Genomic DNA, 72,089 nt, shown 5'->3' with positions numbered 1-72,089 from the left:
AAGAACAGCATATATGATTACAAATTATAACAATAACATGTACTATTTATGGAGTGTCTGCCAGTCTTAGGCACTATGTTAGGTGATTTACATAAATCGTCATTTGCAGCTTGCAATAGCCCTATAAACTATGTATTTTTTCAAATCATTTTAGAGATGAGGAAACCGAGGCTCAATGAGAGGAACTAACTTGTCCATAGTGCTATGCACAAACCTATATTGTTTGGATTCCGTCTTTTGTACTTGGGAAACACCACTGAATTTCATATCCTTAGATATTTCAAAGCCTTATAATGAAATCATTATACAGCTGTGTAGTTTTAAATTTCAAAGCAGGATTTACTATGATAGGATAAAGTATAATGAAATATAAATGTTCTCAAAAAATCATTTCGAGTAAACAGTGATGATCTGGTGAAACTGTGTTCTCCCCCAACAAACTACATTTGACCAACTTTATCTTCACAATGATCCAATTACTAGCGCATCCGTAACTATGTTCTGTTTTTCATATTTTTCCTAGATTCTAGCTATAGTTTAGAAAAGGAGAGACTCCACCTACTGTTTGCTACTCCACTCAAAAGTACATTACTGAACAAAGCCATCAATCCCTAGGAGAAGGAGACATAAACAATTACAGGATTAAAAAATTGGTTCTTCCTCATTAATAAGAGCTGCAATCCATAAATGAGTGTGCCCCTTAGTATCTAGAAACAAAGGGAACAGTTTTTCATAAGGCAGCACTTAAGCACAAACACACATACTAACACTTGTTATTATTATTATTTTTTGACTGTGTCAGCAACCGCTAGGTGATGTGACATGCTGTGTTAAGGGGCTGATGTTTTTCTTGTGGGTGGAGAACCAGCAGCTTTGACTGGAGTGGTGGGTGGAAAGCATCATGCTTGGCTTTCTCTGAATGTTGATCACTTAACACTGACAAATGATCACAATATCATTAATCGGGGTGTTTGATATGAGGACCTGCATATTCATCATGCAGACACTAGCTTTAAACTTGAAGTATTCCTAAATAATCATATATGTCAGATATAGAGGAGGGGTAGAAATGACATGGATATATGGACAGTAAACTTAAATTACCCTTCTAACTTGAAAATCATTTCATTGATTTGGAAAGAGGACCACAAACTTCATCCAGTTATTCATGAGCTGACGTTTAATGATGAGATGGGAATCAAGGTGTTCCCCTGTCCCTGCCCCCTGCCCTGTGCCTGTCTAGGTGGTATTTATCATTAATATTCATACATTTTTAAAAAAGAAAATAATCTTCATTCCAGTGAATTTTACTATCATTCCAATATATAAGAGATATCAGCTAGCACTTACCTATGAGGATATGGGCCATGGGGAATCACTAAATCAAACAAAGAAATGAAAACTTTTTTGGTGTTGCCCAAATGTAGTTGATGTCCTTCGTGTGCCCCCATGGCGCAGACGCATGGTTCAGGGTGGTGTTCAAGAGCACGAGTGAGACAGCCTGTGTTTGTGTCCTGGAGTTCTTACTTACTGATCCTGAGATCTTGGGCATTTTTCCTCATCTGTAAATAATAATAACTACCTCATAGGGTTTCGTGAGGTTTCAACAACTTAGTACATGTAAACACTGTACTGAGTGTGAAGTCAGGACTTAATAGATATTACTTGGTTTTATTTTACATAACTCTTTCATAATGGCAATCCCATGCTTCATTGCAAAGTCCTTTGGAAAAACTAAAATGATGTCTTGTTCATGTTTGTATGCCTAGTATCTAATGCCCAACCAATTAAGGTCTGCAATTATCCAAATAGCTATAATATAATTATCCTGGTTCCTTCTACTTGCTCAGACACCAAATTTAGAGTCCTGAAAACTGTATCTTTAAGGTGTGATTTTTTTTTTTTTTTTTTTGCCAAAGGCACTTTTTTTTGGGAGCACAAATATGTCCACAAACTTTTTGTTATTTATGAGGGGCTACCCTATTTCTCATTTGGAGCTTGGTGGATGGCTGCACTATTTGGATGGAAAGAGGTGTTATGCATGTATTCAGTCAGCAAATATTTGTTACTCTGTCCTAGGCACAGTTCTAGGGCATTGGAGATATGCAGGTGAATAAGACACATGAAGTCTCTGGTCTCATGTTGGCTGGGGGTGGGGAAAAGGCAGATAATAAATTTTGAAAATTAACAAGTAAGAAAAATACCATGCAATGATAATTCTCTGCTATCAAGAATGAAAGAAGGTTCTGAGATACATGGGGGATTGAGTAGCCATTTATATCAGGAGGTCAGGAAGGGCCTTTCTGAGGAAGGCCCAAATGTTGAGCTCTGAATGATGGGAAATAGGCTTCTGAAGACAGAGGGAAAGGAAAGGGACCAGCTGTGCAAACGCATGAAGAGGAGAGGGCTTTTTGAAGAGTTTAAAGAGGGTTAGGGCAAAGGAGAGAGCAGAAAGGGGTAGGGCAAAAGATGATGACTGAGTGTTATAAACCACCTTTAGGAGTTTGGATTTTTTCCCTAAATGCAGTGGGAAACCAATGCAGAATTCTAATAAAGCAGAGAGATTTAAAAATTTCACCCAGGTGGCATGTGGAAAATAGATTGTGGAGGATAAGAGTGTCAAAATCTTTTGGTTAAACCTTGAGCTGGCTTGGGCATAAGGGAGTATACTGGTTAATGGAAATCCAGGAAAGTTGGAATAACCAACCCTTGGGAAGGCCAGAGATATAGATGGTTTGGGGAACAACTGAAAATCAGTCTTGAATGTCATCAGGACTCTCTCCATCTTTTTATACTACTTGTATAAACTTTATTTTCCCTCATCCAGACAGAACTACTTCTTCCTCTTGAGGCAACATGGCTATAGACAACTCCTGTTTTAAACTTCATGGCTTCTACCACCAGAATGGATTAAATCTCTTTCTCAGTAATATGCTGAAATATCCTGGAAGAGAACTCCAATTTGCTATTCCTGAACTAAACATTTGTGGTCAGGGAATGGGCTCATGGCGAGGGGTCAAGGGGATGGGGCACTAGTGTAGCTCCAAGGAGAAGTAGAAGAGAGGGAACTGGGCACCAAAGAAAAATTCTTAGGAAAGGGAGAAAGCAAAAGGTGAATACCAACAATCTGTTTCACTGGATTTTATTGGAGTACCTACTCTTCTAGATATTGTGAATGCATCAGCAAGCAAAACAAATTAAAATCCTTGTCCTCATGGAGGTTCCATTCTAGACCAGATGTTTAAAGAGTGCATATCATGACACCATTAAACAGTGCCTGGTGCTGTTCAGGCTGCTGAGAGCACATCAAGGAAACAAAAACAGGCAAAGTCTCTCTGCCTACATGGAGCTTGGAGTCCACTGAGAAGTATACAAGGAGAGGGTGAAGAGAGGGAACAGGTCCAAAGCATGTTTGCCATGTGCAGTACTCAAGGGATGAAAATGAAAAGGAAGGAGGTTCTAGAAGTTGATTCCTCTCTCAGTCATTCCCAGGCCCCCACCACCTTTTTAAGTGGTGTGGCATGAGGCACTTTCCCTGGCCCAAACGGCCTTGCTTAGCACCCTCACTGTGCATGTGCCAGGCTGCAGCGTGAGCAGGGCCCCTCAGCCCTCACTGTCAGCCCCTGCTCTGCAGGGTTTCCATTGCAGGTTGCACCATGACAGCAGTCAGGGCATCATCATTTTTGACTGATCCCACTCAGTCTGTTGGAACCTGTTCTCTTAGTTTAAGCAATGCATTTGTGAAACCACTTGTTTTATTTGTAAGGCATGGGGGTTTTTTCACCGCCACATCAGCCAATCAGTTTCAATCACTTGCCAATCAGGTAACAGAGCCAGAAACGAAGAATATGCCCAGGGCAGGAAGACACCTAATGGGTTTATGTGACAAATGCATTCTAATCCTCTATTTTTAGTGAAATGTTTTAAGTCAACTAATAATCACAGAACAAATGACTCAGCTTTTTAGCTTTTTGAAAAAAATTGAAACTGTTAGAGATAGAAACACACTCTGATGGAATAAAGGACAGAATATTAGATCGACAGAGCTTCATAGTCTAGGTGTATTTATTAGATTAATGTAAGGATTAGACATTTGGGCTTAAGGCTGTATTTGTTCTAGACATGAAAAATTATGCTAGAGCCTCAGTAGTATGCTGACTATACCTGGATGATAGCGAAAATGAACTAACTAATGTTTTCTAACTACTATTTTTTTTCTCAGCAAAAAGTAAATAGAGAAATGAACATAAATGAGGTCAAATTTGTGGATTTTAGTTCTATATGGATTCCATTCCATTCCAGTGCTATTGACCCTTGCTACTTGTGTTGGTTATCAATTCATTGCCTCTTGACTCAAATTCACCCATCATTGATTGAGGTGCAAAAATGGAGATGGGACTTTTGAAGATTTTTCTTTTTCTAGCTTGCACCATGTCAAGGTATGTTCATAGAGGCTTCTCTCAGCAAGGATGGTTTCTCTAGCATCTGGCTTCTGTGGCAAAGTGGCTTTGACAGCACCCAACTTCCACATCCAGGGCGGTCTACATGGGACACAACCTTTGCAGTCACGCAGGGCATGTGCTCGATTAATCCTCAGCTGGTTGCCATCTTGAAATTCTCAATACTTTTTGAACAAGGGTCCCCAGTGCCAGGTGCCTGTGTCATGGGCAGCTTCTCTAGCATCTCATTCCTGCAGGGCACAGTGTCAGCAGCACTCAGTGTCCAACAACTTCCCCCAGTACCACCATGGACAAGTTCATAGGGACCCCTCCCCCTGAATAGCTTTTCCTGCACAACTAACTTTGAAGCATTTTCTGGTCCTATTCTGCTATGACCTTAGTTTCTCCTGGGGCTATTCAACCCCCTCTTGGCTTTGGGCTTGACAAACTAGGTGGCAGCACTCTTCACGGCAGTTACTCCCAGACAAGGGTGCCGAGGACTGCAGTGGACATCAAGCAGTTCTGGCAGTGTGGGGCAAAGCAGTAAATGGAAGAACGAAGGAGGGAGGCAGAGAGAATGGTAGGGGTATCAGGAGCAGCCAGGAGCTAATAGTAGGAAAAGACTTGGGGGAGTCATTCAGGGCTGAAGTGAGAGCATGTTGGATGCCAATTTTGGTGAGGTCAGCTGCTGATGTGGCTTTTATGTCTTACTTTAAAGGATGGGCCCATTGTTGCTCGCTGTCAGCCATGTGTTAACACACTGACACCGGAATAGCCTACTCTGGCTTGTTCTGTCCTCTCTGTCCCTCTCTACCTCCTCCATACCTTGGGACAGGGGGTGATGCCGTGCTGCTTGTTCTGCCTTCATGAATAAGCAGCAACATCAGGCAAAACTCCCAGCCTTCAAATAAACTGAAACAAAATGCTCATCACTGAGAAGCAATCACTTAGTATGATTTTTGATTCCCTTGGTTCAAGTGTGTTGACTTGTTATTTATTCTTATACTAGCTGAATTTTCTGACTTAAGTTTTTCAGAATAGGTACAAATCTCAATCCATTTTAGTGAGTTTACCTTCCATAAAAATGTGGTGAGAAATAGTTTCACATGCACTGGAAACTTCTTAGGAGTTTCAGCAAAGAATGTACCTTTATTATTTAGCAGTGCAGTATGACTGGTCTTCTAATCCTATCTCCTTCACAGTTTGTGGCTGTGAAAATTTGCCTTTCCTTATGTTTTAGTGTCTTAAATGACAGCATCTATTACAGTCTCTGGGATTTAAAGTTAGCAACACAAACAGAGTTTTATGCTAAATATCACTTAAAATTGGGATAAATATCTAAAGTGGGTCTCTACTTTCAAATTGATTTTCACATTCTCTTCTAAGGTGGCAGTAGTAGAGATGATTTAACAAAGAAATTACATGCTGAGCAAAAATTAAAAATAGGAAAAAATAAAATTTAACACACTTAAAAAATATTCAGTAATGGCCTAGAAGGGTTACATAAGTAATTTTGCATTTATTGTCCATAATTCTTTCTATTGTTGGAACTTTGAAAGTTCAAAATAGTGTCAAATTTGATATTGTATTTTAGATGGTTCATTTGTCCAAATATCCTTGACATTTTTAGTTGTATTGAACCTGTTTCCCTTCAATCCTGGCATATTCTCAAGCATTATGTTTTTAAAGTTTGCCTCTTGGCCATTTCACTAATGTCTTCTCCTGAGACTTCCTATTAAATGTATGTTGGAGTCTCACAAGTTAGTCTCCTTGTGTCTTAACTACTATTTCCTATTGTTTAATATTGTTTCAATGCTTCATTCTGGGTAAATTTTTCAGTACTTCCCATTTATCAATTCTTTCCTCAACTATGCAGTTTAGGGTTTAATTTGCTGTGATTTAAAAATTCAATTATTTTATATAGTTTTTCATTTTCTGGATTTCTTGTTGGTTCTTTTTCACATCTACTTAACCTTACTTAATTTTGTTTTCTCTTATGATTTCTTTTATTTTTAAGTTGAATTTTTCTTTGGATGCTAAACATATTTGTTATTTTTTAAAGTCACTTCCAGATTGTGCTATTATTTTCATTTTATATTGAGTGAATTAATCTCCCAACTATAGATTTTGTTGGTTGTGCTCGCCCTCCCTTCCTTCCTTCCTTTGTCACTCTTTCACTCTCTTCTTCCCTTTCTTCCTTCTTCCCCTGTGCTCTCCTCCTCTGATTTACTTGTCTTATAGTTTATCCCCTAGGGCTTCCAGTTCAAATCCAGGTCTAACACTGGCAGTTTAGGGTTGCTGTCCAACAGCTACCCTAGATAGTGTTTAGTTTTAGTCACCAAACCAGTTGGTGGTTTGGACCAAATTATGGCTGCAAAACTCTGTTTAATTTCTCTAACTCCCTCTAAGATGTAGCCCTTGGTTGCAGTCAATAACAGCATTATTCAGACTCTTCTTGAGTGGGGCTTTGGTAATATGGGGAATTAAAGGGAGCATGGAGTAATACTAAGCACTTGATCTTAATCAGGGAAACTTGGTCTCCTGCCTCCTGGTGTATGTGAGTGTACAGTTTAAATTACTGTTTCTCTGCAGCAGTTCAACTTTTTGGAGTACCTCAAACATAAATTTTCAAGATGGTCTTGACTAGCAATTTCAAAAGTTTTGTATAATAGCCTTCCAGCATGTGTGTATGTGTGTATGTGTGTGTGCATGCATATTTTTCATCCAAGATTCAGACTAAATGGTTTTTATGTTCATGGTTCTGAAATAGAATTTGGTTTTATCCACAAGCAGAGTAATCTATCCAAGGAACATTTAGTGAGTGCATATTACGAAGTGATAGAACGCTAAGTTCTGTGGATACAGAGAAGAATAAAGTTGACCCCCCTCATCAAACTCTTTTATGCCAGTAGAGGAGACAAAAGAGTAAACCTCTTTAGTTCTGGAACTTTGCAGCAAGTTTGACTTAATACTATTCAGGCTTCATTTTGAGATTTTAAGGATTACCATGGTTCAGGTAGTTTAACACGAAACCTCACTCTTTTAGGCAAATATATGCATTGTACTGGACATTCATGAAATGTTCTCCCTAGGTCCGATGTCACTTACTTTTCTCTTCAGGCCTTGTGGAGACGAGAGGGTAAGGCCATGTTTGCATGCCAAACAATTGCACGGATTTGGTCAGCACAGCTGAAAGGGTCCCGTGTTTTCTCATCTGCTTCAAATGTATCAGCACAGCTTTTAATACACTTAAGAAAATCAGAAAAAAAATTAAACTTTAGTTTTTATTTAAAGAAATAAAACCTAACCAGAATGAGTAAGAAGGGCCCAGATTAGCTTTATTGGTAATAAATAGTGAATCAGAAGGAAGAAGCACCATCAGGAGCACCAGCAGCTGGGCCCAAGATGTGCTGTTTTTGCCCATTATTTCTATATTGCTTTAATAAAGTAAAGAGGCAAGAAAGAAGGAAAATACAGATGAAATAGAGCAAGAGACAAAAGGAGGAGAATGGTTGCAGAGGGAGGACTCCTTCCACAAAACAAAGAGCAGAGTGTTTTATTTAGATTAAGAAAAATGAAATAGGAGGTCACGAAGAAACTAAAATCAGAAAGGGGGACAAATGGATTGTCCTTTCCTTCACATGACTGAAGTAATCTATATCCAACATCCTCCCCAAACTTGTTAGTCACCATAATATATATATTAAAGAGAAAATGTACTATTAAAACACCTACCTAGTTTTCCATACAAGCAGGATAATTGCCAAATAAACTCATCTTTCATTCTGCCTGTTCCCGCAAGTCTTTAACAGATGAATTCTCCTAAGAATAGAAATTATGGAATCTTAGAATAAGACAATAATCCGGAAAAAGGGAAAGGAGAGAAAGGGCAAAATTTTCTTTTGTTTGCAAATCGAGTGTATTAATTGCATTCCTGGGAGACTCTCTGGACAGAGCCTCTGGTAAACAAATTAGATATAAACCGAAGGCGAGGGCACCAAGGTCATCATGGTGAGGGAACATCAAGTGACAGGCACTGGGACCCCCGATGCATGGCTTGCAGAGCAGATGTTTGCAAGGATGCAGTGATTATTGAACTGGTAATAAAAAAGCAGCAGCTTACAGGCAGCCACGATGGATGCTGGTAATTATAAAGCATCCCCTGGGAGGAAAATGACACAAGTCAGCCACAACTCCACAATCACTGGGGCATAATTAAAGCTCCAGTAACAGTTGTTAATAGGGTGCAAATAAAACAAGGGGAAAATCTGAACACAACCTTTTTTTTCCCCCTTTTTTTTATAAGAGACGGCAAAGGGCAATGTAATTACAGGGACAGCAGATTTTACAATTTTGCTCCATATCATAAAACAAAGGCTTGGGGCTATTAGGTGGACATAGATATTATATTCAAAGTATGGAAATCCAGATACACCTACATTCACATATATATACCAAAGGAAAAAAAGTGTGTTTGCTCTTTGAATATGTAGTAAGTGGGGGAGAACAGATTTTTAAACAGAATGTTTATATTCTAATTTTCAAAATGGTAGAAATACAAATATGTAAAGAAAACGGAATACATGTAAATATTTGGCCATTTCATCCTCTCTGGAAGATCTGTAGTGGTATAATGTGCCAAGCTATATGATACTGTTGGTTTAAATGGTTTAGATATTGTTAAATAAAGTCAGCAAATCACTTACAGTGTTGAAAGTGTCACTTTTTCACAGAAAGCTGCCAGCCACTCCCTAACCTAAAACATTAAGCAAAACAGGGCTCGTTTTCCATGGGCTAAATCAGTGAAGCTATTTTTCAGTAGAGCTCCTAAGAAAAATGCATCTACACCATTGCGATCCAGTTGCTTGGGCAATTGGGCAACTAACTATGCATTTGCATGTGTATTATCAATTAAGCCTACGTAAAGATCCATTTTAAGAGGCATGTGGGTAGTGGGATGAGAAAGAAAGGAACCCTGTTAAGTTTCTATCTAGCCAGTTTTCTTTACATGGATTTTTGAGGGATTGGCTTTAAAGGGCTGGCAAATGCATAAAACACACTCTACACCCTTCACTAAACTTCATGCAAGAATTACATGAATACTTGTGTACATCAGGTTTCATGTAAAATATAGGAATTAATGGAAAAGGTAATAGAAGTTTTCGATAGTACATCCTCTTCTAGATTTTAACATGATCACAATTAGTACCTGGAAAGCTTTCTCTTCATATCTTTTGGTATTTGGGGAGCTGGCCAATTAAAACATAACTAAATACTGATATATTTGGTATGCATTCAAAATGAAATGTATTTGTGATATAATGCTTGAAAATATGCTTAAAATGTGAATATAGATTCCTTGAGCTGGGAAAGACACAAGAGATCATGGCCCTCATTGACCTTTTGCATGCCTTTCGTGTGCAAGGCACTGGTGAACATTACGAAGCATACGAAAAGACAGTATCTGTCACTGTAGAAGACTAAATGTAGACACAGGCAAACTTAACTAATGATAGAAGGTGAAGTCCCTGGTTTCTCCTAGGCCCTCCCACTACGGAAAAATAATGAAAAACTTCATGAGAAACCTCTGTTATTCCAAGAATTCAGAGGCCCAAGATATAGTAGCCCAGGACTAAGATATTGAGGAATGTAATTATTTAGGCCTTGGAGAGGAGAGGGCTTTCTTGACCTGGTAGGGAATTAGGTCCTAAAGGACTATAAAATGCACAGCTTTATGTCCCATCTGGAAAGGAGTAGAACAAAGAGAAACGGGGGAGAGAAAAAGAGAATATCCTATCCACATCTAAGGGGGTAAGACAGGAAATAGTGTTCTGCAGGTGGCTTCAGGATTTTGTTAAAAAAAGAAAGGTTATAATCAAATAAGTGGGGAATGCTGTTTATTGCTTCTCCCTCTTGAAGAGTCACAATCACATTAGCCTATTAAACGCTCTGATAAAATCCTGCAGGGAGACTATACATCAAACTGCTCAGCTTTGGAGTTAAATTATTCTCAGTTTGAACCTCAGCGCTCCTCAAAACTAGGTAACCTAACCTATCAAAATAACAATTAAGACAGTCCCACTCTCAATTTCCTCAACATAAAACAGGGTTGTTGTGAAGATCAAATAAGACATTTCATATAAAGCATTTAGCACAGTTCCAGCTGCATTGCAACATATGCATAGAAAATTAGCCAACCTGCTCAATTTTGGTTACTTCAGTATTTTCTACTCTTTGACTAAGGAAAAATCTTTTAAAGGACACCTACAAAAACCTGAAGATATGCTAGTGTTTTTGCATAAACATGTTTGTGAAGCATTGGTCCTGTGAGGACCCCACAATCTGTGGGAGATGCTTACGACTTACTTCCCCCTGACCCTGAAGTAATTCAAGTTTGATGGTGAGCAATGGGGTTGGGGGTGAATTGGGTCATCGCTTTTGGGCATCAGAAGTATAACTGGAAGAAGGCAAGTGAAAGGAGGGCTCTGAGGAAGCACTCAACTTTTGAACATATTTCTGTTTTTTGTAATTTTTGGCAACAATTTTTCGGATGGATTGAAGTTATATTTGTCAAGTTTACACTGTCTATGTCTGTCTCTTAAATATGTCATCACATTCTATTGCATTGTTCAAAGACATTCCATTTCTTTTCTTTGTATTCTTAATAACTTTTCCAAGACTTCAAGAACACTTACAAACCCATGCCCTTGAAGGGGGAAGCATGAGAATGTTTTCCTATTATCCTTCAATCTTCTTTTGTACTGTAGATGCATTCCACTTCTACTCTTTATTTTCCCATTTTATTATTTATTTTGCTCCTCTCTTTTGCCCAAAGTCTGGAAATGTTGAAGGATGAGGAATGTGAATTGGATAAATTGATTGGGGTGAAGCGGCAAGAGGAGGTGGGGTTTGCCAAGCAGGTGAAATACAAGCATGGTCCTTCACTTTCCCTGATCCCGAACCAAATTAAAATTAAAATGTTCTAATATTTCTTATTCCAAAAACCATCTAAGAGGATTATAGAATATAGGTACAATTCTGAATGAATGTGCTAATGTGAAAAAAGAATTTCCTTATAAAATTACTGTATTAATGTAAACCAGTTTAAGCATATCAGATATAAACTCAGGAATTTTTGTCCCTTTTTATAAAGTTAAATGCTCCGTTGACATTATAAGGTATTTGTTAACAACAGATTTCAACTATTATATAGATCAGTACCTAAAAATGTGTTTTAGATTTAAAATAGTCATAGGATAAAATATATTCCTTTTAGGGAAGGCTTTGGTGGATTATAACATTTATAATTTCTACTAAATATTATTTTCAATTTTTAAAAGTGTTTCAGGAAGTGGTCTTAAAGACTTTTGCTCTCCCTGTTTGCAATTTCAGCCCCTCAATGTGTTTAGGATTCTTGTCAAGAAATTTAGCCAAATTTGTTTTAGATTTTTGATAGGACATCTTTATAGCAGAATTTTTATTAAATTCTTCCTCTAGGGGCTTTATGCTCTGTTTTTTTTTTTCAAATTATATGCAACTCTCCAGAATGTTACTAATCTCCAGGTTCATAATGTGAGAAACTCTTCGCTGGTTCTTGAACAAAGCTAAAACAAAACAGTTAACTGGTTCTACCTTACACTAGTGAATATTTAAATGATTTCTTTTTAACTAATGGGGTAATAAATGTTAATATCATTTATTTTGGTCAACAAAGTTACATTATGTCCTACATTTCACTGACCATTCAGGGTCTTGAAGATATAATGACAATTAAAAGCCCTCACCTTAAGAAGTTTCCTGTCTACTGGCACATTAAGAAACCCAATACTGTGCTATTGCAGGGGTATGCTCAGGGTGCAGATTGCAGAGTAGAGGCACAGACAGTAAGCAAGGCTTGATAGAAAAGCTACTGTTTAACTTAAGTCTTGAAGGATAAATGGAAAATAGAAGAATAGGAGTATACACCTCCTAGGTCATCTTCTATAGTCCGTGGCTTTCAATTCCATGTGACTACTACATTTATATCTTTAGCACTTATCTCTCCCCTGAATTCTAGATGCATATCTAACTGCTCATCAAATATCACACATGAATATTTAATATCAAAATCTACATGTTTAATATAGAATTGTTTTTTAACCCCCACTCCCCCATCCCCCACAATTTGTTCCTCCTTTGGTGTTCCCTGTCTCATGAAATGGCACCACTCTTCACTCAGATTCTTGACCTTTCTCTCTTGTGTACTATATCCAATCTACCAGCAATTTCCCTTTGTTTTATCTTCACATTATATCCTGAATCTGACCACTTGCTGCTACTGCCATGCCCAGGTCACCATTATATCTCCTCTGGAACTCTGCAATAGACTCCAAAATGAACTCCTTGCTTCTCATTTGCCCCCTCTTCTGCAGCAAGCAGAGTGCATCTCTTGAAACATAAACCATACCATATCACACCCTTGCTCAAAACTTCCACTGGTTTCCTGTCACAGAATAAAATCCAAACACCTGAGTGTGGTTTTTAACCCTCTATGTCATCTCCCTGGAAATCTCCCCAACTTCTCTCTTTCCACTCTCCTCTTCACTTATCTGGTCCAGCTACACTGGTTGGCTGTTTCTTGAACATGCATGCCATACCTGAGGACCTTTGCACTTGCTGTTCCCTGCTTGAAATGCCATTCCCCCCTATCGCCCACATGGCTGGTTTCCTCATTCAAACTTAGCACAGAAGTCACCTCCTTGGAGAGTTCTTCCCTGATTAACATGGTTAGTACCTCCCCCCACTCCAGTAGTCTCTCTTCTCTTGCCCTAATTGATTTCCTTCTTCATTTCATTTATCACTATGTGAGTTATATCATACATCTGCATAAGCTCCATGACCACAATGCCTTAGTCTGTTTTAGTCACTGCTGTAGCCCTGTAATCCAGAAGAACACGCAGCACATAGCGGGCATACAATAAATATTTATTGATTGAATCTTCAGTTTCTCATGGAAGAATCATGTAGAAATATTCAGTAGTATATATGGCTATGGAATTTGAGAGATATCTGGGTAGTAATAAGAAATCTCAATAAAGAGTAAGTTGTTGACCTCAGGGAGAGGATGAATACAGGGAGCAAAAGTAAATTACTAAAATGTGAGAAGGGCGGATGATCATGGAAGCCAACCTTCCTCATTTCATGGGTGGCTTGCCTAAAAGCAGCAGTTGCACTAGCACAGTTTTAAAATTCCTTTTTTGCCTCTCTGAGTAGTGAGACTCCCCCTTTCCTCCCTCTCATCCTTCCTTAAGTATATTTTGGGATCTGCCTCATTTCACTGTCTCATTCTTCTGGTATAGCATGGTTCCTCTTAAGCGCTCATGTCCAAGTAAGTAGGATTGTATGTGTTTGAAAATCAGTGTTGCAAAACCGCAAGCTGTAAAGCCAGGACAAGTATAAATCTTGGTTTTTCTGTTCTTCACTAAATTTCAAGGGCCATTCACTTTCTATGCTGAGGGAATTAGACCAGCTGAAGTTTATTAGTAACATTGCCAATCACATCAAGACCCAAGGCCATAACCAAGACAGCGACTTCTGGTATGATTTGTGAAGTCCAAAATATCTCCCTTTTAAGAAGTAATCTTCCCTCATTGCCCTTCTTGAAATTCAGTCTTTTGAGTTATCAATGTTTTCTTTGACATTGACTCCTTAGGGCACTGGTTTTCCAACTTCTGTGCAATAACAATCACTTGGGGAACTTGTTTAACATGCGGCATTTCTGAGTCAGTAAGTGGAACCAGAAATGTGAATATTTAGCATGGTGCTTGGATCAGAGACCACCCTTTGAGAAACACTGCTTTAGAGGGCAAACAATTTGTAAGGCTAGTAATCCATACCTTAGTGTGAATTTATTCAATTAAACAGCTTTCTTTCTAATAGCAGTTTAAGATCCATTAGCATTAAAAAAAAAATAAGAATAAAGGGTACAGGATGGGGCTTTGTCCTAGGTCTGTTGCACTGATGGAGTATAAGACCAAATGAGGGCACTGGGCACCTGCAAATAGAAGTACATATGAAGATATTTTTGTTAGTAAGTGGGAGGGGGATGCACAAAGGTGAAAGAAAGCACTGAAGATGTTTTGTTTACTTCAGCTAGATATTTTGCTAATTTCTTCCAATATTTCTGTTTGGACTATTTCAGATGATTTCTGTCTTTCTCCACTGGGCATTCCTTACATATAGTTTAAACCATTTGGGAAAGTGCTGAAGAAACATTTGTTTGAAAATTGAATGACAGTATTTTGGTATGAGAAAACTATAATGTGGAAATATTTCTGTTCAGTCTACCAAGAGCCAAATGGATTTGGAAAAGAAAACTATGCTTCTGCACAATACTTTTTTTATGGTCAATTCCCTGCAATTTATTGGAATTAAAAAAAAAACATAGTCACATCCTAAAAATTTCGGATAATATTACCATTGCTCTCTTTTGGGCGCTTAACAGTTGCGTGAATTCATGCATGTCTCTGAAGGCTCTGTTGCCACTCTTTGGCAGCCCTGCTTGTCGAAAGACTTATTCACTAGTTCCCATCAGTTTAAGCATTGAGAATAATGTCTTTGGCTTGACCAGCAAGCTATTTTGTTGTTTAACTAAATGTTTAATCTTGGCAGAAGCTCTTCATAATTCCTACTTCATAGCAGCACTAGTGACACTTCTTGTTTTAACAGTGTCAAATTATGCCCAATTTATTTTGTTTGATTTCCTTGTTGTGAGCTGTTATGTGTTCTCCCAACCTTCTTTCTGGAAGTTAACCCACAGCAGGGAGACACTTGTCACAAGGTGACTTTACTAGTCGTACTTTCTCCTCAGTGATAGAATTGGCTCACCTGCCAGCTTCAAATGGCTTCCCCCAAACACATAATGGCTGCCTCCCACTGAGATCTGAAGCAATCCCCTACATCTTGGAACCTGGCCAAAATGACACTGCTGCTATGTATAACCAGGAACTTTGCTATATTTTCTGATGTGGAAATGGGATAATGGAACAGTGAGCACATCTCCCTAATTTGAGACTCTTCTTCTTGGTGGATACATGTTATAGTCCTACATTTTAAATAAGAGAAAACAAATTCTACATTTAATTTGAGGTTAAATACGAGGTTTAAATATAATCTTGTAATTTATAGGGATCTGAATAAAAGTGTTTGAAATATGTGACAAATAGTGTGGCCACCTAATAGCTTACAGCTATTCATGTAGCACTAGGATTTTTGCTTAGTTGCACTAAAAATAAGTTTAGTTATTTCTGCATTATACTTGAATAAAAGTAGTTTATTATCACCAGGAAGACGTTATGCCTTACAAATATAATATCTGAAAGTATTGTGTTTTGACTTACTGTAGCTTATTGCTAAGATCACAACAGATTAACTCTCCATGACTGGAATTTGTCAAAAATTTTAGAGTCTTAGTTTTAGGCAGTCGATTCTCTCTCTTTGATTACTTTACTTCTTATCTTGACAGTGCGGATTTTCAGTTTGTTTGAGGCCAAATTATAGTGATATGTATGCATAGTTCCCGTTAGAGTCATTGGAGTTACACACAGTGATGGTAGAATAGACCCCATATGTTTATGAGAAATGAATGATTTGAAGCATCTATGAAGCAGTCTTAAACCATCTCTATCACTGCATGCAATCCAAGCAAGGATTAAAAACAGAACACAAGAATTTCCCTCATTATGTAGACTTTGAGGAGCTTATCCCTATAACTAAACTGTGCTTTAAGGAAAAAAAAAAAGCTTTTGCTTTAAAAAACACACTATGTAGAACATGTTTTTAAGTATAAGAGTAACTTTAAATATGAGCATTCCGTTCCAAAGGATAATGCTTATTTTTTTTTAGCTTCCTTTGTGTATGTGTGTGAGTTTATATAGTATTAACATTTTTATTATATAAAATCCTACTCAGAGATTATAGAGGCATGCTTGCCAGATATTTCTTTAAAACTCTTTTATTTTGGAATAATTTTAGGTTGACAGAAAAGTTGCAGAGATAGTAAAGAGCTCTCATATACCCTTCAACCAGTTTCTGCTGTGGTTCATATCTCACCTAATCATGGTGCATTCACCAGATTAAGACATTAACCTTGGTAAACATGATTCATAAACTTTATTCAGAATTCACAAAGTCCTTTTTCTGTTCCAAGTTCAAATCCAGGGTCCCATGCTGCATTTGATCCTCAGGTCTCATTGATTCCACATGGCAGTTTCTCAGTCTTGCCTGGTTTTTCGTGATGTTGAAAGTTTTGAAAAGTGTCCCTCAAATTGGATTTGTCTGGTGTTTTCTCCTGATTGAACTGGGGTTACGGAGCCTTTGGAAGAATACCACAGAGGTGAAGTGCTCTTCTTATCTCATCACATAAAAGTGCCCATGATATCAACATGACTCATCGGTGGTAAGGTTAGCCTTGTTTACTTGTTTAAGGTGGTGCCTGCTAGGTTTCTCCACCATAAAGGAAGTACTTTTCCCTTTTTATACTTTGATCATTAATAGTGAGACTCTAAGTACAATGCACAATCAAAAGAAGGGAAATTAAGCTCCATCTCTTGGAGGGAGGAGTAGCTACATATATTATTTGGAGTTTTTCTGTAAAGATTTCTCCCCATTTATCTATTTATTTGCTTTATTCAATCATTTATTTATATCAGTATCAACTCATGGATATTTATTTTATTCTTTTGGTTATAAACCAATGCTATCATTATTAATTTTCTTGCTGAAACAACAACAGCCATTAGGAACTCTTTTAGATTGGCTGTTGTGTCCTTTTGACATGACTCTATCCTTTTTATATATTTTAATTTTTGAGCATTTCTTACTATTTGGTGCTATGATATGCTCCAGGCTCATTTTGCATTTTGTCTGTCTTAGTCTTAGAATCTGTTGTTTCTCCAAGGAGCCCTGGTTCCCCGTACTGGAGAGTGATATTTAGAAAACAAGGTCTGGATGCCAAGTATGCTGGTTGTTCATGGGGTGTCATTGTACCTTGGACCTCTCAGTGGACAGAGCTAGGAAATATTTTATGTATATGAACCCAAATATATTAAAATAAATATGAGTTCATACTGATATCTATGACTGTAATCCAGCATAAGAGGGGTCATTCTAATTTCCTCCCATCCCCTTGTATATTTATAATTTCTTCCTCTGACAGTATGAACCCAGTCTCCCATTACCTACAATTTATTTACTTATTTATTCAAATCTGTTATATGTATAAACTAGTTTCAGACTTGCTAACACATTCCTCAGGGAGGAAAAAATGTACCAACTAGAGTATAGTGTTTGTGTGCAGCTGTTTGGTCTGTAGCTTAAGTATCAAGTAAAAACACCATTTTCTAAAGTTACTTAGATCAGCTCTTTTCCTGCCACTCCCTTTAGTAAGATTTTGCCATATACTTGAAATACGGTTTGCTTTTGCCATATACTTGAAATGCAGTCTGAATTCCATCCTGAATCCCACACATTCAGGTTGATTTTTTTAAAACAAAATTTGAAGAAAAGGGTGTACAATTCCATGGGTTTTGACAAAAGCATAGAATCATGTATCTCCCACCCACACCCCCCAAAAGAATAGTTACTTTAAATGCCCCTATTTAAGCTTTGGTATGTTTCTATTCCTGTGGTTTTGCTTTTACCATAACATCATATAAATGTGATCAGATAATATGTAGCCTTTGGGTCTGCTTTCACTTAGCAAAATTAAGATTAATCCTTGTTGTTGCATGAATCAACAGCCTGTTCCCTTAAATTGCTGAGTAATATTCCGTTTATGGATGTACCACAGTTTGTCCATTTGCCTGTTGAAAAATCTTGGTTGTTTCCAGTTTTGGTGGTTATGAATAAAGTTACCATACGTATTTGTGAATACATTTTTTTGTGATCATAGTTTTCAGTCCTCTTGGGTAAATACCTAGGAGTGGGAATGCTGGGTTGAATGGTAAATGTATGATTTTCAAAGTGATTATGAAGTTGTACATTACCACCAACAGTGCATGAAAGCTCCAAATCTTCCCCATCTTCATCAACACTTTGTATGATCAGTCTTTTTACATTTAGCCATTCTAATAAGCATGTAGCACTATGTCATTCAAGTTTTGTTTGTTTGTTTGTTTTTGTTTTTTTGTTGTGGTACAGTCCTATGTTTTATTTTTAATTTTTTATTCTAACAGCATATATACAAACTAAAATTTCCCCTTTTAACCACATTCACATATATAATTCAATTCTGTTAATTACTTTCACATGTTCTGCTACCATCACCACCATCCAAAGTAACCCAAATAGAAATTCTGTACAAATAAAGCATCAACTTCACATTCTCTACCCATCCCCTGGGAACACTTATTCTAGATTCTGACTCTGTGAGTTTGCTTACTTTAATTCTTTCAAATCAGTGAGATCATACAGTATTTGTCTTTTTGTGTCTGGCTTATTTCACTCAGCATGAGGTTTTCAAGGTTCATCCTTGTTGCATGAACAAGAACTTTATTCCTTTTTAATGCTGAATAATGTATCATTGTTTGTTTATACCACATTTCATTTATCCATTCACTAGTTGATGGACGTTTGGGCTGCTTCCATCTTTTGGCAATTGTGAGTAATGCCGCTATGAACGTCAGTGTGAAAATAACTTTTAAGTCCCTGTTTTCAATTCTTTTGGGTGTATACTTAGTAGAGGAATCGCTGGGTCATAGGGTAATTCTATACTTAACTTTCTTAGGAACTGCTAAACTGTCTTCCACAGCAGCTGCACCATTTTACATTCCCATCAGCAATGAATGAGTGTTCCTGTTTCTCCACATCCTCTCCAACACTTGTAGTTTTCTTGTTTTTTAATAGTACTATTCTAGTGGGTATGAAATGGTATTTCATTGTGGTTTTGATTTGCATTTCCCTAATACCCAGTGATGTTGAGAATCTTTTTGTGTGCTTTTAAGCAGTTTGTGTATCTCTTTTGGAGAAAGGTCTATTCAAGGCTTTTGCCTATTTTTAAATTGGGTTGTTTGTCTTTTTATTGTTGAGATGTAGGATTTCTTTATATATTCTGCGTACTAAATCCTTATCAGATATGTGGTTTCCAAATATTTTCTCCTTTTGAGCTTGTTGTCTTTTCACTTTCATGATAAAGTCCTTTGATGGACAAAAGTTTTTGATTTTGAAGAGGTCCCCATTTACCTATTTTTTTCCTTTTGTTGCTTGTGTTATAGGTGTAAAGTCTAAGAAACCATTGCCTGACACAAGATCCTGAAGATGTTCCCTACATTTTCTTCTAGGAGTTTTATGGTCCTGATTCTTATATTTGATCCATTTTGAGTTAATTTTTGTATATGGTGTGAGATAGGGGTCATTCTTCATTCTTTGGCATATGAATATCCAGTTTTCCTGGAACCATTTGTTGAAGAGAATTTTCTTTCCCAATTGAGTGGGCTTTGCAGCTTTGTCAAAAATCAATTGACCATAGATGTGGGGGGCTTTTCTTTTTAGAACAAATGTACGTCACTATTACAAGGTGCTAAAAATAGGGTGGTATATGGGGAAACATACACCTAATGCAAACTATGGACTATAGTTAACAGTAATATTTTAATATTCTCTTACCAGTTGTAACAAAGGTACCACACCAAGGCTAACTGTCAATAATGCAGGGGGGATGGTGGTAGATTATAAAGGGTATGGGGTGTTTCTTTCTGGAGCAATGAAAATTTTCTAAAATTGATCATGGCGTTGAATGCACAACTGTATGATTATACTGCGAGCCATTGATTGTGCACTTTGGATGGATTGCATGGTGTGAGAATAAAACGTCTTAAAAAAAGAAATAGGTCATTTAGGTTTTAATTTGAATTTTCCTACTGACATGATTTTGACCATCTTTTCATAGTATTTTTTGACATCCATTTATTTCCTTTGATAAAATTTCTGTTGCGGTATATTGACCTCTTTTAAAACTTGGGTTGTTTGTTTACTTATAATTGCATTTCAAATGTTTCTTATATATTCTGGACATAAATGCTTTATCACATATGTGATTTGCAAATATTTTCTTCGAATCTGTGGCTTGTCCTTTTATTTACCTACCAGGGTCTTTTGTGAACAAAGAATTTAAATTCTGATAAAGCCTGATACATTGATTTATTTATTTTATATATCATGCTTTTGATGTTGGAGCTATAAATTTATCTTCACAGATCTTCTCTCCTACTTGTTTTTATCCATAAATTTTATAGTTTATCTCGTGTGCTTAAGTCTGTGACCCATTTTGAGTTAAATTTTGGATAAGGTGTGCGATATGTGTAGAGGTTCTTTTTTTTTTTTTCCAAATGGAAATCCAGTTGTTTCAGCCCTATGAGTTGACAAGACTACACTTTCTCCATTGGATTGCTTTTGCACTTTTGTCAAAAATTGGCTACATTTTTGTGGGTCTCTTTCTGTACTTTCTATTCTGTTCTATTGAACTATATGTCTGTCCTTTCACCAATATCACACTGTCTTGATTACTGTAGTTTTATAGGAAGTCTTAAAATAGGGTAATGAGTCATCTTTGCCTTTCCATAAAAATTTTATAATCAGCTAGGCAATATCTATATAATACCTTGCTGGTATTTGGACTGGGATTGTCTTGACTCTATAGAAGAAATGGGGGAAATTGACATCTTTACAATGTTAACCCTTTCAATCATGAACATGATGTATCTTTTGATTTATATGGATTTTTTTGCTTTTATCAGACCAAAATTTTGGCATTTAATGCAAACAAATACTGCACATATTTTGCTAGATTTGTATCTAAGTACATTTATTTATTTATTTATTTATTTATACATATACATATACCATTATTTACAATAGCACTACAAATAAATATTTTAATTTTAAATTTAAATTATTCATTATTGGTCTATATTAGTAAGGTTGATTTTTGAACATTGACCTTAAATCTGGCTACACTGCCAAACTCACTTATTAGGTATGGTAGCTTTTTTTGATAGATTCTTTTGGGATTGTCTGCGTAGATAATCATGCCATTTGCAAATAGATACTGTGTTATTTCTTCTTCTCTGTTATGTAGGTCTTTTATTTCTTTTTCTTCACTTATTGCAGTAGCTAAGATGTCAGTTACAATGCTGAATTAAGGTTATGAGAAAGGATACCTTTCCTTGTTCCTGATCATAGGGGGAAATAATTCAGCCTCTTGCCATTGCCATTAAGTATTATTAATCAAAGATTTTTGCTGATGTCCTTTATTAGGTTAAGGAAGTTCCCCTCTATTTCTACTTTTCTTGGAGTTTTATCAACTGGATGTAGAATTTTGTTGAATATTTTTTTCTGCATCTATTAAGGTGATCATATGGTTTTTCTTATTTAGTTTGATATTATAGTGAATTAAATTGATTTTTGAATGTTGAACCAGCCTTGAACTCCTGGGATAAACCCATTTCATTGTAATGTATTTTATATACTTATTCCTGGATTTGATTTACTAATGCTTGTTAAGGATCTTTGCACCTATACGTATGAGGGATCTTCGTCTGTAGTTTTCTTTTCTTGAAATGTCTTTGATCTTGGTATTAGTATGAGTCTAGCTTTGTAGAATGAAGTGGCAAGGACTCTCCATTCTTGTATTTTCTTGTGAGATTGTGTAGAATTGGCATTATTTCTTCCTTAAATGTTTTTAGAATTTCCAGAGAATCCACCTGTGTCTAGAGTTTTCTCTTATGGAAGGCTTAAATAGCAAATTCCATTTTTCAATGGAAGAATGACTAGTCAGGTCATCTATTTCTTCTTGAATGAGTTTTGCATCTTGTGGTTTTTCAAGGATTGGTCCATTTCATCTAAGTAATACAACTTACAAGCATAGAGTTGTTCATAATATTACTTTATTATTCTATTAATATCTGTGCAAATAACATTGATGTCTCTTCTTTCATTCCTGATATTGGCAATTTGTACCTTCTCTTTTTCACAGTCAGCATGGCTATAAGTTTATCAGTTTTATTGATCTTATAACACAGCTTTTGGTTTCATTTATTTTCTTTATTGTTTTCTTGTTTTCAATTTCATTTATTTCTGCTCTAATAATTTATGCTCCTTTCTGCTTTCTTTAGGCTCCATTTGCCTGTGTTTCTTTGGTTCCTTAAGTTGGAAGATCAGTTATTTATTTTAGATCTTTATACTATTCTAATATGAGCATTTAATAATATAAATTTCTGTCTAAGCACTGGGCCAGCTGCATTCCACAAACTTTGATGTGTTGTAATTTCATTTTTTGTTAGTTAAAAATATTGTTAATTTTCCTGTGCTTTCCTCTTTGTCGCATAGATTTTTTAGAAATGAGTTGTTTAATTTCCAAATGTTTGTGTATTTTCCAGGTATTTTTCAATTACTATCTCTAGTTTAATTCTTTTATAGTTTGAGACCATACTTTGTATGATTTCTGTTCTTTTAAAAGTATTGTTTTACAGCCCAGAAAATGTCTGTCTTGGTATGTACATGTTCTGTGTGCATTTAAGAATGTGTGTTGGGCTCATGCTGGGTGGAGTCTTCTTTACATACACACACACACACACACACCGATTAGGTCAGGATGGTTGTTAGTGTGGGTTAAGTCATCAATTCTCACTTATTTTCTGTCTACTTACTTTATCAGCACTGAGAGAAATGTTGAGATCTCTAACTCTAATTGTGGATTTGTTTATTTCTTCTTTTACATATATCAGTTTTTGCCTCATGTATTTTGAAGTCCTGCTGTTAATACACATTTAGAATTTTTATGTCTTCTTGGAGAATTGATCCCATTTTATCATCATATAATATACAACTTTTATCCCTAATAATATTCCTTATTCTGATAGCTATTTCATCTGAAATTAATAGAGTTATTCTGACTTTCTTTTGGTTAGTGATTATATGCTGCATCTTTCTCAGCCCTTTAACTTTAATCAATCCCATTAAAGTGGGTTTCTTTCAGACAGTATACTGTTGAGACTTGCCTTTTTATCCAACCTGGCAATATATGTAATTTGATGGGAGTGTTTAGATCATCCAGATTTAAAGTGATTTTTGATACAGTTGGATTAAAATCTATCAACTTGCTAGCCTTTCACTATCTCATTTTATTGATTCTTTGTTTCTTTTTCCCCCTATTTTTCTATATTTTATGGGTTTAATTGAGCATTTTTTATGATTTCATTTTATCTCTTCTACTGGGTTATTATTTATATCTCTTTTAAAAAAAACATTTTTAGTGGTTTCCTAGGGTTTACAATAGAAAATCTAACTTACGTAAGTCCATCTGAAATATTATACTGTTTCATGTTTATTGTTAGAACTTTATAATAGTACATTACCAATTTCTCCTTTCCTTCCTTTGTGCTATTGTTGTCATATTATTTAATGTCACATATGTGTAAACACAAAAAACATTACTATAATTATTAAGTTTAATCTTTATAAAATTTACCTTTTACAGCAAATAAAAATTTGAAAAATTATATTTTACCTTTATGTATTCCATTTCTGATATTCTTCATTTTTTTGTTAGAGATCCAAGACTCTGAACTATATCATATTCCCTCAGTCTGAACAACTTCCTTTGACACTTCTGGAGAAAGTCTGATGGTAATGGATTTCCTCACTGTTTTTCTGATAAAATCTTTAATTCTCCTTGATTTATGAAGGATATTTTCACTGTTCGTAGAATTCTGGGCTGACAGTTGTTTTTCTTCAAACACTTTAAATGTAACAGTTAATTGCCTGCCTTCATGTACATTTTCTGTAATTTTTATCCTGATTACTTTATACAGTGCGTCCCACTCTGATATCAAGATTTTCTCTTTGTTTTTGGTTTCCAGCTATTTGAATATGAGTTGTCTAGGTATGTTTTTTTTTTTTCTTTTTAATTTTATCCTTTTTGGTATTCTCTGAGCTTCTTATATTTATGATTTAATGTCTATCACTAATTTTGGAACGTTGTCAGTCATTATATCTCCATATGTATCTTTTGCCTCCTTCTCTCTCTTTCTTCTCCTTCTGGGATTCCAATTATGCATAGGCTAGACAATTTGAAATTATCTCACAGACCTTGGATTCTTAGCTTTGCTTTCTTTTTCACTCCTTTTTCTCTTTGCATTTCCATTTGGGTAATTTTCTATTGACATATGTTCGAGTTTTCTGATTCTTTCCTTATGTGAGTTGTACCTTGTAAGCCCATTGAAGGAATTATTTATCTCTGTAACTATGTTTTAGATTTCTAGAATTTCTGCTTTATTCTTTTTTATAGTTTTCATCTCTCTGTTGAAATTATTTACCCAATCTTACATGTTGTCTACCTTTTCCATTAGAGCCTTTGACCTATTAATCATAGATATTTTATATTCCCTGTCCAACATCTGATCATATCTGAGTCTGGTTCTGGTGATTGCTTTGTCTTTGTTTGTTTTTCCTTGCCTATTTTTAATCCCTCATAATTTTTGGTTGAAAGCTGAACATGTTGAAAAGGCAGTAGATACTGAGGTAAGCATTTTTTATGCTTAGGGATGAGCATACCTTCCCTTGTGCTAGATTTTTAGTGTGAGCATTTGTGTTAATCTAGTCAGGATCTGGTCTAGGCATGGAGTTTTTTTATTGCTATCATTATCCTCAGTGCACTGAATTCCTCTCTGTGATCCTTGTATTTTGAGTCTTCTGTTTGTGTCCCTCCTCAGAAACAGTCTGTTTCTTATAGCTCTCCCAGCTGTATTCCACTATTATTTTCCTCAATTCTTGTTAATATGGTGGTGGTGGGTATAGTAGGGGGACATTCTCTAATGTTTTGATTAAACTAAGGGAGGGATTAATATTAGGGAAGATTAATCTGTTCAATCTTAGGGAGACCCAGATGTAATGGTGAAACTAGCACATATTTAAACATCTTCCTCAGGGAACAAGCTTCTCTTTCCACCCTTCTTCTATCTCAGTTGCAGTGGGTTTCCACAAGTGCCTTCAGGTTACAGTTTTGATGCCCTTTCCATCACAGATTAACACTTGTGTTCCTTGGGTGGGGGGTGGCTTTGGGAATTGTTTTTCACAGTGGCTTTTATTCTGTGCCCATCCCCACCACAAGTCAGCACTAAAGGAAAAAATTTTCCCAGGGTTCTTCTTGACTTTGTTTGTGAACTCCTTGTGGGCTTCCAGGAGTACAGCCTATAAGAAGGGGAAAACCCCCATGTCTATGCTCCCCTGGGATTTTGCACTCTCATACTAGCCCACATTAGGCCTTTAGCAATTTATTAAAATATTTCTAATTTAATCTTTCTACCAACTTATAAGGTGTTTGGGATTGTCTTCTCTAGGCAAGCAAATGTTCTTATCCTGGTTCTCCCTGCAGGCATCTGTTTCTCTCTAGGTTTGGGGTTAGTTGCCTGTAAACTGTTGTAAGGGTGGAAACAACTCTCATTACAGTTATTTACATCCCTGATTTGAAACTGGAAACTTTCTTTGCTTTTGAAGCTCTATCCACATGCATGAAGTGCTTTTGCATGATCAAATCAATCCCAAAAAGTCAAGCTGTTTGCTTGATGGATGGACTGTTTCCTTGATTGATTTGATAGTTCATGTCTAATTAGTCAAACAATATTGCATGTAGTTAACTGGAGTATGGGAGAAAGATAAAATATATGGATTGAGCCTTTGCCCCTAGAGTCAATGAGTTAGGGGCTGTGTGAGCTCTTTTATAGCCTGCTTCTTTTACCTTTATTTCCATGCTTTAAAGAGAGCAAAATCCACTTCTTTCTCTCTTCCTCTCTCTCTCTTAGTTTCATTTTATTATCTACAATGATGAGACTAAAATATATAGAGAAGGTATGCCATGAGCGTTTGGGCAGTCAGGCTGGTCCACGGTGGATTATAAGGGAAAATGGTATAATGCCAGCTGGTGAAGAGGACAAGGACCATACAGTCCTCTGATCTGATTTATCTGGTAGAGACAGAGATCCACCCAGCATTACAGAAGACTAGTCAGATTGTTAGAAAGAGATTGTAGATATTAGAGCTGGTGAAAGGGCCAGGCAATATCTAGTCTACATATGAGTGTAAACCCAGGTATTTTGTCCATTATTCTTTGGAACCTCCCAAATATTTTTAGGCTCTCTTCAGCTAGAAGTGTCTGCAGAGCCTCACGTTTCGACTCAAGTTCTGGGCCTTCCTGGGAGGCCTCTACCATATGCTGGCTCATATGAACTGCTATAGGGTGGATGTCCATGCTGATCTAGCTCTGAAGCTCCTTGGTATGTTCCTTCTTTATCAGGAAGACACTATGCTAATAAAACCAACCTGCTGGCCGCAATGATGCCAGGTAAGCACAGTTCCTAGGTCCTTTCTTCCGGGAACTTGGGCCAGATACTTGGGTCCAAACTCTCTAAACATCAGAAGTTTCACCAGAAACTTTATGGAAGGGTGAAAATTTCTCAGATCTTTAAGAAAGGAATGTTTCAATGGTCCTTGATCTCCTTTTCATAAGCTTTTGCTAAAGAAATATGATATCTCAAGTTGCTGTATCATGTTATGTGAACACAACGCTAAGTGTATTAAACATCTGTCCTCATCTTTTTTCTTAGCCCTTGTCTTAACCAATCTTGTAGACAACAGTAACTAGGATCCTGTGCTATGTTGTAGAACTTGGACCTTAATGCACAACAGAAGCAATTCTTATTAGTACTTAAGTAGCTTCTGGGGCTGTCTGATGCTGATGGCTCCTTTGGATATGTCAGGGGTGACTATCCTCACTTGTGCTGTTGAATCTGGGTGGTCTACTTAATGCTTCGTGTTGAATCACTCTTACTGGTTTCATTGAAAGTATACTTGCCACTTCTCTTTGTATCCCAAGTTGATCATCCTCCTGGCACTATTTTGTGCTCTTTCCATTAGGTTTTGCGGATTATCATGTAGAGGCTTGATGTCTTGCTTGATCGAAGACTAATTGCCTTCTGTGGCAGAGACTGCTCATTGCTTACCAAAATCTTAAGTTTTTCTCTTTTTCCTTGTCACCCAACTAGAATATATTTCCCATCCTTCCTTACATTTAGGTGAATCCATTTGATTACTTTCTGAAGAATGGAAAGTAAGTAGAAGTGATCCATGCCATTTCTGGGACAAAACTTTTAAGAAGCAGGTAACTTTTTATATGTTCTTTACCCCTTTTCTGTTGGCTGGTTCATATGTTTTTTGCTTAGTATGTATTTACTTATCTGTTTATTCATTTATTCACTTATTCATTTATTTAGACATGGAGGACTTGATTTATTGTGTGTCTAAAGTTATTTTCTACCTTGATGTGTGACACATTTCCTTTCATCAATATATAGATGCCATTCCAACATTTTGTAGCTTCAAATGTTGCAAATGATTAATGTCTGAATCTAATGACTAAATCTAATCTAAATCTTGCATCTAATGTCTAATCTAAATGATTAATGATTATTTTTTCAGATTTCAAGATACTTTTTAATTTTAAAACATTTTTATTATAAAACTAAACAGACCAAATAAAACCTGGAATATTGTGAAAAGACAAATTATCCATTTACCGCCCTGCTATCCTAGTATAACCATGGTTAACAATTTTATTTTGTCATTTTTAAAATTATATGCCAGTGTATTTTCACAGCCATAGTCATACCCATTCATAAATTTGTTATCTTGCTTTTTTCCTTAATATAACATTTTTTTTCATGTTTTTCATATTATTCTTTACTAATTTTGAGAATATATATATATATATATATATATATATATATATATATATATATGTATGTATATTTGTTTATTGACTATTTCCTTAGACCAGGAGTTGGCAAGCTATGGCCCATGGATTAAATTTGGCCCAGGGTCTATTTTTGTATAGTTCATAAGCTAAAAATAGGTTTTACATTTTTAAAAGGTTGTAAAGACAGAAAGAAAGAGGAATATGTGATAGAGATGGTATATGGCTTACAAAGCCTAAAATATTTACTATCTGGTCTATGAAGAACAGGTTGTTCAACTTTTGCCTTGGAACCCTATATTTGTAAATAAATTTACTGGAACACAGCCCTGCCTGCTTGCTTACACATTGTCTATGGCTGCATTTGTGCTACAAATGGCATAGTTGAATAGTTGTGACAGAGACTGTATGGCCTGCAAAGCCTAAAATATTTACTGTTTGGCCCTTTACAGAAAAATGTTGCTGACCCCCACCCTAAACTTTTAAGACGTATATAATTTGGTCTTTTACTAGTAATGCTACTTGAAACATCTTTGTGCATATAATTTTACATAGTTTGGACAACTTGATTGAGAGAGACTAACAAAAGTGGAATAACTGGGTTTAGTTAATAAAGACATTTTTAAGGCTGATACTGTCCCACACTATCTCTCCTGTAATATTCCAGGTATGATATAATAAGAGTTCTCAGTGGCAATAAGAATGGAAGGGAAGGCCCGGTACTCTTGGAGGTAGCACTTCTCCGGTTCCTATTGACTTAGACATGTAAGTTTCCATTAGTTCTAAATTAAAATGGGGGACAGAAAAGTAGACAGAAGTAAATTCTTGATGTGTCAAGGTGTATATGAAATACCATTCCAGGCTAGCTGTATTGGCCAAAGGATATGGGCAGTTGAGTAAGGGAAGGAGGTGGAAGTCTCAACAGTAGCCAGAGGTGGCAGCGGCAAACACAGAGGCAGCTGTGTCGATGACAGGAGAAATAGGCATTCCAACCCTCTGAACATATCCTTGGCATTCACCTGTATAAAACTGCAATTATATTGTCTCCAGGTAAGGAAGTGCTAGAGCACAAAACATTTTTCTATCTGGGAAAGTCTTATTCTTCACAAAGAAAACCTATGGAATGGACCAGTGAAGTCAATCCCATCTATCTCTGAGATGAAAGATGGAGCAGGCTGATCGATCTCAAATCCAATCTTGGATGAACAAAATAAGCATCGGGAAGAAAAGCTGTCATCTTCTAAGGGAAATATTCTGAGGGTCTGGCAGCATAAATCTATCAGTAAGTTTATAATAGACTATTGTGGAATTGGTCTCCACTGTGGCCAAAGTAAAAGACATGGGCAAATCTTGGTCACCTTGCAATTTTCAATGCCTTCAAGATTTCCCTTATCCTGTTATGGCTGAGGAACACGCTGATGGGTGTAGGCACCAGAGGCTGTAACCCTTCTCCTTCTATCTCAGTACGGACAAGGCAGATGAGCTGGAGTTCTGGTAATCCCCTACAGTTTACCTCATGCAAACTTTTACTCTCCATGAGCTCCAGGTAAACTAAGAATGCTGTGTAAACGTGGGTGGCATCTCCTATATCTAATTCCATCATCTCTAGTTATTTAAGGTGGGTCCCCATCCAGGTGTCGGGGGCCCACGAGTGGGCACCGTGACCACTAGGTTTGCCACCCGGGTTCCGACAGCTGCAGCCTGGGGTTGACCAAGAATTGCCGCGTTTCTCCCTGCCAGGCCACACAGCGTGTGCTGCACAGCCATGGGGAACCCTCCAAAAGCTGATTGACTTTTACTTATTGGTACTCTGTCTTCATGCATCATTTCTGTCTTTATAATTAGATTTCAGTAAACTTTCCTGAAAGTCCTGGGGTCTGTGTCTTTTCTTATGAAGATGGCCTGGCACTTGCCCTTTCAGTCTCCATCTGTGAACTGAAGAACTTGTATCATCACAGCTATAATCTCTTGGATTCATCCTCAAATTACCATTCTCTCATGATTTTATTCTCTTCACACTTTTGCTCAATGTTTTCAGGTATTTCTTTTGTTTGAACTTCCAGGACTCTAAGGTCTCCACCATGACTAATTTTGTCTCCATTTAAACTATTGACTTTAGTTGGAATCTTGTTTTCCTTGCTCCACAAAGTCCTTTGTATGTCATGTTCTCACTATTTTTCTGTTCAAATTGTTGTTTGTGTCCCCTTACAGTTCTGTTTGGTGTGCATATGTTCTGTTTGTTCTGATGAAACTTCCTAGCTTTCATTTTTTGGTCCCCCCAGATGGGTTATTATTATTCTTTAGTGATTTGTTGAGGGTAAAGTATCTAATTAATGGCAGTCCCATAGACTGTGACAAGACAGTGGTCTTTCTCTCTCTGAGCTAGTTGTGTAGAAGAAGCAAAGAGGCTATTGATCCTTTGCTGAGGCGGATGATGGAAACTTCCCCGTTCCCATTTTCTTTGTACTCTCCCAGGCTCAAGAGCCGGGAGGTCTCAGCAGCTATATGGTCTCCAAATGGCCTAGGAAATATAACTCCCCTGGGTGAAGCCAATTTAGATCTTTCTCCTGAGTTCAGTTATCTATGAGTTAGGGCTTTTCCAGGATCTTCTACTTTGAGATACTTTGAACTCTAGTGTATGTTTCTAGAAATTTCCACAGCCTGAAGAGGAAGAGGGATCTTTACCAGTTTTCTGTTTCACAATGACTTTGATCCAGCAGCTCATACTCCCTAGCAACAAAAAAGCAGAGAGTTTAGAGTTAGAAATGGAGGGGAAAGTATCTATCTTCAGTTATCCATGTTCTCTTAATCCCCTGTTTCTTTTTCCATGTCTAACACTTTTGAAAAAGCCATTCAAATTTTGATTCTAAAGTTCAACTTATTTCTAAACTTGCTTTTAGTAGCTGGCCTAACATAAAATATACTTTAGGAGTAATCTTACCTTAAAAACAAACAAACCTTTAAAATATTGAGCTAAACTGAAAACGACATTACTGGCTACACTTAAGAATCAGGGTTCTAATTTTCAGTCTCACCTTTTACCAGGTAAAGTTATTTTCTGCAAAGTCCATCTTCTCTGATGCCAATCCATCATTCTTTCAAACTAATAAGATAGTAACAGGGTGCTCAAAACACAGTGAAATTCTTTGGAAGATTTTTAAACAGAAAATTCTTTTTCCAAATCTAAGTGTGAAAATATGAAAGATTTTTGTAAAAACTACATTACAGTATTTGGAGGAAAAATAAATCAGATGATTCTTACAATGCCAAATATCTGTTTAAAAAAATAACTCTCTTCATTGCATAAGTTTCTTTTGAAAAGTAGTTATATGCTCACTAATTGGTTAAACATCACCTAAAATTTGAAGAATTAGGTTAAGTGTGTTCGTTTTTCCCCTAAATTATCTGCTAGTTATCCCACTATTGAGAGTTACTTTTAATTGCAGAATAGGTAAGCAAATATACAATGTTTATCTCTTCTAAAAGAAAAGTGCCTAATGCATCTTAAGGTATCTTTTTTTGAGTATTCTGCCAGGAGATGAAAGGGAACATTTTGTGGTACAAAAATTTCGGTGGTTATATCCATAATTTATATCATTCTAAAGCAAATTAAAAATGAAGTAAATGAACCTAGTTGTGTATTGAGTTGGGTGTATAATCACACAAAAAGGAATTATTTTAAATGACTTGAAAACATGGTAATTTACTAAATGTCCCTAGTAGAATTACCCTAAAAACAAACAAACAAAAATTGCTACTTTCAGTAATCATATAGTTGACGACAGTGCCGGTATTGTAATGCTGAGAAGTGTTTAGTTCTCTGGGATAAAGTACATGACTAATTATGTCAGTGTTATCTGGAATTAGGATTTTGATATGGGAGAAAGGAGATAGAGATCAATAAAGTTAAGTAAAAATAAGATCAATAAAGTTAAGTAAAAACCATGTATCTCTGCATTTGAATTGAATTATAAGTACTAGAATGAACATGACATGTATTTATATCTATCTATCTATATCTATCTATCTATCTAGATATCTATCTTTCTAGATATCTATCTATCTATCTAGATATCTATCTATCATCTATCTATATCTATCTATCTATCTATCTATCTAGATATCTATCTATCATCTATCTATATCTATCTATCTATCTATCTACACACACATACACACCCAGATTTCCTGGTTCCAGCAATTGAACACTGAAAAGACCTTAGGTCAATACTGTTTCCTTTTTAGTGCCATTCTTCACAACTTACTGCTCCCCCCACCCTCCGTCTTTGCATGGCTCACTGTTTAGGTCTCTGTTCAAATATCACCTCCACAGACAGTTCACTGACCACTCTCACTAAAATAGCATCCTTATTGCTTTCTTATCTTTGTCCTACTTTAACCTCCATTGGATGTATTTCCAGTGGAGATTACATTGTTTATATGTTTTCTTGTTTATTTTCTCTCTCTTCTGCTAGAATGTAAGCTCAATAAGGGCAGGGACTTTCAGCTTTTCAGTCACTCCTCAATCCCAAGGTCTGGAAGAGTGAGAAAACTCCATTTAAAAACAACAAAATGTGAAGATAGCTAGTATTAAACAAAAGAAACATGCAAAACAAGGTCTCTAAAAAGGAAACAATAATATGCCACTAACATGCTACAACTAGAAAGGAATTTTTCAATATTTTCTAGAAAGACTCAATATATTGTAATCATAAATTGTTTCTAAAATAATCCATACATTTAATGGCACGTTCTCACATCCAGGGTAGAGAACTAGATGGTTGAGACAGAGAGGTGGGAAATCAACTTACTTTTCTCTATATTCCCATTTATACTTTTTGAACTTTGTATCATATGATATTACACCTTGTAAAAAATAAAATAATTTCAAAATCAACCCTGTAATAAAAGATATCAAGCTGAAACTTTGTCTTCTTGATGGTCCAGTATAAGAGAGTTCAGTACTGTTTGGTGTGACAGTTAACTTGAATATTAAACTTAAATACAGGTGTGTCAGTTTAGGAGAATATATGCTTGAATTCATGAAAAAGATTATTTATTTTATTAAAGACTTTACCTTAGGATATTTTTAAATATAACGCTTTCAATATGATTCACTTTACAGACATTTTCAGAAGCATTATTGCATAAAGAGAACTGCACCTGAACAGGGTATTAATTTAGCAGTTTAATACTGCCAAAGTAATATAACGAGATTTTCATGTAGAACAATTTTCATTCTTTGACATTTTAGTCTTCTTTGAGTTACACAGATTATGTATCTGTCTAACAGTGAATTCACACTTACATTTGAGTAGAATTTAAAATGGGATGAACAGAAATATTCTAAATGCAGTAGCCATAAAAAGGCGGTTGTATATATTACTCACAGGTATTGCATAGATACCATGATAATCTAATGGCTCCTATATGCTTCCTCTGAGGTGTAAAAGAAGAGTGTGAATAGCCATCTTTCTGGTTTAAGTATAGTCATGTTTAGAGGCAGGGGCTGGTTGAACAGCTCTCAAGATCACATTCAGTCTTGTGATTAGTGCAGCAATAGAAGAAAGAATAAGAATGGTAACACATTCTATAAAAATTGGTACATGATTTGGAATTTTTATAAAGAGGGATAACAATATATTTTGTCTATTGGAATTATTTGTTCTTAAAAATGAATACAGGGCTGCACTAGATACTAGTAAAAAGAATCTGTCTTCAGAAAATGATCCATCAATTGCTGACTTTCCATGAGATTTCCTTTAAATCTAGAATAAACAATGATATTTCAAGAAATTAGAGAGATTTTTATGTTACTTAGGACTCGTGTTACATTAAGCCATGAACAGATCAACATTTTTAATTGAGGATGCATTCACTGAGAATGTGGTTTAGGATAATGCCCTTTGTGTAGTTATGTGACATTTAGGGTAGCTACCCATAGAAACATTCAGCTGTAACTAAATAAAAAAGCATTCTTCTTAAGGATGGGATAACTCTTGCCCTCAAGGAGACTGTAGTTTTTGAGTGATGACAATAAATACATGACTCATCTCTCTTCCAACCCCATTGCCCCCTCCTCACACTTTAAACAAGTACATTTGTAAATACCATGGTAGAAAGCTGAATTAACTGTTTTGACAGTAGACATAAATTTGCACTTAATTTGCAAGTAAAGGCTGTATCAGTTCTGCTATAACTTCTTGATTAAAAAGGAAATATGAAGTACAAGTAAGCTCACAAATTACTGATGCTTTTAGTGTATGTTTACTCTAATTTGGACTTTCTAATTACATATTCCTTATTTTTGAAGAGTGGAGAATTAGTTATCCTTCCCCCAAAGCATGTGCAATCTTCCTAAAATGTCAAGGACTCAGCTGGAAAGACAAAAAATTTCAAGATTCATTAAATGACAGTACCACCAGCACCTAATGATATTAAGCTTAAATTTAATTATTAAATTTATTATAGTTGCTACATGTTACTGCCACACCTGAAACATGCACTAACCATGTCTGTTTTTAAGACGTAGTCTATCATGTTAGAACAGAAAACATTTCTGACGTTCTACATATGAAAAAATTTATGAGGTCAAACACTACAAAATACTGTTTCTGACCATTATTGCATCATAGAAGGGGCCAACACTAACATGCTGAGGTACAACAAACACTCCATTGCTGTATTATAATTTCTGATGTGTCTCTTCGGCCACAAGAAATAGAGGAGTAATATTTTCAAGACAATTATTTGCCATAAATTAGGTGGTGACCATTTGTTCCTACAAAAGTAATATTTTTCCATCTGCTGATGAACAGCTTATGAATACAAACAGCAGATTTCCCAAATGCCTGTTTAAAAGTTTCAATACAGTATTTGTTGTGTCATTTTTACTTCGTCTATAGAGAAGCTGCCTGATGCCTTTATGGCAGGAAAAAAACCAACTGGAACTACCCACCCCATCAGAACATTGTGTATGTGCGTATGTGTGTGTGTGTGTGTGGGGGGGGGGTGCATGTGATTTTTCTTCTCTGTAGTTTTTCATTAAATTTTTGATGTGACTTGGTTTCTTGACTCCTTGGAAGACTGAACTGTGCCCCTCACTTGTGTTCTTGTCTTTTTAGTCCAGTTCAGCTGATTGCTATTGGTTTTATATTGCGGCTTGTCTTTATCCCTTTCTCTCCTACCAATATGCACTTCTTTGATTGCTCAAAGTCACCCAGTTGTGGCTGTACGCTAAGTCATGCACCTACAGAGTCACATAATTCAGTCCTGACTAGCAAAATAGGACAGTCAGTTAACCATATTTAAATTTTTGGGTGCTGAACAAAATTTAAATTTTGAAAATTCATCATCATCCTCTGTGCAAAAGTGGGAAAGCCTTAGTCTTCCCAAGAATCTCTACGACTGAGCAAATGGTCTTGGGAAGAAACTTGAGGTTTCCTTTCTTGCCAGCTTTGTGGCTGATTTTGTGATTTTTGCAAACTTTTACAAACATTTGAGAGGCTCAGTCTTATATCTGACAACTGGGATCACAATGGAAATGGAAATGAGGCAGGCAGGCACATAGTTGGTATAAACTTACTGAGTCCCTACTACATGTCCCTAAGGTATTATCTAATCCTTACAACCATCTTGAGATGCCTCTTGACCTCATTTTTGCAAATAAGGAAACTCTGTAGTGTTGATGTGACATACCTACAGGAATTAAGGAACAGCTCAGGAGTTATAACACAGGTCTGGAATTTTATCCACATATCCTTTCTATTAAATCTTGCTCTGAGGATGCAAAACCAAAAAACATAAACCAAGGGAATAAACACTACAAAACTAATTTAAAATACCGAAACATTCCTAGGATATGAACAATTTAGCAAAATTAAGATGAAACTTAATTTTTGAGGAAGACTGTTTCAAGGATGCAACTGTCAAATGAGTTATTTGATACTATACTTAATCCACTGTCTAAGAAAGCATATTTTAAGTTTTCCTGTATTTCAAGATAACAGGCTATTCTTTGAATACTTCTTTCTTCTGTCAAGTTCCTGGCAAGGACTTACGTTCAGCTGCTGCGTTACAGTCAAAGACTAGTAGTTGCAGTAGGGTTTTTGAACGTTTTGACTATTTTGTTAAATCTGGTCTCACTCCTTCTACTCAGTGAGGCTAAACTGGCTAACTCTTAAGGTATCAACATTCCATTGGACATTCTCGGCACTCAGCTTGCAAAGCAACACTTTGGGATTGAATTGTCTGATTTTGGCCCACAGGAGACTCAGCAAAGTTGATTTTCTTAGTCATAACAAGATTATACTTTAAGAAAAAAAAAATCCTTTGAGCTGGGCTAATTTGGTACATTTAATCCCGTAATACTTTTATTAAGGAAGATAGAAAAGCTTAGCCTTTTCCTCTGCCTCTTATACCATCAGCTGTGTTTGAAGTAGATTTTGTTGTTTTTACTGAGGTTCCACCTTCAGAGAGCAGCTTTCATCAGTAGCATGGAGGCCTCGTTCAGCATTTTTAGAGCAGTCAGGGGTGAGGCCTGGTGGCTCCCGCAGCCCCATTAATAAACGGAGATCTGGCTCTGCAGCCAATGGCCACGGCTCCCAGTGCAGCCACCCATCACAGTGTGATAGTAAATCACCCCTGCGTGTTTTCCTAATTTTAGGTTTGGTCTGACTTAATCCATCTAATGGGAAAAACATCTGGTCTCGTTTTACTTTTAATCTGTTCTTTACATCAGGAAACTTATCGCCCTGGGACCAGGTAGTAACAAGAGGTCGGTTCTTGTACCTGGGTATGACTATGAGTGGTGCAATGCCTAATAAGGGCCTGCTTTCCATTTATGCTTTCCAGTCCTTTATAGGCCTTCATTAACAATGAAGCATTGACATCACAATCAGCTTGGGGTTGTAAATTCCCCGATTAGTGAGAAGCCTGTGTTGTGACACATTCTGGATTAAGGGGAGCTGGGCACATAATACTGGGGGGAGGTTTAAAGTGATGTTTTAGTGATAAATTTGTGAAGATCCTAGGTGTTTAATAGCCTTTCCATTAATGATAAATGTTCTTAAACATTGCATTTGAGTTGAGTTTTATCTTTGTATGGTTGCATTAAGGCATATGAAGTATTATTACTTAAAAAATGTATTACTGGTCTGAGAAACATCTTAGAGGAAAGCAATAAAATAATGTCATATGGAGTCAGTTTGGTTTCTGTTCATATAAGGCATACAAGATAGCACAGCCTATTTAATCCTTGTGAAAGGGCCCCAAAGTGACTCCATTTTAACATTCTGACTACAGTTAGAAGCAATGTGGATTTTAGAAATTATAAATGAAAAGGGACTTCGGGTCATTTAGTTTCCCAAACAGTCTTTTCCACTTACTTTGTTTTCTTCTTGGCATTCATCTCTGATTATTTTTCCACTCACTCCCAGCTCTCCTCCTTTCTGACACGCTACCACCTTCCAGAACTCATGCTCTCTCGCTCTCCTTTTCCTTTTTAGAGACTTCTGATATAGTGTGAAGATGGATATTTCTGATTGAGCTGAGATCGTTTGTTGCAAAGATGCCGAGCTCTCCCCTTGGCTTTCTGCTCTCTAAATTTGTTATAAAAACAAGGACAACAGGGTAACAGGGGACCATATAGGAATTAACTTCAAATAGCCCCGGGCCTAAAAGCTCTTCCCAAATCTACAGCATGTTAGGGGACTTTCACTCCCCAAAGTAATGTAGCTGTTTATGTACTCCTGCCTCTGAGTTCCTTTTTACTGGGGCCTGAGGAGAAATGCATGAGCAACATTACTTCAGTAAGCAGGAATTAATTATTGAAATCAATTATTGTGTCTTTCTAATGACTGCAATCAGTCCTTGGCAAGTTGACATTTAAAAAGAAAAAGAAAACACACAACACAACAACAACAAAAAATTTTGTCTCAATAGCTGTCTGCATGAAAAGGGATTGAAATAAAAAAGAGAAGGAATTGACTTTTGACTTGATTCTATTCCATCTCTTAGGATTTCTCAAAAACTTTACTAGTTGGGAGTTTTTTTAAAAAAAGATTTTAACTCTTTTCTTCCATACAATGAAGAGATTTGGTTTGGATTTCTGATATGGGTAAATATTAAAACTGATTTGGAAGTATATTTGACTTATCACTGACTCCAACCTTGCCAATGTTAGTTCTGTGTGATGGTTATCCCATTATTACTCTAAGATGCTGTCTGTATTCCTTGCCTCCTAATCTTTGCTAGGAGTATCCTCTCCCATTTCATTTGCTTATTTTGGAAACATTGAGAATTTATTTGGCAGATAGTCACTAAGGGGAAAGGAAGAAAGATTGACATATAAGTATACTGCCATCAACAGCCTTTTTAATATATAGGAATAATAGGGGTAAACACTCAAAGGCAATGTTTCCTGGAGCTCTCTGGAAAAAAGGGCTACCTTATGAATAACGACAGCTATGTTAATATACTTCCCTGAATTTCAAGTTGTACTATTGTTCTAGTTTGCTAATGCTGCCAGAATGCAAAGCACAGAAATGGATTGGTTTTTATAAAAGAGGGTTTATTTGGTTACACAGTTACAGTCTTAAGGCCATAAAGTGTCCAAGGTAACACATCAGCAATTGGATACCTTCACTGGAGGATGGCCAATGGTGTCCAGAAAACCTCTGTTAGCTGGGAAGGCACGTGGCTGGCGTCTGCTCCAAAGTTCTGGTTTTAAAATGGCTTTCTCCCAGGACATCCCTCTCTAGGCTGCAGTTCCTCAAAAATGTCACTCTTAGTTGCACTTGGGGTATTTGTCCTCTCTTAGCTTCTCTTGTCTGCTTTCAACAGCCGTCTTCAAAATGTCTCTCATCTGCAGCACCTGTGCTTTCTTCAAAGTGTCCCTCTTGGTTGTTGCTTCTCTTCAAAATGTCACTCTCAGCTGCACTGAGTTCCTTCTGTTTGCCAGCTCATTTATATGGCTCCACTGATCAAGGCCCACCCTGAATGGATGGGGCCACACCTCCATGGAAATTATCTAATCACAGTTATCACCTACAGTTGGGTGGGGCACATTTCCATGCAAACAAACCTAATCCAATCATTCCAACTTAATCCCCACTAATATGTCTGCCCCACAAGATTGCATCAAGGAATATGGCTTTTTCTGGGGGACATAATACATTCACACCAGCACATTCCACCCCCTGGACCCCAGAAAAACATATTCTTTCCAAATACAGAATACATTCATCCCATCACAATATCACAGAAACAAATCATTTCAGTAACAACAATTTAGTACAAGATTCCATCAAAATCCATTATAGGCATGGTCAGACCTAAGGCATAATTTTCCTTTAGCTGTGGATCTGTGAACTTAGATCAAGTTATGTGCTTCCAATATACAAAGGAGGGACATTCATAGGATAAACATTCCCATTGCCATAAGGAGAAAGAGTAAGGAAAACAGGGTTAACAGGACCAAAATAGTTCCTAAAACCCGCAGGACAAACACCATTAGAGTTCAAAGTCTGACAGTCATTAAGAGAACAACTTTTCATCCTTGGGGCTTGAGAGAGGGAGAGTCTAACCCTTCCTAAGGGCCTTTGTGGCAGCCCTTTCCTCTCCAAAAGCCGGGGTGAGTATTCTAACATATCCACACATTGGGGAGACCACCTTCTTGGCCCCACCCTCCTCAAACATTGGGGTAGCTCCCGGATTCCCTTCCATCTCCAGGGCACATGCTCAACCCCTTCAGAAAAGAGTGGTGGCAGTCAGGCTCTCCCCAATTCCCTGGGAATGTACTCCACCCTCTTTGGGACCTGGGGTGGCAAAACTCTTCCAGAGCATTGAGGCTGAATGCCCACCCTTGGCCTCCAGGGAAAATTCACCCTTTCCATGCGTGTGGGCCGCTCTGCTCTCCCAGCTTGAGACCTCTTGACTCCAGACCTCAACCTCCATGGCTGTCTTTGAAGAAATTTTTCCTTCAATTTGTTTCTTGTCTGTCTCCTCTAGTCCAGACCATCAACATCTCTGTCTATAAAGTTCTTGCAAAAATTCTGTTGGCTTCGCATGAAGCACACAGGGGTCAAAGCCGTCAGACAATAGGGCTTTCTACAAATCCTTTCTGCTTAATTCCTTCTCCAATCTTGGCTTATACTGAAATCGTGGCTGGGTTCCATGTTTGGTTACATCCTCACGCTGGGCTGTAGCTTCTGGGGTTTCACCCGCTGGAAGCCCAGAGTTTTTCAGGCCATCAATTTCTGGTTTCTTTGAAACCAAGAGTTCATTTCTCAGCTTATCTCTGTCCTCCCGCATTTTAGTATAAGCTGCAAGTAAAAGCCAGGCCACTTCCTCTATATTTTGCTTGGAGATCTCATCAGCTAAATATTCCAGGTCATCGCTTTCAAAGTATTCCTTCCATCTGACACCAGGATTCAATTTTGCCAAATTCTCTGCCACTTTAAAGCAAGGCTCACCTTTCTTCCAGTTTGCAACAACACATTTATCATTTCTGCTCAAGTCCTCATCAGAAGTATCTTCAGAGTCCATATTTCCACAAACAGTTTCTTCAAGGCAGTTTAGGCCTTTTCTATCAGACACCTCACAATTCTTCCAGAATCTTCCCCTTATCCATTAAAAAAGCCATTCCAACATGTTTGGTATTTGCAAACTCAGCAGCACAAGCACCCCACTTCTCTGGTACCAAAATCTGTTCTAGTTTGCTAATGCTGCCAGAATTCAAAGCACAAGAAATGGATAGGCTTTTTATAAAAGGGGATTTATTTGGTTACACAGTTACAGTCTTAAGGCCATAAAGTGTCCAAGGTAACACATCAGCAATTGGATACCTTCACTGGAGGGTGGCCAATGGTGTCCGTAAAACTTCTGTTAGCTGGGAAGGCACGTGGCTGGCGTCTGCTCCAAAGTTCTGGTTTCAAAATGGCTTTCTCCCAGGACATCCCTATCTAGGCTGCAGTTCCTCAAAAATGTCACTCTTAGTTGCACTTGGGGTAAGAGTCTGCTTTCAACAGCCATCTTCAAAATGTCTCTCATCTGCAGCTCCTGTGCTTTCTTCAAAGTGTCCCTCCTGGTTGTGGCTTCTCTTCAAAATGTCACTCTCAGCTGCACTGAGTTCCTTCTGTTTGCCAGCTCGTTTATATGGCTCCACTGATCAAGGCCCACCCTGAATGGGTGGGGCCATGTATCTATGGAAATTATCTAATCACAGTTATCTCCTACAGTTGGGTGGGGCACATTTCCATACAAACAACCTAATCCAACATTCCAACTTAATCCCCACTAATATGTCTGCCCCACAAGATTGCATCAAAGAATATGGCTTTTTTCTGGGGGACATAATACATTCAAATCAGCACAGCCATTAACTGTATCTTTTTTATTATGAATCCAGCTCACCATGTATGAGGACTGAATGATTTGTGATAACTTTTCTAATTGATGATAGTATGAGATAGAAATGAGAATAGAGTCCAAGGCCAAAATATACATTTGTTCCTGGGTACAAATTTGCCACTGAATGGCAGACCAAATTTGAGGCATCCAAAAAGCTTGAGGCCCTATTGATACTAGAAACTGTAAGATAAATGAAGTGCTTCTGAGGTAAATATTAAGGGAAAGAGAGCAATTCTTCCTGAATCTAGGAAAGGTTCTCCTACCAGGAGTAAGAGAGATAAGGGGGTAGTTATGAGAGCAGAGCAGTCAGTAGCTCCTGAGTAAAGGGTCCTGTAGCCTGGACAATTGGGATGATCCCAAAGAAGGGATGGCTGCAGGATGTGAGGTAGCCTCAAAGATGTGCACCAGGAGAGCCACTTGCCACCGAGCCTGTGGACGGGAATAAGGGAACGGTCAACCACCAAATGTGTGACTGCCAGTCATCACCCTGTTCCCTGATTCCCTACTCACAATGTCTTTTCAAAAAACCCTGATCCTATGTAACTACTCTGGGACAGTGATTAATTTTGAGTTAAGAGCATGGGACCGTTCCCCAACCCCAAGTAGTGAGATTAAAGTTTTTTGCTAACTCAGAAGAATGAAAGTGTAGGGCTTGAAAGAGAAATGAACTTGACTAACAGAAAAATCAAGAAATGTGTATTTCTTGCACTCTGACTTTCTGGACTGGGATTTTTACCTGCTGCACATTCCATCCTTCATTCCTATCCATTCAAATTGTCCCAAAGCCTCTGTACTTCCAGACCAGCCTATGGCTTTCCCCCTCTCTGCTGTCCCCAGGGTATCACCTACTTTTTGAGTTCACTATCAGCAGAGACTGACACCTGAAAATTATTGCTCTGTAATCTGGAGCCTTAATAGAAATCCCAGGAAGCTCAGTTTTGGGCAGCATATGTGAATTGGGGGGTAATAAGTATTCTTTCTCTGGGTCAGGAGAGGTCATGAGTCATTTAGTGTTGGCATCCCTCCTCCTCTAGGTCCTCTCTGGAGTCAGGACAATGATTAGGAAAGTTGCTGTCTCTTGCCTTAGAACAGATATGGCAATGTCTGGTTTCCCATTCTCTTCTCTCCTGCTGCATAGTTTCTGAATAGATGTCCCTCTTCCTGCTTTTCCTCTTAGAAATCAGTTATTAATTTGCCTAGTCAAATGAGTGGATATAACAAATATTTAATAATTCCCACTGTGTAAAGTACTGCTTGGGGCCTTGCCTTGAGAAAATATTATAACCTAGAAGGGATAGACATAATAATAGAAAATAGTATAGAGTTGGAGCAAGGTTGAGTGAAGAGGGAAGATGAGTTATCTGTAAGGGTAAAGTTTAGAAGTAAGCCTCAGCAAAGCCACTGCTGGAACTTTGGTATTAGGGGATGGCAAGAGTTCAGGCATCAAGGTAAGATCTCATGGCAAGTTACAATTTCCAAAGCTAGAATTTCTAATTCTGATGTATGAAATAATCTAATCACTTGTCATAGAGTCATTTCACTAGACCAATACTTATCCAACATTGCCTATTAACAACAACAAAAACAAAACAAGACTGCAGCTAAGATTTGCTTATTAAGGAAGGGCCTTGGAAGTACATTTTTTCTTATGTTTGGGAATTCCAACACTTACTTGATATCTTGCTCAGGTTCCCCAGAAGCAGGGCCTGAGACAGGGTTTTTTGTGTGATTGTCATTTATTTAATGAATGCTCACAGGACAAAGGTAGGGAAATGTTTTGGTTTGCTAAAGCTAACGAAAAGCAATATACAGGAAACGGACTGGCTTTTAACAATGGGAATTTATTAGCTTACAAGTTTACAGTTATAAGTCCATAAAAATGTCCAAATTAAGGCATCAACAGGACAATACCTTCTCTGAAGACCAGTTACTGACAAGCTTGGGCTCCTCTGTCAGATACCAAGACACATGGCAGCATCTGCTGGTCCTTCTCAGGTTTCATTGCTTCCAGCTTCTGGCTTCAACGGCTTCCTCTCAGCTTCTCTGAGGCTTTTCCTATGAACTTTTCTTAATTTCATGCCTTAGCTCCTGAATGTTATTTTCTTATAAAGGACTTCAGGAAGAGGATTAAAACCCACATTCAATGGCATGGGTCACATCTCAATTGAAATAACCTAATCAAAAGGTCCCATCCACAATAGTTCTGCATCCATAGGAATGGATTAAAAGAACATGGCCTTCAAAGGGTAAAGGTTGAAACTGGTTGTGTTTTAAAACTTCAACTTCCATATGAGACCAAGGGAAGAGATATCTATTTGGTACAGGATCTAAATTTTCTAAATGGTACAACTCTACAGTCTATTTGTTCAAACACCTCAATTTCATGGAACTTTGAATAGGAAGTGAGATACGGTAGGTTAGTATAGGCTGGAGTGAAATAGTGACACATCCCAGAGTAATTTGGGCAGATAATAAAAAATATATTTACAGCCTCCCCCTCCCCAGCCCTGAGGATCTGGGGGAAGGTGCAGATGTGTTGGACATCCTCACCTGGACTGGTGTTGATGTTGTCACAAACATTGGGACTGGCGGTTTGATGTGCTGAGCCCTCGAGCATGGGACTTGCCCTTATGAAGCTCGTTACCTCAAAGGAGAGTCTAAACTTGCATGTAATTGTGCCTAAGAGTCTCCCCCTGAGTACCTCTTTGTTGCTCAGATGTGGCCCTCTCTCTCTCTAACTGAGCCATCTCGACAGGTGAACTTGCTGCCCTCCCTTCTACGTGGGACCCGACTCCCAGGGTTGTAAATCGCCCTGGCAATGCAGAATATGACTCCTGGGGATGAATGTGGACCCGGCATCATGGGACTGAGAGTATCTTCTTGACCAAAGGGGGGATGCAAAATGAGACGAAATAGTTTCAGTGGCTGAGAGATTTCAAATGGAGTCGAGAGGTCACTCTGGTGGACATTCTTATGCACTATATAGATAACACCTCTTAGGTTTTAGTGTATTGGAATAGCTAGAAGTAAATACCTGAAACTACCAAACTTCAACCCAGCAGTCTGGACTCCTGAAGATGATTATATAATAATGTAGATTACAAGGGGTGACAGTGTGATTGTGAAGACCTTGTAGATCACATCCTCTTTATCTAGTGTATGGATGAGTAGAAAAATGGGGATAAAAACTAAAGAACAAATGGGGTGGGATGGGGGGATGATTTGGGTGTTCTTTTTTCACTTTTATTTTTTATTCTTGTTCTGGTTCTTTCTGATGTAAGGAAAATGTTCAGAGATAGATTGTGGTGATGAACGCATAACTATGTTATCATATTGTGGACAGTGGATTGTATACCATGGATGATTGTATGGTGTGTGAATGTATTTCAATAAAACTGAATTTAATAAAAAAAAAAAAAAGAACATGGCCTTTCCTGGGGCACATAGCTTCAAACTATCATAGAAGGAAAGCAGGGTAATAGGGAAAGGAGCTAAACGAGGTTATGGTTCTCAGACCGATTCTACAAGGAGCTCTGGAGCATAAATTGTATCACTGATTTGGTCCCACCATGAGGCTATGAGTTGACCTTTAGTACCTCAGGTGAGTCGGTCATTGGCTGTGGGCTGCTAACTCCCTTTCCCAGTCAGTGTGTGTGTGTGTGTGTGTGTGTGTGTGTGTGTGTGTGTGAGATTTCCCAGATAACGTGGCTGTCAGGACACCAAAAACATCTACTTTATTCAGGATTCTCCATTTTTAATATCTTGCCATTCATGTTTTGATACTTTTTTTAGAGTTAACTCATTTAAGTCACTCAATTTTTCATAAGGGTTGGATTTTTGGAGTGTCCTTAATCAATATAAATATTAATGACTTTTTATATTGTTGTTTATAAAATGGAAAGTTAGAAAAAAGTTAAACATTTATAATTTAAGGCTTCCTTCCTCATTCCTATTTGCCCAGAAAATATTAACAAAATCTGTATTACTGAGAAAAATTAATCTTATTTCATCTGAACTTTACTAGACAATGAAGTAATAATCATAACAAATGAGGTGATAGGAGGAATGTAAGTGGGAGAAAGTAAAATTGGTATTTAGGAAAGAACAAAGCAAGAGTGGTATTATAAATACACTGTTTGGAATTGCCTTTTCACATTTTGAGATTAGTACCAAGATTTATAAATAGCTTGCTAGCTTCAAATTTCTTAGGAAGTTCATCAGTGAGTTCTAAACAATAGGTATTGAGAACTTGCATTTTGCTGAAATGACTGGTTGTTTTTTTACTTCTTATAAGAACAAGCAAGAAAATGGATTTCAATCTGTCAGTCAGTATTAAGAAAGGAGAGGAAAATCTTGGTTATAAGAGGCCATAAGTCATCACAAACTCCTTCCTGCCTTAGTTGTTCTCCATTCTCACCTTAATGGGCCACAAGGATCCATGTAAGAAGGGACAAAGCTCTCTAGGCTGGACCTGATCATTTTTTCCTCCTAACAAAAATGCCCAGGTAAGAGTCTCTGTTCATCAGGTTCCATTCCTAAACATTTGAACCTTCTGTAAATTTGCAGTAGCATTCATTCCACATTGTGAGGGTTAATGCTTCCTTACTGGCTGACTAAGAGCCATTTGAAGAGCTTGAAACTTGTTATTTTCACATTGGTACTGTACATATGTCTCCAGAGTGTGGGAGCTTCATAAACAACACATTTTGATCTGAGCAGATGTACTGCATCTCTAGAGGTTACGAAGTTCATTATTACAGACAGCCCACCTAACATCCATTTGGTGAGACTCCATTAGGTATATTAAAATATGACGCAAGTTGTCTGAATGAAAAGTTATTTGGTGATCAGTGGGTTATTTACATTTCCTCCAGACTAGGGAAAATTTAATTTTGATAGCAGTGGCCACATTCAGTGATACATATTTGTAATATTGAGTATTCTGTGGATGCTACTGATGCCTTTTACTGGTTCCTAAAATAAATGTCTTCTAGCAGCACTCAATAGACATGATCTTATCCATTTTTATATTCTGGGGAGGGATTAATGTTATTGTCCTTGTAGGGTACAAAGGAAATATAGAGGCAGGGAAGGGGTTGCAAGCATATTCTTTTGATCCATGTTTCACCTACCTGATCACTCTGCTGAAGCAGAAATGATTCTGTTCTTCCAGAAAAAGAAAATTCACTTTAGGATTAGCTGGATAGCAAAATGGTATCACTTAAAGCAAAGGGCTTAAGGAGGAAATTATAAAATATATTAAATTTCTCTCAAATGAAATATAACTCCTAGCATGGCCATCAATTTTTAGTTGAGCGGTAGCGAATGGGGGTTAAATCATGAATTCACACTCTTCCTTGTGATCATCAAATCAGCACTCTTAAATTACCTTCTTTAAAGGCTCGAAGTCACTTCTTGTTTTATGCTTCTCCCATGGCCCTGGTGTGAGCATATTAATGGTCTTTGCCATTTGTAGAGTAGCAAGCTGCCAGATCAATAAGCGTGCTTAGCTGCTTGCCATTAAAATTGATCTGTACTATCCTTCCGATTGACGTCATATCCAGCTGTAAATATCAGCAAATAAGCTGTCAACTCATTTTCATTATGAGTGTTTTTCATTTCAAAAGATGGACTTCAGTTGGATAGCATGTTAGGATTTTTCTTCATTATTTCCTACATTTCCCCAATAGCATCAAGAGCATCTTTAAAGGAAAATCATGATTGGCCGGTATCTCTTAAAAAGGAGGGAAACCAACAACAGCAATAAACAAAGGGAAAAGAACACAAAGACAGCAACAACAAAAACAAACAGCTCTGCAAACTCAAATGTCAGAAATTTCCATGAAAGTAGCAAGAGTTGGATGTTCTCATTCATATGTGACCCAAGGCAAAGAAGGCCACTTGTGAGCCTCTGGGTTTATATAAAGAAAATTCATGTTATATTCTTGAAAAGACACATTCTCAACAAAGCTTTCCATTGGGACTTCATAGGAGCATTTGTTCATGTGATAGTCAACCAAAATTTCTCCTTGAGAAAAATGTGGTATTATCCGCAAGTCACCTTGGGAATTATTGCCATGTGTCAGTAAGAGTGGCCATTCAGGTGAAAATCCTGGAAAAATCACACTTTTTCTAATAGAATGTCAAATTTGCCATGTTAGTTTGGTTTCTAAAGATTATTTCCCCATTTTCACTCAGCAGTGCAGGCCCTGTGACATTTTTCTGCTATCTAGCTCTCATTGAAAGTTGGAGCAGAGAAGTGATGTTTACCGAAGTTGGCTGGATGCCCATTTATTTCTCTAGGAACTCTAAATTGGCATAAATATAGTAGAATATAGGTGCATATATTTAATTTGTAGATAAATAAGCATGCAATATTTTGGGTGTTAAGGTTCACACAAAATTGGAATTTGGGGTTATAAGACAGTCTGATTATTACATATATGGACTATATTAGTTCAACTTGTCACAGAATTATCATTACTAAATTATTTTTTACTTTGGAACTCAACTTTTTATTGAAAAGTGTAACAATAAACTTTTGTATGAAACTCATAAGTAAATTTGTTGCAAAAATATTGAGGTTACAATTCATATTACTCCATATCCCTATATGAAATCTCTCCTAAGAATTGCTTTTAGAGTTCAATGCCAAGCAAACTTGCTTTCTATGAGAATCTGGAATCTTCTTTATTGATAATGAAAATTGTATAACAGATGATATTTCCCCTAGTTTTAGCTGCTAAGAGGATCTGAACTAAGTTTGAAATGGCACAATAGAAAATTAAATATATTATGCTAGCAAATATATGTTCTGCATATATATATATTTTGCTTTCTATTTTTATCATGATTACCACTTTGCATAACCTCCCTTTAAACTGTTTCAAATCCTTTGTGAAGAGCAGGGAATAAGTAATTAAGTAATTATAAACAAGTAAAATACTGTTTATCAGGGTGTCAGTTTATGTTATCTTGAAGAGTTGTCAACTTCCAATTCAAAAGTGAAAACCATGAATTATTCACTTCAAGACAATCTGTATTCTTTTTGACAGAAATGTACATAATTCATAGTACTAATAAGACCTATACTTCTGCAAATGCCTACTTAGTAATAGATGGTAGACGCTTTACTTTATCTTTGCTATTATTCAAAACCACAATAGAGGCAATGTGTTCCCGTGTTTCTGAGGATCAGAGAATTAGAGTAACTTCTAAAGTCACCTGCCTGATAGGCAATGGAGCTACTGGTCAGATTCCCCTCATGAGGTGGAGAAATAAACTCTGTGGAGTATTGGTTGAAGAGTCTGGGGTACTTCAAATTACAGTCATGATCAGTTCCATGTTTTGACTATCTTTGGTTTTTTGAGTGCCAGTGCCTGGCAAACAGTAAATACTAAGGAATATTTGATAAATAATGGAACAAAAAAATGTTTAAGTGAATTATGAGTAATAAAAAGAATAGCATAAATTATATAACAATAAATATATAACTTAATGAATACTATATAAATAATATAATATATAATGAAATTATTTGGGTTTGTGTTGATATTTGTATTATTTGTATTATACAGTATATACAAAGTGATACGTAGTTACTATTTCACAAATATTTCATAGGTGATTCTATATAAATAATTTCACTGGATTATCAAAGAAGATCTATAAGTTAGATGTCTGGGATACTGGTCTCAGAGGTATCACAAAGTAACTAGCTGAAGATGATGAGTGGTGGCAATGGGACTTGAATTCATGCCTAACTCTAGAGCTCATGATCATATGAAACTATTCAGATAAATGATCTTTATTTTACTGCTTTCCAAGATTCTAACGAGTGGTTTCCACATTTTGTAGTTTACTCCACTAGCTCTCAGCTGGATATCAACTTAAATCAACTCCTTTCCTGAGACACTTTCTTCACTTGGTTCCCAGGGCCCTACACACTTTCAAATTTCTTTCTTCTTCACTGGTTGGTTCTTCTCTATCTCTTTTGCTGATTCCACCTCTTTTCTTCATGGAGCAGAATGTAGATGTGCCCCAGGGATTAGACTTTTGTCCTCTTAGTTTCTCTGTCTCCATTAACTTATCCAGTGACAAGGCATCAAATACCATTTTTATGGTATTTATTTATGTATCCAGCCCAGACTCTTTCCCAACCTCCAGGATCACAGATTCAACTGCCTATTTTGCATTTATGCTTGGACACTTCCTAGGCATCTCAAACTGAGCATGCCCAAATCTGAACATCATATCTTTCCTCTTAAACTTGCTCTATCTTACTTTTCACCAACTTAGTTGAAGACAACTCCATCCTACCAAGTGCTGAGGCCGAAAACCTTGGAGTCATCCTTGACTTCTGTCTTTTTCATATCCCACATCCTCTACATTAAGAAAATCCTATTGGCACTACCTTCTAAATATGTCTCAAAATGGATCAATTCTTATTGCCTCTATTACTACCATTCTGGTTTGAGCCTCCATTATTTCTCTTCTGGATTACCACAATAGCCTCCTAACTAGTCCCCTGCTTCTATCCTTGTTACTCACAGGCAATAGAGATGGTGAGCCTTTGAAACATAAGTAACATCACATCAATTCTCTGCCCCAAACCCTTTGGTGTTCCCTATTTCACTCAGTGAAAAAGCCAGTCTTGACAATGGACCATAAGACTGCATGAATTGGCCTTCCATTTCTTCTCTGATGTTCTTTTACTACTTTCACCCTCCTTGCTGTTCTTTGAATATGCCAGGCAGGTATACATCTTAGGACCTTTCTCTGGCTTTCTCTTCTGCCTGGAAAAAGATCCTTCCAAATATGACATTCTCAATGAGGCCTAGCCTTACTGCCCTATTTAAAATGCCACCATTTCTCTTAATTCCACATACCCTGATCTATGCTTTTCCTCCACAACAATTATCTTTTCTAATACAATACACACTTTACTTATTTATTTTGCTTATTGTGTGCATGTGTCAATATTCTAGAATATAAACTCCATAAGGGCTGAGGTCTTTATCAGTTTTATTTATTTATATGTCCCAAGCTCCTAGAACAGTACCTAAGACATAGTAGGAGCACAATAAATAGTTGTTTAATTAATGAACTTAATTTGTATGTAATAAATTATAATGCCTCTTTGCAGTTACTATAGGTACATTGTCAGCTATTCTAGGACAAATTGCAACTGACTTTTTGTGACTATACATGTTACTATGGGCAGGCCCGTATCATATCCTGTGACTTTAAGGTCACCTTAGAGAAGTTGTGCTATAATCAGCATGTTCATTTGACTAAATAGTTTCTTAAACCTGTTAAATCCACATATAGGCATGTCTTCTTCTAGCCACTTGAGGTTTTGTCACTCTGTAAATTGGAAATGATCTAAAAACACCTGATAAAATACAGCATTGCTTATCACAGATGATTTCTGCTTATGAAGTAGCAGAAGCAATGCCTGTTTACAGGGCAAACACATTCCACTTCTGGATACTCATTTTCAATGCCTTTCCTCTGGAATGGCTTTGTCAAAAAGTGAGGACTATCCAGAATGTACACTTGTTGAGAATCAGAGTGTCATATACATCTGACTTTAACGATCACTTTGGGAGATTTTATCTCAATCCTACCCGATAAGTGATAATTGACACATGATCCTTCATTGGTTATTAGGAAACCTGCTGATTATTTTCCTTTTATTGCAGGCCCAGAAATATTAAACACATTTTTAAGAAAACATCACCCTTACTAAAAATATTTCACTTTAATATATTATTATAAACTTTTATCCACCTATATGTATATTCTTCATTGTTGAATTTGTAAAGTTTGTTTAATTTTAATGTTTTTTTCTCCAAACATTACCTTGACTTGTTAATCAGCCATCTGTGTTGCTCAATTTATGAAACACTGAAATCCAGTCACTAGAAGGAAACCCATAAAAAATAGGGCCTACTCTTTCTTTATAACAGATTTTCTTTTAATTTAGTACATTCATTTCCTTTTAAGCATCTGAGTTTCCTCTTTAATCATGAACGAAAAATAAAATGATTAAATTTGTGATGTCTAGAGCACAGAGTGGCAATATCTTAGTATTTCCCTGAATTTCGTATCCTATTTTTTAAAGAAAATGTTTGAATTTAATTTGTTGCTTTTGTTATTATTAATTTGCTTTCTCAATAACAACAGGTACTCTCTTTTAATGAGTTGTTTAATTTTCTCCAGTCTTGATTAACAATTTAGATTGCCCTGGGTTTTCAATCTGTTTTGTGAGTTTAATCTCCCCTCCCCAAGTTCCGCATTCATTTTCCTAGGTTGATTTGATTCACTCTCAATTAATTAATTTACCATTAATTAATTAATCCCCCTTGACAACTGCCTTAGTGGCATCACAATTCATATTAATGGTGGAGTGCCCATTCTAATTAAAATCAATATGCAGCTCCTAATGACATAGTCTTATCTACTAGAAATACTGAAACACTAGATGGAATACATTCTGTTTTCAGTCCAAAATCCGTATTATGAAATTCAATCTGATGGTATAATTGCAATAAAATATTTATTTTGTGTTTCAAAATACATGACAAACCTTTATATGTCGTTCATTATATGTCCTAGTAATCAACACATTGAATAGAAGTTAAAATAGTGTTGCTCTTTTCAATCAGAGAAGCAATTCACCTCCATACATGTTATCCAATTTAGATTTTAGAGAAAATTTGCTAGACTTTACCATGATATAAATGCTAACTTTGTTGCAGTTATTGGTAAATTTGTAAAATAAGGGCTTCATCTTAAAAGTCTTTTAGTTTCATTTGTGAATCTGACACTGATCTGAAATAAAATAGGAGGAAACAACATTACTTCTGCATCCATCCCTGCTAGAACAGCACTGATAAAATTTTATAGTGGGATGGTATAAGGATTAAGTTATAGTTCCCTCCCAATTAAAGAACTGCCAGTTTATTTTACTATGGATGGCAAGGAAAGCAGAGGGAGCTCGTCTGATATTAGTTGAAATTTGGCATGCACTTTTATGTAATGGGAGCTTTGTTCAACTAACGATCATGGATAGAATTTTAAAAAGATGTTTAGGATCCTACACATCAAGCTGAAGAGAACCTAAGTCTTCCTGAGACAACTAAAAGGTCTAAACTATGCAATCAAAAGCCCAGTTTTCTAAAAACATGTTACTCTTTGCTCGTTTCTCTGACCCTACTTTCCTTGGCCAGACTTACAATTTCTCCTTTTCTTTTATTTATGTATCATGTAAAAATCAGCATCTTTAGACATTATCCCTGTCTATATAAAGCCAAGCAATCAATATTATATCAGTGCTTAATCTATGCAAAGCCCTTTGTGGAAGGCTATTAAAATCCAAGGAAGTTCTTGCTCTCAAGGATCTAACCCTTCTGTTCTCTTCTCAATGTCTATTTCTTCCTCTACCCAGTAAGAAATGGTCCATTTTGATCTTTTTTGGGTTTGAATGACCCCTCTTTTCTTGTTTATACTTCATTTGGACCCTTTCATTTAGGCTTCCTTTTTATGCTTTTTCTTATTATATATCTATTAATTCTTGCTTCATTAATATTTTGCTCCCAATTTTAGAAGGGTTTCTTTTTATTTTAAATCCTTTACTTTATGCTTTATTTTAATGATCAATTGGGCAACATAATCCCTGTCTCATAAATAGAATGGTTAAATGATAATTTATGTGGAATAGTGAAAGCTTGCTCCAGGACAAAAGCAAAACAAACACACAAACAGATATTGGTTCTGTAATGCATCGGCAAGACACAATTCAAATTAATTATTCTTTGAGAATCACTGGTTATAACATACAGAAAAGGAACATTTCATGGGAATAACTTAACATAGGCATTTCTCCTTATCAGTGCCAATATTAATCTTCATTGAAACCTACGTGGAGGGTAATTCTAGTAAATCCAGTGACCACGGTAGTTTGTACATTCAATGACATGCACTAAAATAGCAAATCAACTTTTTAGGTTTAGAAGACTCTTGGGCTTTCTCTGTTTAATCAGGCTATTGATTCTTTTGCCCAATTGCTGCTACCACCAGACACAGGCACACCTTTCTGGCACATACTATTCATTATCAAAATCAGCCATTAATATTGACTTTTCACTTGTACACATTGAAACACTCTGGGAGCGATCTTGAAGTGCTGAGGATGATCACAGAGATCACTGATAGGTCTCAAAACAATATCCATAAACCAATGTGACCATTTCTCTCTTTTTCCATTGTCTTTATCTAGTCCCATAGATCCATGTTTTACATTTTAAAGGTTTAAAAAATAGATGCACACAATAAATGATTCAAGAAAGACAAAATTGAAATTGCATTCAATTGTAAATGAGGTATCTTTCCACCTCATATCAGTTCCTCCTCCCAAAAGCAACCATTGTTCTTGATTCCTTGTCTTTCCATAATTCTTACATATTACGTATATAATCATTTAAAAATGAATAAGTTACATATTATATACATTATTGCTAAATTAATTTTGTACATTTAAAAATATCTGTTAAAAAATTCCTTCAAAAGAGATGGAGCACAACTCCCTACTCCATAAGTGTGAGTTGCTCATAGAGACTTTGATCTAAAGAGTACAGTATGGAAAGGGGGAAGGAAGTAATTTTACAGTGGAGAAACCTGACAAACACTATTTCAGCCAAATAATTGAGGTTAAGTGATAAATGATGTTGATAAGGCATCAGCCATGTCATGTTGATAGCATGCACCCTTGATATCATGTAATGAAAATGACAATTTACCTCCACAGTCTTCCTCCCCCAATCCCCAAACCTCTGCTAACAAGGAGGAAAACATCAGACAAACCTAAATTGAAGGACACTCTACAAAATACCTGACTCTTCAAAGCTGTCAAGGTCATCAAAAACAAGGGAATTCTGAAAACTCGCAATCTAGAGAGTCCTAAGGAGACATTGTGACTAAATGTAAGGTGTTTCCTTTGATGGGATCCTGGGACAGAAAAAGGACATTATGCAAATAAAGACTAGACTTCAGTTACTAATAATGTATCATATTGGTATTTGTTGTGACAAATGTACCATTGTAATTTGGGTGTGGGGCATTTGGGAACTCTAATATTCTTGCAAATTTTCTGTAATTCTAAATCTATTCTAAATTAAGTTTACTAAATGCTTTTTAAAAGGACCCTTTGTTTATGGCTGTGTTTGTATTGTTGTTTACCATCATAATAACCTACTAGCCTTAAGGATTTATGTATTTTAGATAGTGATTTTACTTTTGGAAATAAATTATAATTGAGATGGACTGTGTGGAATATTCAGGAAGACTGTAAACTCAGCTATTCTCTTAACTAGCTTCAATTTTATGTACTAATAGCTCAAGAAATATGAGCAAGACTACTTCATTCATAATAAAAGTATTAGAAAATAAAATATGGATAATTTTCACAGCCAAGAGTATTCTGCATTCAGATTACTCTGAGACTACCTAGTGCTTAATATTTTCATCAATGATGAAGTACATTTCATGCAGTTCTCCTTTATTTTGGATCCTAAGCCTAAATAACAGGTTAAAACCACAAGAGACCAAAATTATTTAAGTGCTGCTCCCTCTATCTGGAATCACCTTTATTTCCCTTTTTCATTTACTCCCTTTCTTTCTTTACAATTCAGTTTCATATATATAATAATATGAAAAAAGTTGGCTGGATTTAAGCATAGCTATAGAATTAACTGTGCATTATTGTGCATTAAACACAATAGTTTAATATAAATTTTAAGTTTGGGATGTGTAACTGTAGGACTAACATCACCTAATGGATAACCAGAGTGGGGGTAAGGATGGTTCTGAATGGGACAATAGAGCTTATCAGGCTGGCTGGTCAGACAAGGACAGAGCCAGCTCTAGAAACCAGATTTGCCTAGGGAATCAGCTGCAGAAGTGGGAGAATGTATAATGGTATAGGTGGAAAATGGTATCCAGAGAGAGGAAAAGGATCAGGGTTGGGGAGGTTCAATAAAAATTAACTTGGAACTTCAGTAAGTGAGTAGAAGAGGTTATAGGACCAACAGGGATGCCCAAATCTGGTTTTTTTGTTTTTTGTTTTTTTCATATCTTCATGCCTCTTAAGTGTTGCTCCATCTATCTGCAATCACCTTTATTTCCCTTTTTCATTTACTCCCTTTCTTTCTTTACAATTCAGTTTTGACATTGCATTTTGGGGTAAAGTTACCTGTGGTGGATTGAATTGTGTACCCCAATTTGGACATGTTCTTGGTCTTGGGGCTTCTTCTGATGGGTGTGGACACATTGTAAATCAAATCTCTTCAGGATGTTACTTCAGTTAGGGGTTAGTAGCCCCACTGAATCAGGTTGGGCTTTAATCCAGATTACAGGAATCCTTTATAAACAGAGTGAGAGTTAGATGAAGAGAGAAGCCATGGGAGAAGCAAGAAGCTGGAAGTCCATGGAACTCAGAAGAGAAAGGAGAAGTCCCCATGTGCATTGCCATGTGACAGAAAAGCCAAAGAACCCCAAAGATTTGCCTGCCAGACAGAAGATACCGACTCATGGAGGAAGCAAGCCTTCTAGTCTCTGAAACCATAAGCCAATAAATTCCTTTCATTCAGCCAACCGATTGTACGGTATTTGTTTTAGCAGCCAGAAAACTAAAGCAGTACCCAACTCTCCAGACTGAGTTAGGTACCCTTCCTACATGTCCCCATGGCTACCCAAACTGTCTTATCTACTTAGAGAGACAGCTCTGTTGACCTGATCTGTGTCTGTTATTTTGCATGGCTCCTGAGCTAGTTTGGGAATTCTTCATGACATGGAGTCTATTTTTGTTGCTTGAATATCTGCATTGCTCCATGCCTAGTGTAGTGTTTAACCACGGTTAACACTCACTCTGTGCTTACAGAATAGAAGGGTTGGCAAAAATGAGGGAGGGTGCCCATCTTGAAGCCACTTAATTATTTGGCAGGTTATCGACAGAGCAGAACAAGAATCTAATACATGTGATTCAGTGCAAACACCATGAGGCACTCTTCGATTAATATCTTGCTTTTGTTCAGATCCTAACTCTTGGCCTACGAACAAAATGCAACTACACAGCCAAAAGCAGATCTAAGGGAAATGAAAGGAATTAGTGAAACAAAGGTGAGAAATTTTAGGGAAATAAGACCCTGAAATAAAGGATAAAGGAATTGGCCCTTTGTATCTTCAGGGGCCTAGCAAGAAAGATAATTTAATAAACATCTTCAAGGCTATGCAAGGATCTCCAATCTGCATTGAAGATGGAAGAGAGAAAATGAGCTCAAACTTGAGTATGAGGAAAAATTTTCCATGAGTTACAACTGTTTATCATTAAGATAAATTTCTGGAAGTGGTCATACACCTATAGTCAGTATAGATTTTTATCTACTGGACTTAGTTTATGCTTAATCCTGTATGAAGTTGAGTCAGGAAACTAAATGACAGCACAAAGCTCTGTTCAGCACTAAGATTCAACAATTTCAGTGGCGAGAGTACATTTCTACTTACAACATTCATCCTGGAGATGTGTGATTCTCAAAGTAAACTTTAAGATAAAGTATTACGGTTTGGATCTTCCCAAATGATCTCCTCTAAGTTGTTCTACATGCTTGAGCCTCTCATGGTCATGAATCACTGCTAATCTCTTAGAAACATATTTCTCCAGATAACATCAGTTTCTCCCAGAATACAGAGAGGAAAGGACTGCATTTCTTCTATGTTCCTGCTGAAAATAAATGTAGACATTTACTTGAGACAGAAGAAGTTAAAATCACTTGGGTCAATATCTGGTTCATAAACAGGAGGTTCTCTGTATACAAACCCAGAAGACCCAAAGCTGCATCTGGCTACTTTCTTGTGTTGATTTTGTGCTCTGACAAAATTCCTCTTATTTTGTTCCTTTGGTCACATTTGCCAGTTACAACTAAACAGAATCCACCTTCTTTGTCAGCGTGGTAACTTACTCTTTGATGATAGTTTATAGCAATCTCTGAGAATATGATACACAATAATATTAATACTATGATGTATTTATTTCAGGTGTTTTTAACTAGCTATGAAAGCACTTGGAGTTTTACAACAGCCAAATAAATTCTGTTATTATGCCATTTCAAGGACTGTGAAGTCTGTTCTAAGCAACTGCAGAAGAGGAGCTCCCTTCCTTCTTTCTCTTTTATTTCTGCATTTAGATCTCTGGAAAAGAAAACAACAATCCAGACTACCTTAAAACAAAAGGCAAGATGGACACATTCAAGTTTCCTTTTGACCTTATAGCTCTTATACACAAGGAGCAAATTTTCACTTGAAAAATAAACCCTCATAAATTCCACCCTGTTCCCTCTTGCAAGGGGAAAAAGACATTTGCTTAAGGCAAATATAATCAACTATTCTAGGAAAAAATTAAAATATGTATGCAGCCATAGGGAATTCCAGTATTTGAATGGAAATACACAATTCTAACTGCAAGCTGCTGTTAGGGTTACAGTGCTCTGACCACTTAGGCTGAAAGTGAGCGAGGCATTAATTAAGTAATAACGATCAAGGTATGGGGCATTTCCTGGGGATTAATGACCAGCTGGGGGAGTTGATAGCCCACAGTGCAGCCAAGGGCCATTAACCCCAGCTGGCCATCAATTCCTGGGCTCTGTGTTATAGTCATTACTGCTATCATAAGCCAAAAATGAAAAGCAAATGGGTCTATGGATTACTATTATGGATGATGCTGTTTCAATTGGTATCTACAGGGCATTCCTAGAGAATGAATGCTCTGTCCATGGGCCAATCAGGGGCTTCGACGTCCCATTCTACTTAGGATGCTGCCTGGGAGGGAGGCAGGGCCAATGAGGTGGGCAGTGAACACGAACAGCTGAAAGTCTCAGGTCTCTGTTGACACTTGAAAGCTATTGAAACCATAAATACCACATAGAGAACGATTGGGGTAAAGAAAAAAGTGTGCTATAAAGGTAGGTGGGTGTGTTTTCTGGTACGTGCCCCAGTGTAGCATTTTTATTGTGAAGTTAAGAACAATCACGGGATGTTTAATGAGACTCCTCAAAGACAGAAAGTGCCAATTTGCAGAAGGAAAAGAAAGAGATAAAAGGATGATGTACCCTATTGGAAAAAAAAATGCACATACATTAAATATAAAGAATACCGAGGGACTGTCACCCTACAGTGATCAGGTAGGACAGACAGATATTAATTATATTTGGTTTAAGAAGCTGCTTCTGCAGGTGTGGTCAATTTTAAAAAGCACATTTGAAGATATCTCAAACAGACTTTCCAATTACCGTGGATGGCAGGCAAAGTGTGTTGAAACAAAACTCATTTTAAATGGGTAAATGCATTCAATGCTGACTAGAAATATTGTCAAAATTCATAAATTTAGTCCTTGGCCAAGCTATTTTGAAGGTGATTCTCAGGGAAGTTGATCTCTGTTAAAGAATAAATGTATTAGTGGGAGCTTTCCCCAATCAAATTAATGAAAAAAAAAAAAAAAAGGGAGGCAGTAGGACAGTGTGTGTGTTTATACATATGTGTGCTTGTTGGAAGATGCTGGGAGTAAAGAAATGTTGATTTGAAAAATGATTTTGTACCAGAATTTTAATTCTAATTATAGAAGAATTTTATAAAAAAAATCTACCAAAATCTACTTTTCCTTAGTAAATTTGTAGGGATTTGAAAGATGAGTTTTCTAATAGAGATGTATAAGAAATGAAGAAATTGGATTTCAGGCAGTTATTTTCTGGTAAGAACAGACACTTAACTTTTTTAATGGAGAGGAACTGCTTTCAAAGCAAAATAAAGTACATTGTGTGTACACATGCAAACATACACACACATACACATTCTTCACACTCAGTCAGAAGCAGGGGTTAAAGCTAGGCTCAAGAAAGGCTAACAAAAACTCAATGACAGAATAATAAACAAAACCTCAGTTTTTCTTTGGCTGAGTGGTAAATAAAGAAAGCAGATCTTATTAAGTACAAATAACATCACTTTGTTTCTAGGCTGTGTTTTTTATCAGCATCATTTTTTTTTTTTTTCTTGAACAGTGATGACAAACATTTCAAGGAAAAAGACTAATTTTTCAGACGGGTCTTTTTTAAACTCAGAGCATCCAGTAAAACATGAATTCAGATGCATTTCTTTGACTACCCAATATATGGAGGAAAATCAGCCTATGGATGGTAATCCTTGAATGTTTGAAATGGTCTTCAACTTATCCAATATTCTTCTTCTTATCTGTCTAGATCATTAAGATGGACAAAAGAAATTCACAAAGTAATGTTTGCATCACCCACTCAGTCAGTCAGTAGTATAATAGATGTGAGCAAAATAAATTATATTACTTTTAACCTTTTCAGCTTTCATTCCCTCCAAAACCTTTTCCACCCCCAGGGTTGCAGACATCTATTCAAGGGTATGACTTCTAAATCTTCATTTTCAACACTGATCTTTCACCAAACTTCGGTCTTGAATTTACAGTAGGCTTCTTGAGCTTTACATTTTGTGGCCCTACCAACTCCTGATATTCAATAGCTCCTAAACCAAACTCAGCAATTTATCCTAACTCTCTCCTCTTTCCACAATCTCACTCTATTTCCAGATCTACAATTTTCCCATTCACTCAGACTAAAGACCTTGAAGTTATCCTTGATTCTGCCTCTCTGTCATCTTGCCTAACCAGATCACCACCAAATCTTAACTTTCTTTCATGTGCAGAGCAGGGCATGTGTTTCCTTAAACTACTTCCTGTATTTTACTTTCACTATCTCCATTATAATCAAATGAATGCACTGACTAAATGTGAAGGGAGCCTTCGCCTGCCTAGTTTGTCCTTTTCAGCATTTTAATCAATGCCTTGGTCGAAATACACAAGTCACTATCAGATAGGCAGATGGTAGGGGTCTGAAAGGAATAGTGAATAATTTGCTGGATACAACCAGAATCCACAAGTGATGGCTTTATAACCTCTTGATGGTTCTTCATTGCCTTCAAAATGGAGTCCCTATTTCCCAATCTGGCAGAACCAGCCTTTATTCCTGGCCATTATGTTCCATGTACCTTATGCTCTAGCCTGTCCAACAATTCCTCATGTGTCTGACCTTTCACCTCTTAGTAACTTTCCTCGAAGTATTCAGTCATCTGGAAATAACCTTCTACAACATGTTTTTCTGCTCCTAAAAACTCCCACTTACTTTTCAAGAGCTGACTTGAATGCCACCTTCTATCTATAGTTTGCCTCGGTATCCTCAATCCTCCTGATAGGATTAAATGCTCTGTCATGTTTGTTCCCAGGTCATTTTCCCTAGGCATCCCATCATAGTGTTTATCATAATGTTTTTTCATTTATTTTTGTCCTTGCAGCCATTAGTTATTTGATGACAGGGTCTTTTATCTTATTTATCTCTAAATTAGCACCCAATGGAATGAGAAACACCCATTGACTACTCAGTAAATGTTTGTTGCACTTTGTTAATTTGAGTCAGACCTAACCAGGTGAAATTTAACATAGAGAAATAGCTTGTTTTGTATTGTTTGAGTATAGGGTAGGCTAGGTGGCTTAGCAGCAATATACATAAAGGTGACTTGGAGATTTTAGTAGAAAGTAACTTTATTTTGAAGCCATCCAATTTTAGGTGGCATCAAGAGGAACAAATAAGGCATGTAGAACAAGGGAGGTGATAGATCCATATTCTCCTGCTTTGGTGTGAAAATACTTGTTATATTGTTAGGCACCATCTTTTAATATGAACCCAGATAGAATGAAATATTTTTTCAAAGATGAACAGCAAGAATGGTGAAGGGAAAAAAAACCATGATCCAAGAGGAGCAAGAGGACTCTCAGAAGGAGAGGACACTGATTTTGAATGGCCCAGTGAATTTCTAATGTGTAAGTGGAAATACCTAATTCTGAATGGCTCTATGATGAAACTAGTGAGAAAAGATGTAAACTTCAAGGAGGTAGATTTGGATTCTGTGGAAGAACAGTTTCTGATCATCAGAGAAGTGTCTAGATGGCATAGTCCACCTCAGGAGGTGGTGAGTTCCCTGTCACTTGGAGGTATTCAAGCACAGGTTGAACATTTACTTGGCAGGAATAGTACAGACGGGATTGATTAGCCATTCTCATAGATGCATTTTTTATTTGACTGATGCAACGAGTACCATCAAGAATTAAAGAAAAAAAGTTTTATATACGTTTAGATGGAGTATCAACTTGTTAGTTGCCACAGACCCGCTGTATTTTGTTGTTTTATAATTACTTGCTGTACACATTTATGTTTTTACCTGCTTGGCTCTGAAGACCTTTAAGTTTGCAACATCTGATTTGAAAGATCTCTTCCAATCATGGTATTTTAGGCTTCCCTTCCTCAACATAAATTCTCTTCTATGAATGCGCAGTCCAATGTCTTCATTGGTAGTTTTCCTCACCTGTGACATTTTCCTTCCCTTCCCATCTGTTTTTAAAGTGACACCATAAGGTCCACATTCTACAAGTACTCATCCTTAATTTAAGTCCCACATCTTTTGGAACCTGATTATTGTCCAAGGGGCCACCAATAAATAGCACATTTCCTTCACAAATAACTAACTAAATAATTTGAGGAATAAAACAAAGAATAGAGACTACACTGGAGGATCTAGTTTAGGATGAGAATAAATTGGACATTTTAACTGGCACACCAAACTGAGCAGACTTATCAGCTTTGTCTTAAGCAGTAAGTCTTAGGGCATGGAAATGCAGAGGAGAACTTGAGCTCTCTTCAGTTAGGGTGGCTCACAATGGCAAGAAGGATAGAGCAGAAATATGCATGCACATTTATTCTTCCCAAATTATCCTATCAGACAAGGCATTCTACTTCCCCAAAGGCAAAGTGAAACCCAGAGTTACATTTTTGAAATCCCCTCAAAGGAATGAAACATCAAGAATGGGAAACAGTATTTCTCATTAACCTCAGCATTTTACTTTTCTTAATTATTTCATCTCTGTGGGTCTGATTTCTCCCAAAGTTAAGAGGATGTTTGAGAGCATGGACTTACCTTATTTTTCCTACGTGTAACCCAAAGAGTCCAGCACTGAGCACAGACTTAATTATACTAAATACCATCATGCAATATAAAGAGTAATGAATGTGAGCTCTGAAAATGTTACAGTCTTAGCTCTGCCACTGTGAGACCATAACACCTTCAGGCCTCGGTTTCTTATCTGTAAAATGGGAGGACTGGAAGAGAGGAGAATCCAGGAGAGAGACATCAGGCCTAAGTTCCATAAGTGTTGTTAAAATAGATTACAGGAATAAATTATGGGAATCTATTCAGATATTAAAATGGAAAAATGTATAGCTTATCACTGATCTTGCAGGACTGATTTGCCATCATTAAATTTAATATGTGAAGAGTTTGAATATCCACATGAACATCTGAAAATGACATAAATGTCTTTTCTGCACAGTTAGTTTCCATTTGCAGGTGCCCAGAGCTGCTTTCCTGGCTTCATATATTCTATAATTATCTTTTTCCATCTTTTATCTTTAACATATCAATGTCCTGATCTTGGCAAGGTGTCCTGGATGAGAAGGATCTGGTAACCCAATTCCCACTAAGTTGAGAGTTTCACATTATATATTCATTAATAACAGAGTTTTAGGAAAGTGTTACACACTAGGTAGGGAGATATTTTTGGACTGGAAGTCTTTTTCCAGTATCTCTATGCCATGTTACATAGGCATCTGTTTAATCTATGCACACCCAAAAAACTAATTCAGCCTGTTTTAGAGAGATTATAACTGTGCATATGTGTGGCGTTGTGTGTCATGCACAACAAAGGCAGGCTGACATGGAGGTCTGATCTGTGGCTAGCTGCTCCACATACAACCGGATTATCCTATGAAATACCTTGAAGTATATAAATCTGCTTCGATTCTCAAGAGAGGGACTAGATAACTCAGTAGGGTTTTTTTGTCTGTCTCTATTTCCTGAGATCTTTTCTACAAAAAAAAAAACAACATTTTTTTGGGTCTCACATGTTGGAACAATTATCCAAGAATATTTCATCCTTGAGAAAAATATAACCCTTGATTTGCTGCCAAAGGCAGTGAGATCTATGGCAGCTTGCCTTCTGCACACAGACCTTGCACATTAACGCTTTAGGGACTTTAGCAGAGAGCACGTTTCACTGTCTCTTGCGGCTCACTTGTGAATGAGGGAGACTGACTAGGACCTCAAGGCTGGTGCCTTATGGCACCTGAGGAAATTTTTATCACAACATGTTTCCTAAATGGGCTCAGTCCATTTTTAGGGCTGCCGGTTACACACTATAAACATCATTTCTTTTCTCATAATTGACAACTTGAATAAAATATTGGAAAGGCACTCTTCAAAGATGAAGAGTTTTGTGACACAGACTACTGGCCAATCACCACCCCATTTCCACTACTTCCTGGACACAAAGTTAAACTTCATTTCCCAGCCTCCTTTGCAGCCGGGGAGAGCTGAAACTGAAATCTAGCCAATGGAATGAGATCATAAATGCCACATACCTCACTTCTAGACCTTGCCTATAAAAGCATCTCTGCTCAGGACACTTTACGCTTTTTTCCCCTTCCAGGTAGCTGGAATGGAGCCAACCCCCAGTGTGAACTTGGGAACCACATGTTGAAGATGGCAGAGCCTGGTTCTCTGATTCCTCTCTTCCATGAGAGCTACCCACATAGTTACTCCTACACTGAACTGCTATGAGAGTAAGAAGTAAACTTTTAATGTATTAAGCCACTGAGATTTGGGGGTTTACCTGTTAGAGTGATTAATATTGCCTTAACCAATACAATTAGGATCACATTAATTATCTTGAATGTCATTATTTATACTTTCTTGGTATTTTAAATTAACTGATTTTTGGGTCTTTTCTTTCTTCCAGACCAGTCACATAATATCCCAACATTATCTGAGTCTGCCTAATCTCATCTAAGCTCATACTGATGCCTCTTGCCTTCTTCATTTTATTCTTTCTTCCTTTATTTCTTCTCTTCTTTTCTCAATACTTTTTGCTCTTTCAACTCATTTGGCGCATTCATTCCTTCAACTAGCATTTACTGTCTGCCTCTTATGTGTCAGACATTTTCCAGGTGCTGAGTAGACAGTGGTAAATGAAACAAACTTGTCTCCGACCTCATGGAGTTATTGTTACAATATGAGAAATAGATAACAAGCAAGTAAATGCACAGAAATGTTTATATATTATAAGCACCATGAAGGAAATGAATAGGGTCTAGGCATAGACAATAAAGAGGGAGGGGTACAGAGGCCAGTGCTTAGGGACAGTTATCAGAGAAGGTTCTGAGGAGGTGTATTTAGGCTGTGAGCCAAAGAAAGGGGAAAAGTGAACCATGGAAGGAGTCGGGGTGGGGGAACATTGTAGCTTGTGCAATGGCACTGCAGTGGCAGTGTTTGGCAGGTTTCAGAGATTGGAAGGATGCTACTGCTACTGCAGCTCCATGGATAATGGAGGGAATTGCTCAGAAAAGATGAAGTTAGAGGGGTAGATGGCATCAGCCAGGTCTTCAAATGTAATGGGAAGGAGTTTGGTTTTTAATAGAAGTGCAACAAAAAGTCATTGAAACATTTTAAGCTGGAAAGTAAAGTCATCCAATTAATGTTTTGAAACTACTCTACCTTTTGTCTGGAAAATAGATGGTAAGGAGAATAGGAAGGAGAGTTTCATTGTAGTCAAGGTGAAATATGAGGATGGCTTGAACTGAAGGGGTGGTCATGAAGTTTAAGAGGTGTGAATGCACTTGTGGCACAATTTTAAATGCCTGTGTGATATCCAAGTTGAACAGGCACTGAGATACATGAGTCTGGAGCTCAAAGGAGGGGTCTGTGCTTTAAATATAAATTTGGGAGTAATATTAGTGAATAGTATTCTAAGCCACAAGGAAGAGTAGAAGACCCAGTGTGTTCTACTTAGTCTCACAGAGTGCTTTTTGGGTTGAAAAGTCCTTATGGAGAGCAACAGGAGACTAAGGTGCCAATTAAACATGGCTGTAAAGGGGGCCATTTACTAATCAACCCACAATAGCAGGAAATACTGATGAGCTGTATCAAGCCATCTACATTTCCTTTTTGATTATTGTTATAATGAAAGATACAACATTAACAAACCACCCCACCCCCCAAAGAAAGTGTTCACCTTGGGTTTGTAGACTTCCATGGTAGTAGATTACTTGGTTTCCTTTCCTGCATCCAATGAACCTGAATACTTCAGTCTTCAGATTATTTACGTAATTCTGAGAATTACATTTTTCAGACTCTAACTCTTGGACAAATAGATACGGAGTAAGGATTGCTCCATGACAATATTTTTGATATATCTTGACTTGAAACTCAGTGATTGGCCTTTTTCAGTTTGTTTGTTTATTTATTTTTTGCTTTTTTGAACTTTGTATTGAAAGTGCACATATCTGTATAGAAAAATACACAAATAACAAGTATGCAATTTGAAGAATTTTCATTCAAATGTACACTCCCATATAACCAATATGCAGATCAAAGCGACTGAATTTTTACATTACATCCAAATTCCCTTATCCATATACTAACTCTCATGTAGTTTTTCTTTTCCTTCCAATAGACATTTATTGAGTACTACTATTTGTGAGACCTATTCTAAGCCCTGGAATATATCAGGTCACAAGGAGGAAAAGATCTCTACTCTTATGACACTCCATGCTAGTTATCATCAGATCCCTGCCTTGTTATCCCTAGTATTTCTGAGGCTAAATTTCTTGAGTGGTCTCCTAGGTCCCCAGTGGCAGGATTTTCTGCCTCCTCAAGCCTAGTCCACTTCCTTCTAATTAATTGTTTAAAGCCCAAATTCAGACCTTCAAAATCTTATCTGCACAGTTTCTAGAACATAGCAAGTCTTCCAAGATCTGTGAAATGAATAAGTGTGGGTGTTCTCTCTCCATTGCTTGACTCTTAACCACCTCCTGCCCTGAATCTATTGAAGAGACAGGCTGAACCCTGGACTCGGGAGTCACCTTCTGGTAATAGTGTTTATGACCCTTCATTCTGTCCGTCTTGACTAAGCATGATTCTAGCACTTTATACTCACACCCACTTCTCTGCCTCAATTCATAGTACCCAAGGCCAGTCTTGTGCCTTTATGCACACTGGACATTTGATCTAGAACTTCTGTGGTCTGGCCCATCCTACCACCTGATTTTGATACTTGTAAAACTTTTATGAGCATGTGTCAGACCCACTTGAACTCTAACCCACAACCTTAGCCATATAGAAGCTCTGCTCTGCTGAATTAAGCAAGCCAGCTCAATACCCAGCAATGTTATTGTCAAAACTATTTTCAAATATTGTACACAGAAAGGCAACTTTAGGGTGACTGGATTGCACTACCTCATACTTGACTTTGGCTTTTCTCTTTTCTCTAAGGCAGCTTTAATGAGAAGGGGAAGGAGATTGGATACTGAAGGAAATAGGTGGAAACCAGGCAGCTGCTTGGTTGACAGTGATGATCCTCAGCCTGAGCTGAGCTTTGTAGGCCATGTTCTATGCTCTGGTTGAATCAGTTCCATCCCCATGGGCAATCAAGAATGTTTTCTCAGGTGAGACCCCTTGCCGGGTGATGATCTGCTTCAGTGCCAGATCCCAGGTATGGGGATCCACAGATGGTGGCCGCCTTAGACTCATACCAGGAAGTTCTCTGTGGTAAAAAAAACCCAGTGGAAGGAATATGCTTGGCTAGTATGTGAACCAAACCCTCTCTCCTTTCTTAGGCAATTAAAGAGCCTTGTTGCACACTTGGAGACAGTGTTCACACAGGCGATTCTTTTGCTATTAGTGAAGCAGATTGACTCCATTTTGATCATCCTGCCCTCGTCTGCTTGGCAAGTGCAGTGTGATGTCCATATGCTCTATTGTTCCCGTCAGCAGGGCGCTAACGTTTCTTTTGCTGCTGCTCTCACTTCTTTGGGGGATGTTTTTTTAGCCCCCTTTTCAATGTTGCCAACACATACATATATATTTTTAAAACATAGCACTTATTCTGGAGCTGCAGAAGGTGTGAGAGCTGTGTCCTCTAGCCATGGTACTGCATTTTCATTCAAACTCTGCTTCCTGCCTTTAAATGCAGCACAGATTAGTTTTCCAAAGAGGTACAGATCACCAGTAAGTGGCAGTAGCCTGGCTTAAAGACAGGCTGCACTTACACTTCAGAGGCGACTGCCTGGAACTGGGAAAGGGTTGCAGCCAAATGGAATTTATTAGCGAGATCCATAGAATGTGTTTGAAGAGCTACAGTGGTGTGAGCCGGCAGGCACACAGGTTGGCCCACCATCACACAAAGTCAAACAGGCCAACTGCTCAGGGGATTCAGCCTGGCATGCCTTGTCAGCATTTCTTTATTTCTTCCTGCAGAGAAACACAAATGGAACAAATTTTCAGTCCCAGTGACTTATGCTTCTTGTGCATTTCCCCCCCTTCCTTTAGAGCTTCCTTCCATGTTCTCAGTCTCCCCTCTTAGCTTCTCTTCCCCAGATGGTGTTAAGGAAGCAATTGTTTCTTTAGTGATTCCAGCTGATTCCCTCCCTGCCAGTACCTGGATTTCCTGTTATGCTGGATATTTTTTAGCTGGGGAGAATTTTCTCAGTTCCTCAAGGAAGGATTTAAACTCCACATTCAACAAGAGGGCTGCGGAATTTGGCTTCTTTACAAGAACTAATCAATGTAAAGTGCGGACTCTGCCATACCTGATCTTGAGAAACCACCACAAGAGTGGGAAAGATCATTTATTCTTCTTGGAGGCATGGAGCATTCAAAACTCATTTAACAATGTTGATTTAGTTCTTCCAGATGATTTCTTTGTGGTGATCACCACTCACCACTGGAGACAGCCTTGTATGACAAAAAGAGGATGGTCTTTGCAGCCAGAGAGATGTGGGCTCAGATGCCAATTCCATCCCCTACTGACCAGGTGACCGTCAAAGACGGCCTCAGTTCCCCTCTCTGACAATGGGGATTCAGAGTTGTGACTAAGAGTTTGGGGAAGGGATGACAGAACAATCTGGCAGAGTAATGATAGGTCTTCCCATGGAGTGATATTTATTATTTTTCTTTATTTTTAATTTCTGTCTGGAAGGAAATCTTGCAATTTTGACAATTTCAGAACAATGAGACTTATAACTTACTTTCACACAATAGTTGATTTCATGCTAATACATTTCATAATCGAACGCATTTTTGACAGCTGTCCAATTTCTCTCCCTTTGGACCTGGTCATTGGATTGGTATGCTGGGTGGGGCATGTTATAGTCCATGTGTATTTAATGAAGGTAGGAGGACATTCCCTCCAATTCCAACTCTCCTACCCTCCCAATCCCTGCCTTTTGGATGAAATGAGATAATATTTGTAAATACCCAGGAATCAATTTCAACTATTTGATGTTTAAGTGACTGAAGTGACCTATTATTATCACAATTTCCATCCTCACTCGGTTTTATTTTTTGATACAAAACTCTCAAAAATAGCCTAACCTTTTCATTTCATCAACAAGGAAATAGTAATTATGTGTAGTTATTCTGAAACAACTACTGTTACTGTTGTTGACAGAACATCTGTGTAATTGTAATGACTTTTTTTTTTTGTTCCTCTTTAATAATTTGGATGATTTTTATCTGAGTGTGAAGAAGCTAACGGCAGAAGTTTAAAAGATAAATGCTAGGGTGTCTGGTCCATTCCAACCAGACTGAGCTCCACCACATGAATATTCAGGGAAGCTCCAAAGAGTCCATTAAAAACAAAGTTGAACTCTACCTGGTTATAGATTACTTCTCTTTGTAATTACACTATGTTTCAGCAACTAATGGGAATGAAACTTCTTAACAAAAACAACTGACTTTCCATAACATGAATTAAAGGAGAAATTAAGGTCAATTTTGTTTCAAATGACTGTATCAAAAGGAAAAAAAAAATCTCTTCATTAATCAAAAGCATCCAGATCTACTTCCCTCTATTAATCCAGGTATATAGAAGCTCCTAACACTTGTAACCAATCTCTGTCTGCTCTAATGGATATTTGGAACCTTTATTGATTTGGGTAAATTTGCTTCTTCTGGGGTCAATAATGATAAATGAGTCATGTTCTGCATGAAGTGACTCGGTACTTTGAATTAAATGATTGTAATTATCTGTAGTTATTCTGTAACTGCTACTGTTACTGCTGTTGACAGAACATCCATGTAATTGTGATGGGAATTTTTTTTTTTCTCTGCTCTTTAATAATTTGGGTGACTGTTATCTGAGTGTGGAAAAGCTAACAGTCATAGTTTAAAAGACAGGCGTGATGGTGTCAGGCCACCTTCCTTGTCCTTCTGTCCTCACCTGCCACACGCCCACTGTTCACACTCTCAGTTGGTGTTGATCACGGCCCGCCACTCACATGAGATACCTGGGGATTCTGAAGAAGGGGCAGAGCCATGGCTGCCACCCAAGGCCTTTTCAGCAGTGAACTAAATCAGCCTCAGAACCCAGAGAGGAGAGGTTAATCACCCACTGTGTTTCCTAGGCCACTCAAATGGGGTATCTGTTTGGAAGTGATTGTCCACCCTGTGGTGTTAAACAGTCACTGGCGATGAGAGAACACTGCCTGCCCACAAGCCCTTGCTGTGCTTCCATCTGCAGCAGCATTTCAAAGGGCGTAACCTACGTGCAAAGCCCTGCAGTCTGTCTCCGCGATGCAGTTCTCCTAAAATGGCAGCGGGTGCAAATTAAATGTGTGCTCTCAGCTGACCTCTGGCACTGATGGGTTTGCCCATCAAAGCTTCAGCCCCCAGGTGAGGACAGCCTGGCAATTTAAGATGGAGTTAAAAGGAAGAAAGATCTATTTTGTACCCCCCAGCTATTTGCTTTTCCTTTAAATGAAGGGCCTAGAGATTTGTTTTAATGTGTATAATGCAAATTTGAAGTTTTTTAAATGTTTTAAGGGAGAAACACTAAGTTGGGCAAAGTATTTCATCTTGCTGAGCTTGTTTCTATCCTAGCAGAATGAAGAAATTGAAATTTCTGTCTTTTTAAGATCCCTTGTTGCTCATAGGATTCCAAGTCAATGGGACTTTTAGAGAAAGGACAGATATTACCTTTGAATGCCAAAGTGTATTAGGAATCTCTTAAGGACCCTCTCAATCAGCATCAAATGGTCTGGTGAAGGTCACTTTTTCAGTTATTCATGTGTGCATTTCAAAAATGAGAAGGGAGAATGCGATGGAGTCAAACCTTGTTGGGATGAGGAAACTATTTGCTAGAAGTGAAAAAGAAAAGAGAAAATAGGATTCACAGAGCAATGCCCATCGCCAGAGTTGGAGCTAGAAATGACTTTAAAAACAGCAATTTAAAGCAGGGTACTAAATAGGAGAGCAGGAAGTAATTTGTTTTTCCAGAAAACAGAAGGGCACAGATGATAACTTGACTTTAAGTAGTAGAATAAGAAGGAAGAGTTGGCAAGTAAGAAAAAGGGTGAAAGAATGAAAGACAAAGCAGCTTAGAACCCATGGAAGAGGCTGTCAAATGTTGAACATCTTTGGGAAGTTGCACAACTACACAAGCAGAACAAAGAATGGAGTGCAGGTTCCCAACATTTGTCCAGTGGGTTCTCCCCCTATCGGGCTGACTTTGGAGAAGCAGCTGGGAGTGGAGGTAGGATGTTTTGGACTACACACCTCCCTGCCTTGAGAGCCTTATTCACAGAGAAGAAGGAAAGGGACGGAGAGGATCAATCTGTCAGGTACCGGAACTCATTCCTTTCCAGTCTTCCCCTCCTCGTCCCACCTTCCCTAGGCCCTGAAGGCTAGAGATTCCCAGCTGAGATGCATTCCCATTTGTTTGTGCTCAGTTTCAGGAGTGGCTCTTAAGACCTCTTCATCTGTTTCCCATTTTCCACATATGGGGATTTTTATCTTCATGAGATGGGGAGTGGGTGATCTCCCTCACCCTTCCAGTCTATATGTGCTGATGTAAAGGAAAAATCTATAAACAATTTAAAGTCACCTTCATCTGCTTCCAGCTCCCTCAGATGAGTAAGCCATTCAAGGCCACCTCTACTCGTCCTTCTCCTGCAGGCATCCATAACAAGATGAAAACCAGAGAGAGCACAGCTATGTTTGGTCACAACAGAGAAGCCAAGTGGCTGTTATGGCAGCTGAAATGAGAAAAGGCACAGAGAAAAAAATGGCCATCCATGACAGGGCCACTGCTCCCTTCTCAATCTTTTACTGAATAAACTGTTAAAATACCAGCCACTGCTGTAAAGCCAGCAAAAATGGATGAACTGTAGCAGGTGTTAGCACTTGTAGCCATCAAATTTCAGTTTAAACTCTTCAGTCCCCCG

The 72,089-nt window shown here is 37.4% G+C and overlaps 1 pseudogene; it reads right to left on the bottom strand.

Annotated features, from left to right (window-relative positions):
• Positions 1–29,454: 29,454 nt before the first annotated feature.
• Positions 29,455–37,061, bottom strand: LOC119532832 (annotated as a pseudogene).
• Between the last annotated feature and the right edge of the window lie 35,028 nt (positions 37,062–72,089).

The sequence above is a fragment of the Choloepus didactylus genome, chromosome 4 (assembly GCF_015220235.1).
Source record: "Choloepus didactylus isolate mChoDid1 chromosome 4, mChoDid1.pri, whole genome shotgun sequence".
In the NCBI taxonomy this organism is placed as follows: Eukaryota; Metazoa; Chordata; class Mammalia; order Pilosa; family Megalonychidae; genus Choloepus; species Choloepus didactylus.
The sequence above is the reverse complement of the archived record's forward strand: the minus strand, read 5'-3'. Positions and strand labels throughout refer to the sequence as shown.